Source organism: Sipha flava, unplaced genomic scaffold (genome assembly GCF_003268045.1).
Source record: "Sipha flava isolate LNK unplaced genomic scaffold, YSA_version1 530_pilon_pilon, whole genome shotgun sequence".
In the NCBI taxonomy this organism is placed as follows: domain Eukaryota; kingdom Metazoa; phylum Arthropoda; class Insecta; order Hemiptera; family Aphididae; genus Sipha; species Sipha flava.
In genome coordinates, this window is record NW_020273512.1 from 93,083 (window position 1) to 165,171 (window position 72,089).

General features: G+C 29.3%; 2 protein-coding genes and 2 pseudogenes across 2 annotated transcripts; 3 read left to right on the top strand and 1 right to left on the bottom strand.

Annotated features, from left to right (window-relative positions):
- The first annotated feature begins 8,738 nt into the window (after nucleotides 1-8,738).
- LOC112690958 lies at nucleotides 8,739-9,445 on the top strand. The gene is made up of 2 exons (XM_025565068.1): nucleotides 8,739-8,808; nucleotides 8,862-9,445. Exons 1-2 carry the CDS (start codon nucleotides 8,739-8,741, stop codon nucleotides 9,443-9,445), a joined length of 654 nt encoding a protein of 217 aa, XP_025420853.1.
- A 19,555-nt stretch (nucleotides 9,446-29,000) lies between these two features.
- Nucleotides 29,001-29,852, top strand: LOC112690948 (annotated as a pseudogene).
- Nucleotides 29,853-31,153: 1,301 nt separating this feature from the next.
- LOC112690959 lies at nucleotides 31,154-45,339 on the bottom strand (annotated as a pseudogene).
- Nucleotides 45,340-52,112: 6,773 nt separating this feature from the next.
- LOC112690960 (uncharacterized protein K02A2.6-like) lies at nucleotides 52,113-53,111 on the top strand. Its single transcript, XM_025565069.1, has 3 exons — nucleotides 52,113-52,334; nucleotides 52,473-52,920; nucleotides 53,029-53,111. Coding segments are annotated over exons 1-3 (672 nt in total). The 3' UTR covers nucleotides 53,031-53,111.
- The last annotated feature ends 18,978 nt before the right edge of the window (nucleotides 53,112-72,089 follow it).

Below are 72,089 nucleotides of genomic sequence, written 5' to 3' on the forward strand. Positions count from 1 at the left end.
TATTTTTTTATATTACGCCTGTAAATAAGTAAACTTTTTGAAACATTATTTAGAATATTTGCCATTATTTTTTTTCATTTTCAATCCATAAATTTATTATAAAAATTAATAAAAATATAATAATGATAATACAATTATTTTTAACGACGAACGCACCATTATGTTAATAAAGAACATTTGTAACCAAATGCTTTGTTATAAATTTATTATGACATTTTTTATTGTTATAGGTATAAAGAAAACAATTGTATTCGATGAGGTAATACAAATAGCAGTATACTACTGCTCCCGTTATGTTTTTATATGTATATTTTTGTTTTTAAAAAGTTAAAAACACCAATTATATTTTCCATTTAATTTCGTAATTTTTTAAAATATTTTAATAATAATATAATAAAATATATATTTTTAAATTTTTATTTAATTTTTTTTAATGAACTTCGTTTATTTACTATTTTATTGTTTTATAATCCTATAGAAATAATAATTACTAATTGACCCCGAGTCTAAGGTGTACTATAGCAATCGCAATACAAATCCTTATCCTAAAGAGTTGAGACGAATATATAAAATACGTGCACTATATTTATTAATACGTAGACGAAACTAAATCGATTATATCTTTTTTGTTATTATGCCTCGACACTGACGGATTTATGAACCCAGGTTGTATACACGCAGTACAGCAAAGTGCACGGGATTGACCCTCTTAATCCAACCGTAGTTAACCCAATTCTACCTAACCATCGAATTAATGTGTTTGATATTTCAGTCATGAAACGGTCGTAGGCGATAGTCGTTGATCCACCGGTGTACTTATACATAGGCGTACATCACAACGGCAATTTGTAAAATATGTAAATATAGTAAAATTAAATTAAAATATATTTCCGTCGCTTTTCGTGTATTTATAACACTAGTGAAGTCAATGGACTAGATTTAAGTAATTAGTAACAAATATCTCATGGAAAATATTACTAAATACAATAAATTTCCGAGTGTCTAAACACTCGTAATAATCGCAGGTAGGTATTGCTTATAGAAATATATATTTTTATAGTTTATTCGAAACCACCTGACTTTGAATGAAAGAGTTAAATGTTAAGCATTATAATTTAATTATATATATTACTGTTTATCTTTTTATAGCTTATAGAATACAAATTCTTGTGTTAAACTATAACTAATATTAATTATACAGAACAATTTGTTAAGATTTATTAAAAAAATTTAATCGGTGAATGGGAAAACAATACTAGTCCAAAATTTGATATTTAATTTTTTTTTACGAATAAACTCATCTAATATAGATCAAAGTACTGAATGTAAGAACAATGCTAATCTAACCTTCTTTCACTTGCCACGGGCATATTTATAATTTTTATGAGCGGAAAAACAGTACTTGTCCTGTAATAATACTGTTTTCCTTACCAGCTGTTTTATTTTTACTTGTTCATCTTTATGGTTATCGTTATTGTTGTGGTGTGACTACATTATTAATTTTTTGCAATATTAATAATATTACTTATGAGTAGTTTTAAAAACGTTTTAAAAATATCTATTATTATTTTTCTTTGAGGGGACATTCGTTCCTTCCTTATAATACAAATTTCAGTACCTTCAAAGAGAACATTAGAAAGCAAGATCGAATCTATCGTTTCGAAGAATTATTTAGTTGATTTTTAGTAGCAGAAAAAACTCCAGACCTATTATAAATCAGCAGGTTGTTCATGAAGACATAATTAACTTTAATGATTAATGGCCCATCATTTATAAAAAAAAAAAAAAAAACCAAAACCTATCAAAGCCAAGTAACAAGACCGTGCATTTTCTGTTTCAGAATATAAAATGTTTGTTGGTGACCATAAAATTCCTGGGTACGTGACGACGTTTGACCACATCGATGGATTACATTCTAGGTCTTTCAAACTTATGAAGTATTGAATTGAACAACGATTACCAAGCGAAAAAGGCTTACGTTGAAATAAAAATTTAAGATATAAAAAAGTTTGAGAGATACATACCCTCAGAAGCAACTGATTTTTATCAAAGTATATATTTGTAGAAGACCACCACCAGATTTTAAAAAGATAAATATTAATGAATAATTGTTATTCATCATGAACTTGAATTTAACATGAATTTAATTTTTTATTTCCAAAATAAAAATAAAGATTGAATAATAATAAATTAAACTTTAAAACAAACAATTTAGTGTGTTTTGATAATAATGAATAAGTATTAAATATTGTATACTATTCATATACTGTTTATTGTTAATAAGAGCATAATAAATATTTATTCAAAATTTGTATTTTGGATAAGAGAAATATTTATAAAAACTAATGTTATCATCAAAAAGTGTGTTTATTAATATAATTAATGTAAAAGTAACGAGAAAACACTGAACACAAGGAAAATATTTTTATATTTTCCTATAATGTTATTGTGTAATTTGTTTGATATAAAATTATTAAAACCATTAATTGTTTTAATCTCCACTTTATATAAAAATTCAATATCAAATTTTTTAATAGATAATCAACCGGAGTTTTAACTCTACCCTCCCAAAAGGTTTCATGAAATAGTAGTTCAGGTGGATTTATTTCGGATATATATTTATATTATCATATTATATATATTTTATTATTATATTAACCCTATGTATTTCAATACTACAATACCGATTCGGTTGGTCGTGCTTTGCATTTTAAGTATCTGTATTTTCCCGTGTAAATCAAATATGGCTATAAGAGCGAGACTTCATAGAACGCACCAAAATTATTTAATACTTATTGTATTATACATTTATCAATTATAATACTATTTTTGTTCAAATCGTAGAATACATTTATAAAATATGTATAATTTTGAGTAAAATAATACACCTATAATTTCAATACATTCGTAATTATAATCTATAAAGTATGCAAATTACATAATATGTAACATATTAAGGTCGAATTATTTTTTAATAATCCGCTTTAGTAATAATAATCAATTAAAACTTGAAGTTTCGTGTGTTTGAACAGTTAACAAATTAAATGTTTTATTACCGTTTTTAAGGAATACTTATTTTACGTTGCATTAGATTATATTATCTACTCACGCTAATAGCGTATTATAAATAAAATAAATGTGCTTGTAAAACTAGTTCATGGTGAATAAATATATCTACTATCTAGTCGAGCATATATATTGATAACGAAATAAACTATCTTCCCCACGCTGCATATTAAACATTTTAATTGAAAACCCATAATAACTCAACGGTCCTGTAACAATCCTAACTCACAGGATAGAGGTTTATTTTGTACATGGGATAGGATAATTTAAAAGTCACTCGCAAACATGTCACTTATATTTACGTAGCTTTGGAACGTTTAATACTCGTATTATTTTGTTTTGTATAATCAACCGTGTATAGTTATTTTGAACAAAGAGCTTTTCAATTTTGTTCCTAACTAAAACAATAACTACAAATTAGCGATTAGACCGTAAAACGAACGTCAGAGGTTTCTTTTTTAGTTAGTTTCTTATATGCCCGTTAGTGTATTTAAATGAAGTAGATATTTTATTTTGATTACCATTCATGTAAAAAAAATCTTTACTGTAAACGACCGTATGTTGAACTATTTACTTGACATTAAATTTATGAATATCTACTATTCTTTACTATAAGGTTTCGTTATCGGTAGCTTATACATTTATATTTCGGTTATTTTTCCAATATGAAATCGAATTGTTTTTTACCAGAAGTTAAATATAATTAAGACCTGTTTTATGATTCATTCTTTTCCATACAAACACTTTATAAAATGTGCATTACATTTTATTCAAATACTTGAAAAAATTCAGCGTGCTGGTATTTAAATAACTGATATATTTGAGGACATCTGGTTCTTCAAAATTGTCAGTGTTCTGATACGAAATTAGTTCTTTGATAGTCTACTATTTCTATTTTCCTTTAACCCACACCACACATTTCAATTATTGTGTTCCTAAATTCCAATCAAGGTCTTCGTGTTCTATATCTCCAAGTACAATCTAATGTGAATTGAGCTGAAACAATTCATTAATTATATGACTTTTTACGTCTTGTGTAATATGTGAATGTTTTAGTATCTGTTGTTGAGTCACCCATTTTTTTTTTTGCGTTATCTACTAACATTTATTTTAGAAAAAAATCTAATATTTACTTCTAGAAACATAGAATTTCTTAAATATAACTGACGACATGATAGACGACACGTATATTGCAAATAATATCACTGATTTTATTGATTAATTACTATCCACGAATCTCGTTTAGTATTGTTATAAATAGTAAAAATAATTAAACTAATTTTAAAACAGTACAACCTATATAACTTTTTGATGTTAACTTTCATGTTTGATGGGCTTACACTAATAAGGGTGCAGGTCATATTAACTCTATCATCAATTATTTGTGATCGAACTTCATTTTACGATATATTTAATAAATGTATTTGAGTTATTCATTAGCATTTACTATTTTTCTGGTACTAAATCGAAAGAAAGTTTGACATACGATGAACATAGTGCGGTTAAAATAACACAATAGTTTCAATGACCTCAGGATATTAAGTATGAAAAAATATTAACTTGTTAAGTGATAGACATAAAGCCGACGAGATTTCAGAGGATCAAACTTGGGAATTTCTAAAATCGAAAAACAGTGGTCTTGTAAAAAAAAGACACTTTTGGTTTACTATAGCGATAAAAACAAAACGTAAGATGGGTACCAGATGTATGTTCAAGTCTACTGTTATAGCGGATAGAAAAACAATAAAAGGAAAACCATAGGTATAATCAAGTTGACAAAAACATATATTGCGGCGGATAAAAGGCTATTTCACGGCAAAAATAACAAAACGCCTTCGGAAAAATACACCTATATCAGAATCGGATTAAATACACTATATGCTACCACTAATACTTATACTTCTCTTGAATTTTCCGCATTTTGCTCGCTGACGGATTGTATTACTAGTATGTTCGAACCCGTTCACCAAGTGAAATTTAAAATCGAAAAAAAGAGAAAGAATTCAATTTATTGATCTGCATTAAATATATCAATAAAATCATAAAAATAGTGAAAGAACTATTACCTATGTTTTCCAATAAAAGGTAATATGATTACAAGAGAATGAAAAGAGCACGCATGTTAAAAATAAACATCTCAGTTCGTTAGAGTATTTTTGAGGGGTTACCTCGACAACAAGACTTACAATTATGTGTAGTAATTCTTCGCGCACTTTGCATATAATATTAAAAAAAAAAAAAAATGTGTTCTACGAAATTGTAAAGTATGTCATAAAATTATGTTCGTTATAGCAGTTACACAATAATAATTACGTATTAATTATTCTAAGTATAAAAAATAATATGGATTCTACGATAAATTTAAATCAGTTTTCAAAAACGTATAGGGTCATTTTTATTCGCAGAGTACTTATTATTACCTATACATAGTGGACTATAATGAATTAGGTTAGAATGCAGATTTTAGACTCTACTTGCCAAGGATGCATAAAGAATCGATCCAGTAGTCGATTCACAGATATCGTAATATTAACCCACTAAGCTGCGTACAGAAAAAAATCGGACATTTGATTAATTATTATGATTGCATTGCTTCGGCAATAATTAACCGCCATCTCTAGAAATTCAAAAGTGTATAAATTCATATTCGTATGAATAATATAAAATGAAGAATGAAAGCTATAGAGGAGACTCGTTCTACTCGTTAAGTTGGAGTGGAAAAATGTATATGAAAATAGTCAGACTTATCCGTCTCAATTCTAACTCAGATCGTAAAGTAACCTCTGTGATATACCTACGTGATCGCAGAACGCGAAGAAAATATGCAGCCCTAGTTCCAGGTATCCCTTTTTCTACCAGTTCACGTTTATACGAGTACAATATACAAGTCTAAATATTTATTTAAGAAATATAATTCATCGGATTGATATCATTTTGTATCGCCTATTGAATTCATTTTACGTATAGAATGCATTGTAATTTACACACACTCGAGACTATTTACAATACATTCATATTTTATAACTAAAACGTACACGAGTTATGTATAGAACATGATAAAAGAATTCTAATAAAATATTTTTTACTAATCATTAGTTTATTATTTGATTTTAGACGTCGACGTTATTTGTCATAATAAGCAAATAGTGTATATACGTTATCATAGTATATCATTCTAAATTATCAATTTAGAAAATTTGATTTAACACTTTTTAGAATTTGATTGAAGTGAGTCAGTACCCTGTTCGCCGAGTGAACTCAAATCGTTCACACATTCCCACCACGTTTCAGCGCATTCACTCTGCCGTCTCGAACTCTAATTCCCCCCTCCCACGCGGCTACTGATTTGTGAATTCGTATAAGCAATCGCACTGAAAAATGGACGTACGTGAAGTTGGCCCACCCTTTTTCACGGTTTAACTTGAAATCTATACCAATATTTTGCGAGTTATTTGCGAGAATTCGCGAGTTCATTTTAAAAATTTGCGAGTAAGCCGTTTGCGAATTATAATTAAAAAACAGAAGGGTGAGCCAATTTCACGTAGCCCCTCTAAGTCGCCCTAGAACTTCAAAACCGATACCAAACGATGTGTCTTTATTTGCGAGAATTTGCGAGTCCATTTTCAAAATTTGCGAGTTCACCTCTTACCCGCAAATTCCATTTTCCTACCGTGAAGTTAGCCCACCCAAGTCACCCTAGAATTTCAAAATTGATACCAAACGATGCGTCTTTACTTGAGAGAATTTGCGAGTTCATTTTCAAAATTTGCGAATTAGCCGTTTGCGAATTATATTTAAAAAACAAACAGAAGGTTGTGCTAACTTCATATAGCCTTTCCAAGTTGCCTTGGAATTTCAAAATTAATACCAAACGATGCGTCTTTATTTGCGAGAATTTGTGAGTAAGCCGTTTGCGAATTAATAATTAATAAACAAAAGGATGGGCCAACTTCACGTACGTGAAAAAATGGTGGAAATTCGTAAGAATAGACAAGTTTTGAACTAGTTGTCGCCCAGTTGCGTTCTCTCGACGAACAAAGTATAGGTAGTTACTTTATGACGATAAGTATTTTTATTAAAATTTTAAACTGTAGTTAATGTGCAACAAAAGTTTCAGAAATGATATTATCATTAATACATAAATAAATAGTTTTTTATATGAAAATAAAAAAAATAAATGCTTAGCCTGGATTATTATTGTATTTACAATGTACGATCCGTTTCTAATTAAAAATGCATCATCAGGTTTATACAAAGTCAATAAAATCAAGACTCATGAACTTATTGCTTATTGACTTTGTATATACCCGATGATGAATTTTTAATTTTTTAACTTTCATTTTTTTTTTTTTTTTTTATTGGATATAATTATGGATTAAGTAAAATATTTAAGGAGACAAAACAGGAAAACTACTGAAAAAAAATTTGAAAACAATATTAAATGTTGGGTAGTGAACATGTTTCTTTTGATAAGCCATGCAGTTGATTTAAGTTTAAGGATTTTATATTTTACACCTGATTTAATTATTTTATCCAGGATTAAAGTTAGAAGGTTCGATATGGTCAATTTTTTCTTGAAAAAGTTCTTAAGTTTGTATTTTGTTAAGTCAGTATTTTTGATTCATTTATTTCTCATGAATATTGATGATTATTTTACATATTTGTATTCCAATGATTAAAACTTTCGGGTAGTTATCTAGCTGAATTAATAGTTTCCTATAATATTTTAATAATTTCATCAAACAAAAAATGTAACTCAGAAGACATTTGAGATTTTCTCAGCAAATTTTTTGATATAAAATAAAACTTCAACTATAACTGTAACGAAATAGTAATACATTCTATGTTGCATTTTTTTTCAACAAAATTTTATAAATTCCCTACGATTAAAAATGTAGGTTGGTATTATTTTGTTCAAACATTTTATTTTAGGTTAATATTTAAATATTTCACTTAAAATTAAAAAAATCAGATGACTTTATTAAAATATTTTTTATGAAAGATTTAATTTTTATTTACGATAAAAAAAAAAAAAATTATGAATAGACCTAATTGTAATATTTTTACAATTTGTGGTTCTAGATGTTTAAAAATACCGTGACAAATTATCAAAATAAACTTCTAACGTCTTTGACAAATTTACTACAATATAATCGGAATCACTAAATTACTTCATGTTCGCACTTTGAAATGAAAATGAATTAGGTAAGGAAGTTCTAATTTTTCGCTCATTATTATTTCTTCTTTCGAATGCAAACTAAGGATTTTGCTACTTATGTTTTATATAATCTAGAGTACATAGATAGGTACTTATAAGGTTTAGATATTTATCGTAGTTAAAGAAATTTTACTTATTTGGTCTTGATGTTGTATTTTAATAAATTTTAATATTACACATATAAGATATTATAATATAGTTATCCTTTTCCATATATGTTAGTTAATATTCGTTATTGTTGTTACGATAGAGGTAATAATTTATGTAAGCAAAAAAATTATTAGTGAATATTTATAAAAGTAATAAAAAAAAAAAAAAAAAAAAATCACTAACAAATAAATAATATAACATTTAATAATATTATTATTGTTACAATGTAATTGGTCATAAAATTCTACTTACATAAAGATCTACTTTATGGCCTCAGATTAATATACTCAAACTGTCAAAAAATATGAGGGTACACTTGGGAGAGGAAAAGTTTGCTGGTGGATTTTCAGATCTTTTACTTGAAATTGGCAATGGTGATTATCCATCGTTTATGAAATGATAACTATCCTAGAAAATTTGTGTACAGTTGTAACTACGGTTCAGGATTTAATATCAAAAATTTATCCAGATATTGCTCATATTAATGATAAGCCTATGGAATGGTTGTGTGAACGTGCTATACTCACTCCAAAAAATGACCAAGCGGCGGCTATCAATGAAACACTGCTGATGTCTTTTGGAGGGGAAGAAAAAGTATATACTTCTATAGATACGGTGGTCAACATGGATGATGCAATTAATTATCCGGTTGAATTTTTAAATTCATTGAAACCACCGGGCATGCCATATCATAGGCTTATTCTGCGTGTGGGCACACCTATTATGTTGTTGCGAAATTTGAAACCACCTAAACTGTGCAATGGGACCAAGCTTAAAGTCAAAGCTTTACATCGCAATATAGTAGAAGCCACAATTTTAACAGGATGTGCAAAAGGGGAAACTGTGTTTGTACCACGAATCCCTTTAATTCCGAATGATCATCCGTTCGAATTTAAACGATTACAGTTTCCCCTGCAAGTCTATTTTGCAATGACTATAAACAAGTCTCAAGGCCAAACTCTTAAATTTGCAGGAATAGATTTGCGAGAAAACTGTTTTTCACATGGGTAGTTCTACGTAGCTTGCTCACGCGTAAGCTCACCCAGTAGCTTGGTGATTTTGTCGCCTACTAATAGATCAATGAAGAACATTGTCTACAAAGAAGTTTTGTAGATAACATATTGAAAAACTATTAGTAAAACATTTATTTTGAACCTTTAGTGCTAAAATTTATCGTGAACAAAGCTTCTGCCGCCAAAAGCTATAACTTATCGAATAGGTTATGATAATAATCATTATCTTAAAAACTAAATTAATATGTATAAAATATTATTTAAAAAAATCTTAATTAATTTAAATTTCAATAGATTTAACAAAATTTAATCTTGGCAGGTTACATACATTTATATACTTAAACCCGGCAACGACGGGTAATTCAGCTAGTAAAATATAATTTTAAATTATTTATTTATTATGATCACATCTTATACATACTCGTAGATATAAAATCCTTTTAAGATACATTAGACATTTTAAGATTAACGCCATTAAATTTATTTATTTCCATAAAATGTTATTTTATTTAGATATAATATTATATAGACTCCAGATAAACGCATATATATATATATATATATATACCATATAAATATTTATAGATGTCTATTTAGCATTAAAACTTGTATATTGTGAAAGCAAGTTATTTATTATCATATAAAAATGTATTGAAGCCAAAATCCAACGATAGATAATGACCAAGGATTATAATAACTTAAAATTATACGAGATCAGTATATTTTATAACATATTATTAATATATTTAGTTAATAATATTGTAGAAACAATACATAATGTTATATTTTTAATTAAAAAAAAAAACAACATTTGCTTGTATTCAATGAACAACTCTGTTCATACATAGTATCCGTATAGTGTAAACAAATCTATGTTATCAGTGTAGGAGGGAAATATGACTTACGGCTGAACTTAAAAATGATTCAACCTTTTTATTATCAACACCGATAGTGTGTACCAACATCGTAAAAACATGATATTTCAATTTGTACATATAACCCGTAATATACGCTTGACGTGATATCGTGATTGTATCAATATCATACGATTCGTATTCAATATTATACGATGTATTGTCGGTATGTTACGGAAATTAGTCAAAAATCAATAAAAACTTAAATAATCCCGGAAAGCGTAATTATTTGTTTTTTTTTATTTTAACTTACCCGGACTTGGCAGGTGGGATCCGGGAGTTTCCCGGTGGGCCGCTTGTTTGAATTAGGCCGAATTTTTTTTTCCTTTTAGGTCTATCGGTTTAGGCTCATTGTGTCGACAGATATAGACGCATTTTTTAATGCGTTTTCGTTAGAAACTGTTTAAAATGAAGTAAACAGTATTTTAATTTTTAATAATAATATTAAGTGTTCAAATTCTCAAAATAATATACAATAATTTTATATGAAAATATACGTTTTTTTTTAAAGTTGTTTTTATATCTTTGGTATATCTAAATGGATCGTTTTTTTTTATTTTCCCAGCAGAAACGTCTGATCCAGTTGGCCCTGTTTAAAACGGGCTAGGGATTTTCCTTAATACTGTTGGTCGTAATACTGTAGTCATTTCCGGGAAAAATCGAAGAATGACACGTATTGCTTAAGTGCTTTGGGCGCAGTGTGTTTCTACCGAAAATATCCATCTTTATTTCATTAAGGCCTCTAAAATACGTCATATAACATGTATAAGTTTGATTGTAATTAAGGTTAGTCGTAGATCATCTCAGTTCATTGAATTAATTTAGATTAACTAGTTATAACTAGTGATATTTAATTAATGTATATAAACGATGCTAATAATATTATTTCCTAAATGGTATTTTTTATACAATAGGTATATGGTTTATATTAATTGGTTTATACATTATTTAGAAATAAAAATACGAAGCATTTATGGTTTTTTTTCTTAAATAGTTTTTATACACTTCTATTGCGATTTATAATAATATGCATAATAACAGAATGATACATAAAATAGTTATTATATAATCTAATATATTTTGTATAGCAAGTAGAAAATATGAATTATGATTTATTAATATATGTTTTGTAATAGCGACTAATACAACCATAATTATGCCTTTAACCATAATTTCAATATTTTATCAATTTATTAGAAATTCTATAGTACAAAATTTTTTATAACCCACCATCATAACTATAGACTGAAACGAGATCGGAGTGGGGGCCGGGGACAACTTTTATTATTTACAAGGCAACATGTAAAGGAGATTATCCTTTCGTACATGAAAGAGGAAAAAAAAGCTAGAATAAGATACATAAAAGAGCTTGTTCGAGTATGAATAAAAACGAACTTATATCAGTTTTACGGCCTTATAGCTGCATTATATACAACGAGTTTTATCAAATGATTAAAATCAGGCACGCAAGGGGCATTTGTCGGAATCGTTATGTATATATATATATAATATAACGTATACATATAGTTATAATTTTTTAATTAAATATTCACCATGAGTTATATAAATTTAAATGTATTAAAATAATAATATTTTGACTTTTAAAACTGTAAAGAATATTGTTCTTATAATGGAGTTTTAACAGTATTTGAATTTTTGAAATAAACTTGAGTAACTCAGTGGCGTATTTTTTAAGAAATTCAATTTTTTATGATGTCTCTTGGTCAAAATACCAAAAATAATTTTTTTTTCGTTCTTATAAATTTCCTACGATTATTTACGATTTCATACGGCTAGAATAACATATAAGGCTTTTGTTCTGTTTATCTATTTTGCCAAAATTCAAACGTTAATGAAAAACATTTTCTCATTAATTTATTCGATTGTTGTATTATATAGCAAGAATAAAATATTTTTTTTTTTTTATATTTTTATATTTTAAAGCGTACAATCTGTAAAAATTATTACAATAAGTACACATGCGGTAATATGTATTATAGCTTGAATAACATGATAAAAGCAGCCACCCAATGGCGGCACTTTATGACATGATTAGGTTGGATTTAAGTTTACCTTTATATATTTAGCTAATTGATATTTAAGTCTCTACACCATTTTCTCTTCAGTCGACGAAGAGGGTTACCAGGAATGGTGTCGGAATCTAGAGCAGAGATCAGTGGATTGGAGTGGTTTGACAGTCGGGAGCGGAAACGTTTCTAAAAGATTTTGGCAGTTTCTTCTATCGTATTCATTTTTAAATCTGTATGGAGGGTGTGATTAGAAACGTAAAATGGGGCATTTGTGATTAAACGGAGTGTTGTGGATTGGAAAATTTGAATTTTGTTTGTGTTTGATTTTTTGGCTGCGCCCCATAATTGGATCCCGTATGTCCAAATGGGCATTAATAAAGTTTTATATAGGAGTAATTTTGTTTTTATATTAAGTTTAGAATGTTTACCGAATAAGAATTGTAGATCGTCTAGAGTCTAAGAGGATTTTTTTCTTTTTTATGTGGTCTGCCCAAGTTAATCGTTGATCTAGAAATAAGCCCAAATAACGAGAGCTCGAGGATTTTGGAATATTTTGGTTGTTTAAATGTATAGGTGGTACAGTACCATATTTTAATGTAAAAGTTCGATTTGTAGATTTTTCGTGATTTATTTTTATTTTCCACTTGTCGTACCGAGAAGACATGAAGTGTAGGTGGTTTTGTAGATTCATACCAGCAATTATTCGATCTTTGTGTGTGGAATAAATAATTTTGTCCTCGGCAAAATCTGCAACTCAGGTGTAAGGGGTTGTCAGTTGATCAGCTGAGTACAGGTTGTAAAGGGTAGAAGATGAAACGGCTCCTTGTGGGACCCCTGCAGATATTCGGGCTAAGGACGACATTTCTGATCCAATTTTGGTCACAAAATAACGGTCTTCAAGATAAGATTTGTAAAATAGATAGTAAGGTAGAGGTAAATTTTTTTTTAATTTATACAACAGACCAGGATGCCACACTTTGTCGAATGCCTGGGCTATATCAAGGAGGACTGCTGTGCAACATTCTTTTTTTTCTAAGGAACTAGATATGCAGTCAGTCAGTCTGTGTATTTGTTGAATGGTTGAGTGTCGTTCACGAAAACCAAATTGAGTTTGTGGTATAACTGATACGTTATTTATAAAAGGAGAAATCCGTTTTAATACTAACTTTTCACAAAGTTTACCGAAAAGAGATAGGAGACTTATCGGTCGATATGAACACGGAGTATCAGGAGGTTTATCTGGTTTTAGAATTAGGATGATAACAGTGGTCTTCCATTGAAGAGGAAAATGGGATAGTCTTATGATTGCGTTTAATATATGCGTGAGGTGTATAATTGCTTTTTTGGGTAGCTGCAGAGCTACTTCTGACGTAATTAAGTCCAAACCGGGAGATTTTTTGGGGTGGAATAGTTTTAAGTAGTAATGAATTTCACCCGGCGAAATAAGTTTTGGTGCTAGATATAGTGGGAATGGGGTAGTAAGAGAGTTTACAATATGATCTTCAAATACATTATTGACAATGTGATGGGGTTGGAAGACTTGAAGCAAATGAGATCGAAAATGTTCACACTTTTCTGCATCAGTTTTGCACCAAGTATTACCTAATCTTTTTATGGGGGAATTTGTGGTTTTTTGTTTCAAACAACTACGAGTTGCTCTCCATAGAGAACAATTTTGCGATGTAAGCGAAGAGACCCAAGAACTGAAATTATCATTTCTTAGTTGTTTTAAAATACGTTTGAGCGAAGAAGCAAGGTTGTTGAATGATTGTTTATCAGACGGGAGGCGGGTGCGTTGCCAAAGGGATCTGGCTCGTCGTTTTTTTGCTATGAGTTCACGGACATAAGTAGGAATTGGGAAAGAGTTTTGGGCTTTCCACGGTTTTTTAACAGTGGAACTCCAATATAAGTATTAATATAAGTTCATTTCTACAATTTGTTAATCCATTGGCATTCCACATAAGGATGGCTAAAGAGTGAGAAGTAAATAAGTTATTTGACATTTTGACTTAATAGACTGTTAAGAACTGTGGTGAGTAAAGATAGTAGTGGGTTTATGAGCGATTTAAACTCATTGAGAAAATTAAAGAGTACATTTTCATTTATAGAATTATTTGGTATTTGGGATGAGTTATTAGGGGAGGTAGCCGGTGCGTTGGTAGTGGGCTGTTGGGTGGCTTCACAATCGGTATTTTTAACATTATCATTATTAACATTTTTTACAGTATTTTTTATTTGTATAATTACTATTTTTATTTGAAGTAGGCTTACGAAGTTGTTGGAGATTTTTGTTTACTTGACAGCCCTTGTAATTTGCTGGATGATTACCCATACAGAGAGCACATTTGGCCGGCAAGTCCTTGGTTTTGACACAGTGGGTAGATGGATGTTCTTCGCCGCAACGGACACACCTTGGTATGTAGGAGCAATATTTTCTTGAGTGGCCATAGTCTTGGCAATTCATGCATTGGATTATGTCTGTTCGTTTGTATGGTTCTTCTATTTTTACTTTAATATGGAGAAGTGAAGTTATACTAAATATATCAGTATTAATTTTCGCTGGTTCAAGGTCGACAAAAAATATAGGAAGATTGATTTTCGTTGTTTTATGAAGAACATTTGTTACTTGGCGTACCGAAAATCCAATTTCTTCAATAGCGATTCCGATCTCCACTGTTGGTGTAGTTGGGTGAAGGTTTCGAATAACTATTCGATATGCTTTGTCATCCTGTGATTGGTAAGTATGGTATTGTGCATTATTTTCTTTTAAGTAACGAATTGTTTCGCGATAAAATTCAGGTTTGGTAGTTTGGATTTTTAAATTGTTGGTAGATGATTTAAATGTGAAATTTTCCGGGCCGATTAAATTGATTAACTTGTTTCGAAAACCAGCAAAATCTAGTATAACATTGACAATAATTGGAGGGGGAGGTTTTTGTTTGATATTTTATGTTTCATCGGAGGCTTCAATGTTTATGTCATTTATATGTGCGTCATTTTCGTTTTCTGTAAAATTGTGTTCATTTTGACTAATACGTGTTGTAAGTGGGGCAAATCTGTTGACTGTAATGAACATTTTCTTCGTGTCCGGAGAATCGGAAGACGAATGATTACGTTTAGAGGTGTTTTTTGATTTTGGAGTTACAAATCCGTCTGCATTAATATCTTCGAAAGAATTGAAAATGTCATTTTACACGCTCTGTATGCGATTCACGTGCGAGTTGCTTGGAAGATTATTTAAATCGGAATAAGTTGTTTAATTGCTTTTATTTTTTTTGGGAGTGGATGGACTTTTGTAATTCATTATAATATTACGGTTAATGTTATCTGAAGAAGATAAGGCTTGTTGACTGGTCGTCGATACTTGGCCGCCGGCTGATAGCCGGGGCGTCCCGTTGGTCTTGGACACTTTTACGTTATTTTTAATTAACTGGTTAATTATAATTATTAGTTATTTTTTTATTTACACTAGTAATTTAAGAAGAATATTCTTTAGAATATTAGTAACTTTTAGAGTTATTTTTTTCCGTTTTAACCATGTAAAAATGAAAAATAAATATTTATATTTGACGTGTTAGGTGAATAAAGCATAGGAAGAGATTATACGCGTGTGTATCGAATGACGTTCGGAACGCGAATAGAATAAAATATGAATATTAAATATGTATATTATGTTTTGAAGTTGTAGAAGTACTAAATTTTAATGTATTGAACATTTATCGGAAAATATTAACATACACATTCATCTATGCTGAAAATTTAAAAATATTAATCATTTCAAAATCGAAAGGAAATTACTAAAACTTTTTATTTATTTTTACTGTTGTAAAAATTAGGCTTTTCCTTTATATATATATTTGTAATATTTTCTGTATTTTTTTTTATGATGTTTTGTGAAATTGGAAATATACCTTCAGAAGAACCTATTCTAGATCAACATTTTGGTAAAAAAAAATGTTGCTACTGGCTATTTGTTAACTTAAGAGAATAAATGGAATGATTTTTTCAAAATAAATATTTATTTCTTTATATTATTACTTTATAGTTTTATAAGAAACATTTTCCTCGCTCTTTTCAGAGTTTAAACATTATACACATAAAGCGCGATGCATAAAAAATAAAAAACGTCTATTATGTATTAAATTTTGAAATAAAAACTTCTGCAATAACTATTTAAAAGAAGTTGACTTCATTACATTTTTTTTATCAACCATCGATCTTTTAATTCTATATTGTTTGATTACCAATGACAATTATGAATAATTGAACTTAATTAATTACCAACAAAAAAGAGAGCATGTACATAAAATGTTGAAAAAACTTAGAGCATTTCAAGTTAAAATAAACAACACAATTTCAGACATTTTATCTCCACAAAATGGTATTTCCTAAGGATCAAGTATTTAAGTCACACTATTCCTTATTGCAATTAACAAAATTTGTAAATGTGTAAACCAACCCTATAAAATACACTTTATTTACTGATGACCTAAAAATATTCCTAAGAAGCAAATCATGAAAAACAATATAAGATTTTTTGACAGTTAATAATAAACAATATTTCAAATTGGGCAAATCAAATAGGTCTCACCAAATAAATTGCAAAGTATTTGTCTTACAAGAAAAATAAATATACAATCAGAATTGTATTTAGAGGGGCGATGGGGATTTTTTCCCTGGCCGGTTAAATATTGATCTATTTAGGGGGGAGGGGCAAGCACCGTTGTAACCCGGTGTAATATTGTACCAATTAATATTTTTTTTTTGGAAAGAATTTGTACTATGATACGGCCATAATTTGATGGCATCATTTGTCAAACAGCGATAACTGATAAGTTGTAGCACAGAAAATAATTTTTATTATTTTAACATAACCAGTATTCTTTAACTAGCCTTAGCTTCACATGAAGAGCGTTAAACGGGCGTTTATCCAACGCGCGTTTTTAGTCAGTGCTCAAATGAATTACAGATTTTACGCGTTAAACGCACGTATAAACTATAGTAATAACTAGGCTTAGGGACTTCAAGCATTTGCATATTTATTTTAATTATTGTTAAATATAGCAGAGTGCGAAATAAATTCGTTTTTCTGTGCCATGATAACAGATCTCAGTTATTTGTTGAACATTGGCTTGTACGGTCATCTTACGTTTTTTCGTCGGCCTCTTATCGCAGTTTGTGTTTAATTACCAATTATCCCGTGTATATTTATTATACTTATCGACACAACACTCCCCGATCTCCCCGGCCCAGCCGGCGGTGGTTGATCATTTTTCACTATCTGCATTGGCACTAAGTCGAACTCGTTATCAAATGATCCCCAAATATGAGCCGTATACAGAGCGTGTCAAGTGATGCATTCGAAAACGACTCCATTATGGATTTAGAACAAAATGACGATTCCGAATTTCAATTTAAAACTTCTAAAAAAAAACGATGAATCATCCAATCTAAAGCGTGCGTTACTTCTTTCGTCAAGTTCCACCTCACCAAAAACGTCAAAAAAAAAAAACAACAGGTTCAGTTGGTTACTAAAAATAGGTTTGCTCCTATCTTACCTGCTACTACAGCTTCTGAACTCACTTCAAATTAATCAGCTTCAACTTAATCAACATCGTACAATACTGGAACTGATGAAGTCCAATCAATTCCAGCAACTCCACCTATTTTTGCCAGCAGTATTGACAACTTTATCAAGCTACGTACGAACCTTATTAATCTGATTGGAACTAAAAAATTTTCATTCAAATCAATTTCGAAAAATATGAAAATTGAAACTAACGATTCCGATGCATACCAAAAGATCATCAGACATCTCAAAGAAAAACAAATCGAACATCACACGTATCAGGCTCGTGAAGATAGAGCTTTCCGAATCGTAGTACGTAACCTCCACCCATTTACACCAACTTCTGAGATCGGAATAGCCATTAACGATATTGGCTATACAGTTCGCAACGTTAGTAATGTTTTACATAAGACTACTAGACAACCACTACCATTATTTTTCGTTGATCTCAAACCTGCGGAAATTAACAATGATATTTTTCACCTAAGACAACCTAAATCATACCAAAATAACAGTTGAAGAACCTCATAAAGGTCGTGAACTTATTCAATGTAAAAACTGCCAAGAATACAGCCATTCAAAAAGCTACTTGGTCCACCCACCTTGACGTGTTCATTGCGTAGGACATCACCTAACCTCAGATTGCACTCAACCCAAGGATCAGCCACCAACCTGCACCTTATGTGGAAGCAACTACACCTACACCGCCAGTTACCGTGGATGCACTACACACAAACATCTCCAACGTTTACACCGGAACTCAAGTTTGTTTTTTAAAAATTCTAAAACCAAATTAATCAATGTAATTAATTCTAATATTGTAAGCGTGAGTTCGGATCCCAGTGTGAATACCGTCCAGGTTACACCAATTACACAAGACTTAAATGCATTTCCTTCTCTCCCCACTAAACCCCTTTCCGAAACACATTAAAAAAAAAAAGTACACACACACAAGATAACAACATAGAAAAACTTATGTCATCATTTTTAATCGAAATGAAGTTACTAATTAACCCTTTAATCCAATTACTCACCACAGTAATCAATAAATTAATATCAAAAAAGAAGTTATAATCTTCGCAACACTAAGTCCCTAAAAATTATACTATGGAATGCAAACGCATTAAACGAACTAACCTGAATTACTGCACCTCAAAAACACACAACACTTCTAGTACTAATCATTTTTTCCCTGGGTTCCAAGTATACAGAGCAGACCACCCTGATGGAACCGCCCACGCGGGATCCGCCATTTTGATTTCAATCCAAATCCAACACTACCCACATCAAAGCATTCAACAGCCGTCAATACAAGCAACAAATATCCAATTCGTACTGAACCATATCCCAACCACACTATCCTCAGTTTACTGTTCTACTCTACTGGCAATTACCCCCCCCCCCCCAAATCGAAAACTTTTTAAAGTCACTTGGGCGTTCGTTTATCGCCGGTGGTGATTACAATGCAAAAAAACACACAATGGGGTAGTAGATTGACAATCTCTAGAGGGAGATTATTTCTTAACAATATTCAAAAAACTTGGCTGCTCTTTTATATCTCCAAACGGTCCAACCTATTGGCCTACTCGCTCAAATCGTCTGCTTGACATACTTGACTTCTTTCTCACCTCAATTCCAAAACATATAAGATATCAAATCCAAAATAGTAGTGAAATTTCATCAGACTATACTCCGATCATTCTTGAAATAAACGGCTTAATAACCTGCAAACCTCCTCGACCTTCCCTCACAAAGGGTCCTGTTAATTGAGAAAAATTCTCCACCATCTAAGAAAACAACACAAACTTAAAAATCTCCTTAAAAACACCAACGCAATTGAAACAGCGTCCCAAGACTTTATCAACTCAATAAAAGCAGCAATTTCTAATTCATCTTATACTCCTAATCCAAATAGACCACCAAATTCCAACTCATACGATTTACTTCTTAACATAAAAACCTTAATTATGGAAAAGCGTCGTGCACGCTCACGTTGGAAACACACCAGACTCCCATTCGACAAAAAAAGATACAATCACCTGTCCAACACCATAAAAACAAAAATTCGGATCTATAAATCTGAGTTATGATATTTAAAAACAAATACCACTTCTTATGTTCTAAAGATGGATCCTTATGGAAAACCACCAAAAATATTCTAGCAATAAAAGACCAACCTTTCCATTTAAAAAAAAGCAGCCTTTTCTGACGTTGATAAAGCCAACACTTTTGGGAAACACCTATCCGAAATATTTACTCCTCATCACGATATAATTCCTGAACCTTGTCACTTAAACCAAATTACAAACTTCCTAAGTAGCACACTACCAATGTCACTCCCTACCAAACATACATTTCCCAATGAAATAAAAAATTTAATACAAAAGTTAAAAATCAAAAAATCACCTGGACACGACCAAATAACAAACAAAATACTTCAACATCTTCCTAAAAAAAATCAATAATTCTTCTTACATAATAATACAATTCTATGTTCAGGTTGTCCTACTTCCCGTTAATTTGAAAACTATCTGTAATCATACTTATCCACAAATCCAACAAACCAAAATACGAACCCTTCTTATACAGACCAATTAGTCTCTTACCAGTTTTAGGGAAATTATTCGAAAAAGTAATGCTCAAACGAATTAGACCCGTTCTCAAGTCTCACAAAATTATACCTAACATCCAATTTGATTTCAGAAAAAACCACTCCACAACTCACCAGATCCATCGAATATTCGACAAAATAGCCTCGTCGTTTGAGATCAAAAACTTCTGTCTAGGAGTTTTCCTAGACGTGTCACAAGCGTTCGACCGTGTTTGGCACCCCGGACTACTCTTTAAGCTAAAAATGTTCCTCCCTACTCCAATCTATTTATTTTCTAAATCATATCTTCAAAACTGCTCATTTCTTGTCCGTCAAGGAGGCTCCCTCACATCACAATTTCGAATCGAAGCAGAAGTTCCTCAAGGAAGCGATTTGTCACCAGACCTCTACAACATTTACACAGCTGATATCCCCAACTCCGAAAATACACTAATAGCTACTTACGCCGATCCTTTCATCACATTCCGATTCCAAAACAGCATACCAAAACCTCCAAATTAATCTTGGCAAAATTTCAAAATGGTCCACCAAATGGAAAATAAAAATGAATACAGATAAATCCTTTCACATTCCCAAAATTGTATTTAATGGCATATGATTGGTTCACCTTGTGTGATTATTGGTTAACATACCGTACTTAACCAAACTTCTACAAAATATACTAAAAGTAGAAGCCGCGAAATGAATAATACATATATTTAACATTTGCTATCGATGCTAACTGTGAAACGTTCTAGAATCGACCATTGTTAGATGTGGTCATATAGGCAAGGTTGGCGCCAGCTATTGCAAAGCCCTGGGTGAAATATATTGTGAGGCCCTTATATAAAAGGGGCCACTAGGGTATTTCCCGAAAACATTGATCCCAGAATAATATGTCATTCGAGAAACGTACTTGATCTATTATAAATTCCTATTATATACATATCTTTATCATATCAACAATAAATGAAAAAAACCTATAATAATAATATCGTGATTTCTACGTTATCTTAGTTCGTTGTTTTAATCGACAGCCGTGACAGTTTCTTTGAATCAGTGACCGTAATCTTTAAAATCCCCGTAAAAATAATTACATAAATAATATGTACTCTCTACAATAATAATAAAGAATATGAATTTTTATTTTTCATACATCATTATTTAAAGTTTGTACCTATCATTATATTAAAAAAAAAAAAAAAGTTTCAAGCCACGAGGCCCTTACGTGAGACAAGGGCCCTGCTTGCCCCCCCCCTTGTACAAGCACTGCATATAGATAATATTATGAGTATATTGAAAATTATATATATTTAAATTATATATTATTTGTTTTTAGCAGTGTTCGATTTGGCAAAATTAAAGAAGGGGGACTCTGTTTACTTTTAAAAAAAATCATCCCCAAAACTTGTTAAGCGTTTTATTTATAATATAATAATAGTAAGGGGACGCTAAAATTTCTGAAAATTAGTTGGGGTATTCCGTCACCCTGCGTCCCTCCACAAATCGAGCAGTGGTTTTTAGTAACACATTATTTATAAAAAAAAAAAATAAAAATATTTTATAATCAACGAAATAAAAAGTCCCAGATTTACATTTATATACTGTACATTAATTTTACATTTATAAAAATAATTAATCTATAATTCACCTGTTCCTGTATCTCATCCAACTATTGTACATCAACTTTTTTCTCAAGTTTATTCTATATTTTCTAATACTTTAACATAATATAATTTTTCAATAAAAGTAACATATATGTATATTTTAATGATTATAAAATAATAACTTACTTGAAAATATTAATACAATAGTAATTATAGTTTCGGTAACATAAATATTTTATATAATTATAATTAACAACGGTTAACTATTACTATACATTTTGTACAGCCCTCTCATGTAATAAAACCTATTAAAAATAATTGTTGATTCTCTACCCTCTAAGAACTTCACTTTAAATAAATGCATTAATGCATTATATGTATTAAATATCAAATGCATAATACATTTCATTCTTCATTCAGCTTCAAAATATGAGGAATATGGGTTTCATAGTTCTAACGTAGAATACACATGAGGATTTTGTACTTAATAATAATTGTAGTAGATATAAGAAAAATTGTTAAAATATAATAATTTAATATAAAAATTTAAAAAAAACATTAATGATAATACAGTAAAATCTTCAAATAATGAACATTTACGGAATCATCAAAATTATCCACTATATGAAAAAGTTAATAAAAATAAAAATGTAATTATTATTGACTTTTTAAAAAATATTTAAGATGTTTTATTAAATATTATTATTGCATATTAGAACTATTAATTATCAAGGCGTGTATATAATACATATATGTATATTACAAAAATGTAAAAAAAAAATTGAAATTTTAGTTAGTGTTATTTTTTATATAACATTTTACTCAATATTAGACTGGAGTTGACTAGTCAATGACAGTGAAACTGCATCATCTATGTTGAGATAAAATGTCTTAAGTCAATTTGTTAACTGAAATGCTTCTTTGGGTGTTACATATTATATATATATATATATATATATATATATATATATATATATACGATTTTATCATAAATTTAAAAAATCATTACATATATGTATACAATACCAGTATGTTTTTGTTCCTCCGTATATTTGTCTGTTATTTAGAGGTGTTTAAACATATCTAACCATCTGAATCGATTCACGTCCATTATTAAGAGGTTTCCTCTTTTTAAAGTAGCGTTATCCAATAAATTCAGAGGGACTGTGTCGGGATTAGAGATATCCGTAAAAAGAGATTTCATTGTAATTATTCTTATATATAATATTAGAGATATCCGTAAAAAGAGATTTCATTGTAATTATTCTTAATAACTACGATAATTATTAGTTATATTAATTATATACTTTAGTTGTTTTTGCTATTTCATGTTATCAATTAACCTACCTTAGTCAGGGAAATCTTGACTTGAGGCTCATTATTTTTTTGGTCATTATTATGAAATGTTTGTAAACTTCGGGATTTTTTAAATTTAACTGGACATTTCTTAACTATACATATACTATACTATACTATACTATCAATTGATATGTATGTTACTATCTATCATTATAATATAAATGTAGTATAATTCAGTCATTAAGTCAAGTTTTATTTTAGTAAGTTTAAATTGATAAAATAATGAAAAACTCAAATACTTCAAAACTTTAATTTTTTTTATTAATACCAGAAAAATATTTTCGGACAACTGATGACATATATATATATATGTTTACAGTAGACTTTTATTTCGAATGTCTTACTACATCGGACGCTTTAATGATTGGTGAAATTATACCACTCACTTTTTCATCAATTATATTTAATGAGAATTTCGATTGGTTTTCGATCACGTACTTGATATTGACACTTAAATTTTATATCAGGAAAATATTGGTTGTAGTGACATACATGAATGGACATTGAAAACTACTTATTTTTACAGGGTGTAAATATATTATAATAGTAAAAAAATAATTCCGTTTTCTAATTTATAATATATAACTTGTTTAAAAATTTGAAAAAATTATTACAATGTATAAAATGTGTATGATGTGTTACAATAATTTTATCTATATATATCAGAAAATGACCGTTGCACTGTTCATGTTATTTACTTGAATGGAAATTTTTCTTTTTGCAAAAAAAACAGATAGGTATGATATTATTATTTCCAAGCCCCTTTCACGTTTTCAAAAAGTAAAGTAAACATTAAACAAATAACTACACATTTCAAAAATAAAATCTTTAACTTTGTAGTTTTATAGTTAAAAAATATTTTACATTTAGACAACATTTAACCAAAATCAAACAGTTTTTCTATTAATGAACCGCAAAACAATGTTTATAAAACAAGTATGTCATGTTTTTCAAAATGATTTATTTTTATTATTTTTTTTTTTCATTAAAAATGAAATAGATTTATATCTATTCACATCACATCTGTTTAGAACTCATTTTTTTTGTTGTGAAAGTTTTCATTCAAATCTAAATTTGAACGTTAAAATAATCGTTCTGCGAAATTCTGGTAGATTTAATTTAGTTCTTTAAACAGTAATATTAATATACTCACTTAAAATAAAAGTTAAATATCATTAAAAATGCGATACTCTAATACTAAACACTAATACTATTTTTTTCTTGAAGTTTGATAGTTGGTCTATTAATTTTAATACTAATTCTTATCACACAAAATTAATTCTACTGAACGTGGATTTGTTACATTGTACATTTGTAAGACAAACTATAAGGGTATGGCCAGTGCCGTCGTAATCTTTTGTGAGGCCCTAGGCAAAGTCCCTCCTTATTCTTAGATTTGTCTAATTTAACAATTTTTCCCGCAAATTTTTTTAATTTTCATAATCATAATAATTTTCTTAATTTTAAAAAAATCTTTTTAACTCTAAAAGTGGACTTACATAATAGTAAAACTTATATAAATATATCAAATAAGATAGTTTTTATAACAATATATATATATAAATATTTCATACATTAAATATTTAAATACAAAATAATAAGTATATTTCCTAATATATTAAATAATTTATTAATTACCAACAATATAATGTTTAACATACATTAATATAAATATTCTTAATTCTTATATTTTTATCAAATGTGTATTCATCTACCATGCATTCAATAACACTAGCATTTAATAATTTAAAATATAATATATAGAGATATAGAGTAGATAGGTACATAATAGATATTATACAATTTTAAATGATTGATAGAACATTATATTATAAAATTCACAATCAATTTACCCAAGGTATATTTAATATTCATTATGAAATTAAGTTATAGTTTAATGATGTTTACATTATTTTTAAAACGAAAAACAAAACATTTTTTAACTACAAAATAAATTTATAATCAATTTGTATTGGAATATTTTATTTAAGTGCTTTTTTCTATTCTTTTTGTTAGTAAATTCACCAATAAGTGAAATATAGTCTTCAATTGTAGCCAGCTTGATTTCTATTGAAATAATTGCAAGTAAAGTCAGTGTGTTTTGAGACATAGAACTTCTCAAATAAGTTTTTATTAGTTTAAGTTTCGAAAATGATCTTTCTACTTCTGCGGAAGTTACCGGAATAGTTAGAAGAATTAGTAAGGTAATAAAAATATTTTGAAAGCTACCGGAAATTTTATTAATTATGATAATGATTGAATAACTGATGTATTGTCATCAATAATAATAACATGAAATAATAGCATGAAATAAGAGGAACTCAGTTAAATGTTAACTGCATCAATATCCTTTGAACAACCATCGGTTAAGACAATTTGTAGGTCTTTACAATGTAACATTACAATACATTTGTATTGTAGTTTAACCACATTACTTTGATGGTTTATATGAAAATAAAACAAAATAAAAACACAGACTATTATATGTGCTAATAATTTATTAAACTATTTTTAGAAATAAAGTATCTTATTCATCTGTTGCTCAGAATCGTTATTCAAATCTAATAATCGATTTATTTAAAATTTGTAAGAAAAAATATATCAATATCACTGACCCATTCTTATATCTTACGCAATTCTTGTACCATACCTGATTCCTATATTTAAACTTTTTCTTGTGCTATGGTTCATAACAATTTTTAAAAACCGGATTTTAATAACTATTGCACATTAATATTTTATTATAGTTATTATAGTTTATTGGAAATAACAAATAATTTTTAATGCCAGTTAAAAAATATATAAATTTATTTTATAAAACATGATTTTTATCATATAATGAAGAATCTATAAATTATTTACAATATGTCAGTATGGTCGTTTATTTATAGGTAGTAACCGACTTTTAAAACATGTAATTTTTATAATACTTGTCCCATGACAACTGACATTATGAGACTTCAATTTCGTATATTTGACACATAACCCACTGGACGTTTGTACACCTTTTTTTTATTTACTCACATTTTTTCATTCAAAAATAAATACGATTATGTGAGAACATTATAATTCAAACTATTTATTTTTTCGATTTGCCTACGTTCGTTGAATTTAGTATATAAAATAATACTTAATTAATCAAACTTTGATAGTGTTCACATTTAATAGATGAATACTTTATAATTATTTTATTAGTTGTGTCCATCGTGTTATATTTTCAAACCACGGGTTATTATTAGAAATTGTTAGAGATTATGTTGAAAAAAAATGTGCTTTTTTGCTGGAGAACAAAATATAAAACTTAATACAAATAACTTAAAATTATTCGTACATAATATTTTAAGATTAACAGTTCTTCATATTTAAATCGTATTTTTTTTAATTTATGTAGTAACTTCAAATATTAGGTTATCTGCTACGTTCATTCTAAAGTAATCCAGTATAATATCAACTTGTTTTTATTTTAACTAAAAATAAATAACCGCATTCAAAAAACTATAAAATGTTCGTCTGAAATATAGTTTTTTAATTTTGAAATGATTCTTTTTGACAAATTCCTTAGAGAATAATGTATTTTAATAGAAAAATCAACATTTTTTATAATCTTTTTTTACACATAAAGTACTATACTATACTTTTAACTTATACTATTTACTATTTTTCAACATAATGATTCTTAAGCTTCTTTTTGTATTTTTTAAAATGGAAACATATAGTAATACATATTTACTTAGACATTTCTCAAAATAAAATTTAAATAAATAATTAATTATGAGTTTTTATGAATATTTAAAGTTTGTGTTATTAAAATGGAATGAATATGTATAAGAGTATTTATTAAATTATGTAAGTCTTAAATAATAATAAAAATAAAATAAATACATGAAGTTGTTATATTAATTTTTAAAGTCTTTGAAAAAAATTATACCAATTTATTTTTATTTTAGTATTTTAAATTATTATTATAATTGAAGACTATTATAGTCTTCAAAATGTATAATAATTTAAAATTAAAATAATTCCTATCTAAATTTTCAAAGTGTAATTCGTTATTTATTTAAAAAATAACACCTAAAATCTATTTATTTAAATTTATTTATATGTTAAAATCCATACTAATTTTTAATATTTCAAGCTAATAAAAAGCAATCGAGTAGGTATATTGGTTTTTGAATTTTGTTTTTTGTTATTTATACATTTTTTAGTGATAAGACTAGTTGGAATAATAAAAGTCTATTCTTATCGATCTATTAATTGATTGGCAAATTAAGTTATCATTTAAAAAAAGTATTTTTTGGAATTTTTAAGTAGCTATCACTATACCCACTATCAAAATACTCCCAAAAAAAAAAAAAAAAAAATGAAAATAAAGGCAGCACTTAAGCATTTGAACAGTGCTTCTTAAATATCAAATGACAACATATTAAAATTAATTATGTATAAATAAATCGTATTGTATGATATTCTAAATGATATGAAATTGCGTTTTTTTTTTAGAAATTATTTAATCAAATGATTTATCGGTTTTATATAAGACTATAAATTATAATCTGTATATATAAAATGACTAGTCCTGAGTGTTTCATCATCGCCTAGCCGGAACCGCTGAATGTATGAGTATAAAATTTGAGCAGTAATTTTGTTTTCTGATGTAGACACTCCTTAAGAAAGAATATTTCAAAATTCAACTCCTAAAGAGATTGAAAGAGATAAAAATGGAAAAAATTTATAGAAAATTATATTTTTATATGCACCTTGTCAATGCATTTGCTATAAATATTTTGGTGTATACTAGTTGCGGTCAAAATCAAAAATTACGTATTAGTTGCGGTCACCCAACAAAAAGGTTACATACTAGTTGCGGTCACTCAAAATATACATCTAGTATATATGGTATATACCATGCTATTTTATTCACAAAAAAGTTTCAACATTTTCCTTTCCATTTTATAAACTGACTTAGGACTGTCTACACTATTTTTTATTGTGTAGGTTTGAAATCACAGTAGTAATTGTGAAAAGTCACACGGCAACTTTGGGTGAACATTTATTCTTGCAGTGTGTATATTTTTTCTAATCAATGTAACACCATTTAACTCCAGTACACTGAGTACTGTACTTGAAATTTCAGAATAAAAAATTTTGGAGGGACGCTCGTTTAACTGCTCCACTGCTTTACGTTTAACACTGTAACTAACCTTTTGTCGTACCATTGATTGGTGATCATCTAGTTCGTGATTATACTACTTTTGCTGGGGCGTATACAAGAGGCGATGTAGGGGTTAGATCCCCCCATAGGTCTTTTAAAAATTGTATAAAATAGTATTCTTAATGTAAGGAAATTATAAGGAAACAAAAAAAATATTTCAAGAATTTATTATAAATTATTATTTTGACACATTCAATATATGTTGTAATCTTACATTCGTTCGAACTGGTCGTTTACAGTTTTACTTTCCGCTCCGTTATCTTATAATTTATTATATGAATTGTTCAAAGTGTAACTCTGTGTTGAGTGATACCGACTGTGTTAAATGTTCAATTTGCTCTAAACCTTTCCATATCGCTTGCTCGTCTATCTCTAGTTTAACCGGCAATAATCTTAAAACTCGTTGTGCTTCATGGCTGTACACTATTTGTGAGTGTGCAAGATTTGGAGCCAGAAAATCTCCGACTACTCAACCAGTTTTAGACACTGATTATATATCTAAATTAATGACATACTTTTGGCAGTAAAAGATATTAAAAAATCAGTTTCTAAACATGAATCCTCGTTTTCATCACTGAATAAGAAGCTAGACGATGTTTCTGGTCAACGCGGGACTTAGGTGCTCGTACTTCAGTGCTCGCAAATAGAGTCACCCTACTAGAAAATCAATTATCTAGTACTAACGCTTCTAACTTTCCCGCAGACGAAACTGTAATATCTGGAGTTATAGATCGACAGGCAAGATCACGTAATTTAATTATTTTAATGCTGTTGAGACTGACGGAAATAATGAAGATGACTTATCGCTAATTAAATTTGTCTTACATTCTATTACTCCAAATATTGCTCCAGCATTAGTCTCTAGACTAGGCCAAAAATCAAATAAACCTCGGCCACTTAAAGTTACTTTACATGAGCCATCCGATGTCTTTATCGTTCTAAAAAATAAACACAAACTACGCACGTCTACTATCTATAGTTCCATCCGTATATCTCCAGATCGTACTATTATGCAACGTAATCAACTTCGTAATATCTTAGTGAAGCTTGAGGAACGCAAAGCAGCCGGGGAATCCAACTTAGTGATGAAATTTGTCAAAGGTGTTCCAACCATTTCAAAAAACTAACAAACGGGCCAATTCACAATAACTTATTTCTCTACTATCAAAATGTTCGTGGACTCAATACCAAATTAAACGTTTTAATGCGTAATGTATATTTATCTGACTATGATTTTATCGGCTTATCTGAAACTTGGTTATCTCCAAATATCAATACGTCTGAACTAGGTTTATCTGGTTATAGTACATATCGTTGCGACCGTAATCAGATTACTACCAATCGTTCTAGAGGTGGGGGTGTTCTCCTCTCAATTAATAATAGATTTCATTCTCGTTTGTTACCTGTACCTACCAGCCCAGTTGAACACGTATTTGTCATTATTAAAATAAACAATAATTATATTATAATAGGTAATTTTTATTTTCCACCTCACACTGATATCGTAATTTACAATGCACACTTTGATATCATTAATAATTTACTTTTAAGTTTTTCATATGTAAAAAACGTATTATTGGTTGGTGACTACAATTTACCTAAACTTTAATGCACGCTACTATTGCTCTATTGGATTTTTTCCAAATATGCTGAACTTAAATAATTTAGAATCAGAATTCTTATCAAAATTATCTTTCCTAAATCTTTCTCAATTTAATAATTTTCATAACAGCACTGGTTCATTATTAGACTTAGTTCTCTCTGATTTAAATAATTTATCTGTAAATAAATCAGTAAATCCTCTTATCCCTTGTGATATTTATCATCCGTGCTTATTCATTTATATCCCCATAGTTATAAGTGAACCAATCGAATATAATTTATGTATGTATAATTTTTCTAAGTGTAATTACGCTGATATAACTTAGCGTCGATAGACTGGAACAAACTATTTAAAGATCTTAGTATTAATGAAGCTGTCGACTTGTTTTATTCTATTATTTATGATATCATTGATATATTTGTACCTAAAATAATTAAACGGCAGTGTCACTACCCTCAATGGTATAGTAAAAAATTAAAAGAAACAATTTTTAAAAAAAAAAATTGCCCATAAAATGTTTAAGAGTTCTGGTTTGGTGAGTGATTACAATTCTTTTTCTAATCTTCGTGGGAGATGTAAGTTTCTCTCGAAAAAATATTATAAAAATTATATAATTCAAATTCAAACTAATTTAAAAATCTGTCCTAATAAATTTTGAAAATTCATAAACAGTAAACGTAAAAATAACTTTTTACCAAATTGTATGCATATATATTCAGATGAATTTAATACTAGTAATGACATTATTAATGCTTTTGCTAATTACTTCTTTAGTGTTTATGACAACTATGATTATGTTAATGATGTTAATATTAATTTAAAGCATCAAATTCCATCCCCAGTTCTTTCTTCTTCGCTCCACTCATGTTCAATTGATTTAATTGAGGTATTTGATTCATTAGGCTCCTTAAGTTCTACCTCTAGTCCTGGTCCCGATTTTATTCCTAACATTTTCCTAAGGAACTGTAAATTTGTGATTTCCTTTCCGTTACATTACTTATTCAATTTATCACTCTCTCTTGGCATTTTTCCTGATTATTGGAAAACTAGTTTTATTCGACCAATTCCTAAGTCTTCTTCTGATTTATCAAATATTGCAAACTACCGTCCAATATCCCTGCTTTTTCTTATACCTAAATTATTTAAATCGATAGTAGCAAATAAGATTTTGCCTGTTTTGAATCATGTAATAATTGATGATCAACATGGTTTTCGACGAAATAAAAGTACAATTACTAACTTACTTAACTTTAGAAATTTTGTATCTGACGCCCTTTCTCGTGGATCAAATGTTGACGTCATATACACCGACTTTGCTAAGGCATTCGATAAAATTAACCATCAAATCCTGCTTTCAAAATTGAAACGAATTGGTATTTGCGGCTCTTTTTTATTCTGGATTATCTCTTTTATTGAAAATCGTCAGCAAATCGTAGTTTACAAAGAATTCTTGTCTATTCCAATACATGTTACATCGGGAGTTCCTCAAGGGTCCCATTTAGTGCCAATACTATTCTTTATTTTTATTAATGACATTCTATTTCAAAATTGCTCTAAAATTATGTTTGCCGATGATATAAAGATTTTCCGTACAGTTAATAATCAAAGTGAAGCTGATTTACTTCAGCTTGATTTAAATTATCTCTATGAGTGGTGTACTTAAAATAATTTTACTCTTAATATTAATAAATGCCAATTAATGACATTTTCCAGAGCTCGAGTAGTTTCTTTTTTTGATTATAATCTCAATGGTGAACCATTAATTCGGATTTTTGGGCCAATTAAAGACCTTGGTATTTATTTTAATCCCAAACTCAAATTTGACTGTCATATTACGAACATAGTTAACAGGTCAAATAAAATCCTTGGTCTTATCTATCGTAATTGTGCTGATTTCGATGATTCAATAGCTTTGAAGTCAGTATATTGCAGCTTGGTTCGTTCTATTTGTGAGTATGGCTCATTAATATGGTCTCCATACCAATCGGGTCATAAACATAAAATTGAAGAAATTCAACACAAGTTCTTACGTTTCCTCTCGCATAAATGTTCCATAATTAGAAAACCCCATTCTTCTTACACTCCACTATTAACGTTTCTTAACATCGAAACAATTGAACAACTTCGTTTGCGATTAGAATTGTATTTTGCCTATAAACTCCTTACAGGACTTATTGACTGTCCTGAGTTTCTATGTCGTTTCTCCTTCCACACCCCATCTCGCAACTCCCGAACTAAAAACACTTTTTTATCTCAACACCAAAGTAACTAATTACGCAAGCAATAATCCTCACAATAGAATTATAAAAACTATAAATAAATTAAATATCGATATGTTTATTTCACCAAACTTTAACTCATTTAAATTGTATTGTAATTTATTTCTTATTAATTCATAGCTTTAAGTATATATATTAATTTATATTGTACATTCATTGTATATTTTTTTTTTCTCTCTTTATCTCTCTCCTTATTGCTTTTTGTTTATAATTATTAACCAGTAATGAACGATTGTTATTATTATTATGTATGTAATTGGGCTTGGTCCGTTTAAAACTTTAATAAAGAAATAAATAAATATGTATATTTTATAATTTATTATTTTGAATGTGCTAGTCCTTTGGTTTAGGAATTTTTCTTCCATAATAATTTGTTTGCAATTGATCCCCGTCATACAAAAGTTATATATACGCCACAATTTTATTTATTTTACTTACAAACTTTACAGATAAGTAAAAGGTATATGACCGCAACTAGAATATTACCTACAATTCGCGTGACCGCAACTGTCATATGTCCTTATCTCAAAAATCGTCTCTGACCGCAACTCGGATGCAGCCAAATATTTAAGTAGTTATTGTTAAATATGTATCATAAAGATATTAGAGATATATATTTTATTATACCTGTTTGTTAATGTTAATATAACAATATATTTAATGAGACCATCGATAATTGATATATCTGGGATATATATTAATGCCAATATTCAACACTTTATCGATGATATATTATATAATACTTCGATTTTAAAATAATCATTGCGGCACGTGTCATTAGTAATTCTGTTTTTTAGTGTTTTTGGATATTTTTAATAAAACAAGGTGATCTAATAAATAATAATAAAAATGTTTGTAATAATAAGAATAATAATAATAATAATAATAGGTAAAACATTTTTTCAACTAAATCTATACACTAAGTTATAATTTTGTAGTCATATTTTATTTCAACATTTTTCCGATAAAAATTGCATTTTACAATTTTTCTTCGAAATATTAAAATATACTAATTTCTGTCAATTCTGGTTGTTTCTATACACAGGCAATCTAAGGTCAAAAAATTTAAAAGCAACCTGTAATATAAAACTGATAAAATAAAAAGTTATACGTAGGTAACACAAAAAACTGTACACGGGTGAAGCCGGGTTATTCAGCTAGTATAATACAAATCTAACCATATGTACTTCAGTTACATGTAAAATATGTAAAAAGTTTTGACTAACAATTTTTTTTTCTTTTTGAAAATCTAAAAATATTTTTAAATAAAATCCACGGTTACTATTCTTTTATTCTGAAATGTATTTCTATAATTTTGATTTAACATTGTTTTCAAATTTACATATATTCACTCGAGTGCAACTACCCAATTTAACCTAACTTCTACATCTTATTCAGAATCTAGATTTATCTAGATTTTTTAATTATATTAATGTTTGAATAATTAAAACGTATTTAAGTACTTTAACAAAAAAACTGTTGTGCCTTTAATGTTACTATTTATTATTAACGTTCAGTATTTTTTTCTAATTTCAAGGCAAAGATTATATTATAGCTATTTAAAAATTATATTAACATAACTTTTCTCTTGACAGTTTTCGTAAAAATGTTGACTTCAACATATAGTTCTTTTAATTCGCTTGAGCGTTGACTGTTGACAGTTAAACAAATACTTATCTACAACTTTGTACATATAACGTTTACACATTCTGAGACAATTATAGATACATACATTTCTTTAATTATGTAATGTTTTACTTACATTGTAAAAATGTCTATAATATTACGAACCGTACTTTTATCATAATTATAAACTATAATTTCTTCGATTTATTTATAATGGAATAACCTCTATATTAAGCTGACAATATTTGAATTTCATCACCGGTTTATATTTTAAGAACTTTTAACATTTCTTTATATCCAGATATTTTCGCTTCGCATATTTCGAAAAAAATAAGTATCTATGTTCCTAAAATAACTATAATATAATTTATTTTTGCCACCTTTAAATGTTGCTGCCGGGAGCCACTGCTGTTTCTGTCTCTCAACTCCCCCCCTCCACTTTTACATGGTACTACACATGCCCATGGGCTGTAGTATAATAATTTTGTAAAATTCGTCAGCTACTCTCCGAAGAAGTGTTTACGCAGACATATGAATTATTATATATTGACATATTGAATACCTATTCAAATATTAAAATAACATACCCTTGTAAAATTCAATATTTTCCTCGTTCTCTTAGAATCTATAATAACTTGACGAGTATGAGATAGTATACAATAACATTGAGATGTCTAAAATAATATTCGAATGTCGAACGTTTTATAACAAAGAGAGGAACGTCCTATGAAATTTCAGCACAAACTGTCATTTCCAATGATTTTGATAGGTATTCCATTTGATTCCTATAGAAAATATTTTTAGGTCATGAGTTAATTATGTTATTGAATATGGGTTATAAGTAAATTAACACGTCATTAATTCGCTTTGATATTTCAGTTAAGTTTGGTACCTATCAAATGCGATTATAAAAACATTTCCTTCCACGCAACGAATATTTGTTTATGGATGTGTAATATAGCTAACACGATCAATTGGATTTCGTCAAAACAAAATTTAAAAAGATTTTATGTGTTTTCGGAATCAATGCGTACATATACATATACTTGTAATATGTTCGCAAAAAAAAAAAAACTTTTTTTCCAACGACACTAAATACTTAACACAAAAATTAAAATTTAGCAAATTCGGTGAATGCATTAGCTTGCAAAAACATCCTATTCGATTATCTTATATGAATAGGAGAGAAGAATTTCGCAAATTTTTAAATTTTAAAGTGCCTGTATTAAACTGTAAATAAAAATTAAACTTTTGGTAAAACTATTATGAGTTATTTATCTTATGTCGTGGCTTATTTTTATAAAAAAGAGAAAAATCATATACATATATATTAATAGTACACTTAATTTATAACATATTTCTTTCATCATTAAACGACTTATAAACCGTGTTCAAGCTATTTGTATTTAAATATTTCAATATATATAGTCACTTGAATCATAATACTTTGTATACTTTGTAATAATCCAGCTTAATAGTTTTTACTGAAAGCATTTATTATAATGATAATAGTAATAAAAATAATAATAATGATAATAAAGAAATTAATCATAATACCATTCAATAAAAAGTAATTTAATGACAAACAAAAGCTAAAACATATTTATAAAATATTCTCAGACCGATTTGTCATTAATATTAAATCTGCTTTCGATTTTATACATTTTTACTGATATTGGTAGAAATACTTTACGTTCAAGATATAATACTAAATGTACACATAAAGGAATATTTGAATAAATGTCTAATGCAGGGGTCGGCAACCTGTAGCCCAAGAAGCAATTTTTTATGGCCCGTACAAAGGTGGTTAATATTTGTGTTTCATTTTTGTTCAATAAAATTTTTCATACAATTTTCAATACTATTCAATTCTTTTTTCTTTATAAATAAAATTTGATCTAATCGTTAATATTTGATGTTTATTCTATATAGTTGTATAGTCAGTTTAATCTATAAAATTGTTATTATTATCTGACCGGAGTCGAAGATAATGATAACTGCACTACTCAGTCATATGATAAATTAAATATACTTCTATATTTTAAAAATTAAAATTTTAAATATATTTAATCTATGGTCATAGTTACTTTGTGTTTGTAGCAATTAGTATTACACCGTGATTACATTCGTACATGTGACTATTTGCGTTTGTAACATTCACCTTGGTTTGTAATAGTTTCATTTTACAAGTAAATCCAAACATTATGGCGACTAAATAAAGAAAAATTTGTGATGGACATCGTTTTTTTAATAACTCTTGGATTGATTTATACTTTATCGTCGAAAACAAAGGTAAGTTTTTATGTTTAATTTGTCAAAAGATTAAATTTTTTCTTAAAAGCAGTTTTTTCCAGTAACATTTCTATTTTTACACTCATATTTCTATGTAAAATAATCAAATATAATAGCAATACAATTATTATTAGTATATATCATATGTAAAACTTTTTTTTTTAATGTAACCCTTGATAAACATTTGAAAAAAATGTGGCCCGCGTGGTTCAAAATGTTGACGACCCCTGGTCTAATGAATAAAACTTAAGTGATTTGTAAACATAAACACTGTTGACTAATTTGAAGTATTTGCACTAAGAGCTAAATATTATAATTTTATTTTTTATTTTTTAATAATTAAATATTTTTTTCAACATAATGATAAATAATATTTATTTATTGCAGTTATGAATATTAAATTGAATATGTACATTTGTACATCTAAAATTATAACGATCGAATTGCGTCAAACGAGGCCTGGATGAACTAACATAGGCGCAACAACAACGCTTAATTAAAAGGAAGTCAGTATACCGTGGATGTTGTTGCTCTTGACCGAATATTTAGGTACATAACTAATTTTCACAGCATTTATTTTATAATATATACATAGAGTCATTTATAATTATCCCTTTAAATTTAGCATGTTAAAATTAGATTTGTTAAACATATATTATCTACAAATTCCAAACGCATTACCGTATTAGAACAAAACATTTTAGTAAATTATTTCGAAATCATTGTTTTATTTGCATATTTTTGAGTTATTTTAGTACCTCATTAATATCCTTAAGAAAAAGAATAAAAAATGCAATGATTTCTTTTGTTTTTAAATATATAGTATACGAACATATCTGTAACCGTTATTTTATTATTTTTATACATAACACTGGTTCAAATAATTACTTCTGGTTTATTGATTATACTCTAAATTACATACAGCATTTGTATGCAGAGTTTATGATTTATAGTTTAAAAATAAATTCTATGCTTTGTTAAATAATTTTATTTTAACTTTTCTTTCTGTACACTAAATTATCTATACCAGTAGTTCCCAACTGATGTTTCGCAAGCGCCCTTTAAATGTGTCGCGATAAATCTATAAATTGTTTTATAAGTATTTATAAGTATGTATTTACCAGCTTATTATTGATATTCGAGATGAAAACTGATCGAACTATTCGTAGATATATATATAATATTATTTATTATAAGTATGCCCGTCGCAGCCGTCTCGATCGATCGATTGTATTAATATAATTCACAATAAATAACCCTCTAATAGAGTAGACTTTAAATAGTATACATACATATAAAATATGGTTCACATGATATATGGAATGGTATGCCACATTGTTAAAAAGGTTGAAAACCACTGGTCTATACATTAAACTATTATCACCTATTAAAACGGTGCGAAACCTTTTTTTTGACTCACGATCCTCAAATTAATTTATTTTGCTGTGATGATCCCGCTTCCTACCAACATTTTGTAATTTTATAATATATACGAGTACTTATTTAATGTACCTATACAAAAAATTGTATTCATATAAATTAAATCGTTAATTTTAGGCAATTTTAATTAAATTAATGAATCCAAAACATAAAAAGAAATAAAAAATTAGAATTTTATAAAATATAAATATAAAATTATATAAAATAATATATATATATATAACATACAACTTTTTCATTTAGTGTTAAATTATTGGTGACCACCAGGTTTATGTCCTACAGTTCTATTGAATCCTTCAAGATTTTTTCTGTTCAATTAGCGGCTAATTAATAGTCTTTATAGCTAGATGTGATAGGGTGTTGTTGTGCTCTTAGCATTGTGCACTTTTTAATTATCACTTTTACATCATTATAATTGTTTTTTATTTGAAAATGTCATTTATCCTTGATAATGTAACCTTGTGGTTAGTAACTATAATTACTGATAACAATACTAAATGGTGCGTTTACAAATTTTTTGGATCTATAATATTAGATATTATAATTTTTTAAATATATAATTTATATGCATTTTTATGCATTCTTTCTGCAATAAATAGTCTTATGATGGATTGAAATAAATAAAAACAGGCCTCTAATCTGTGATATCAGTTCAATAAGTAATCATATCAATATTTTTGTTGAACCTATAAAATTATGTTCGGTTGCACAAACAATTTTATTAAAATGTAATGGTTTGGGAATTAATCTAGGTTATGTGTTAATGAATTACAAAAAAGTGATAAGTTAATCAGTGTTGTCTACTTATAACTGATTTCTAATATACATTGTCTATTTAAATCTTTAATTTTGTAAAAATATAACTAGTTAGTTATTGAATATGGCCAATATAAAAAGAAGTATGAGTATAAATCGTAATCATCATACTATTAGAGTGGATTGAAACGATCACGATACGTCTTAGCCTCAATAGAATTATAACATTTTCGGTGACATATTCTTCGTCAAAATTGTCAAATGTTGTTAATACAATGACATTTTGGTTATATTTAATTATATTTTAATTTGTGGTATAGACAAAATCAATATAAAAAATAATAATAGTATAAAGTAAAACAATAAAAAGATTACCATAAAAAGTAATTAAATATTATTAATATTATTGTTAGTGGTTGTATAAGATAAAATATTATTAGCAGATAAATCATACTAATAAAGTTGTAGAACTCATTTTATTATTTATCGAACCAAAGACCGGTCCACGATTTGTCGGTTCGATAACACCATATTTATTAGATCGATAAAACAAAGGTTTTTTTGAGCAACTGATAAAAATATTATCGATTCCTTACTTTATCCTTTATCCTTTTCTTTTTTCTTGATCCTTTATGCAAACCGGCATGAGTTTTTTCTATAATTTATTGTCTAGTGATACATTAGTGTTGAATATTGATTTGTGACCAATTCGATTTTTTTTTCATGGATTTTTATTGGATCTATTTATTGAAGTGGCTTAATCATATACGAATATAGGATGATTTTTTTTATCGTGAACCAGTTAATATCTCGAGAAGTATTAGGAATTTTAAAATAATTTTTTTTTTTAAACTTTCTAGATTTTACTATTTTACACTGTGTTATAATATTAATAATTTTATTTGATAAAACACTATCAACTTTCAAATTTCAAATGGCAATACCTATTTTCGATAGCGAAAATTTATAAACATACTGAAAAAAATAATTTTAACGTTTACAGAATTTAATTTCAATTATCCGTTTGCGACTTATTACCGTTTAAATATTCGTTCAATTTACTGCTACTGTGCAATTTATCAAACCCAACGGTAAAAACCAGAAGTCAAAACAAAATGATACCTCAATTTAACAATACCTAGAACGGTCATAATCGATAATAACGTAACAAAATAGATAAACAATACTATTGGAAAAAAAAAATGTCCTACCAACACTCCCACCAGAACACCGTGTGTCAGTGAGCGACTAGCTTACAGCAGCGCGGCTGAATCAGGTATAAAGTATAAAAATAACATATTACAATTTACCATCATGGTTATATAATATATCACTGGTTACTGATTCCTGATATACGGACTTATCCCTTATAATTCAACTGAGAACCAAGGTTGCCAGGTCTGGAGAAATTTCCTCTTTTTGGGGATTTTTGGTGTATACTTTAATTTTTGGAGAATATTCTGGGGAATTGAAAGATTCTGAGAAAATTAGTGTTAAAACTGGGGATTTCTAGAATTTTGACCTCCATGTTCAAATTACTAACTTACTGGTGATAGGTAATACAAACTTAAAAATAATTTACAGTTCATTACAGGGGCGTACCCAAGGGGAGGGGGGTTCAGGTCCGAACCCTCCATTGAAATTTTTACATACTCAATGGTTCAATAGTAAATAATATATTGTGTATTTTAATTTCTCATTATCTTCAAAGTTTATAGATTATATAATACACCTATAATGTATAAACCATGTTTAATTTATACTGCTTTTTTTAATATTGTTTATTATTGTTAATTAAATAATGTATTTTTTTATAACATTTAACTACCAAATAAAAATTGATTTCAAATTATAGTACCTACCTATTATAGTAACCTTTGTTTAGAATATGTGTGATGTGTATGTAACAATTATGATTATTACTATAGTTATTTACAGTAATTTGTTGATATTAAATTAAACTATAATTATCATTAGAAAAACAGATAAAATAAAAATGTTGGACCTCCTCCCTAAAAAATCCCTTGGTAGGCCTCTGGTTCATTACCTACAGCTTATGTTCATGTTGTTCATTCGAATGAATAAATAAAAATACAAGTACTAAATTGAATTAAATATTTATTTACTTACTGCATATAAATTAAGTATTAATAATAAAAACACAAATAGTTCTTATAAGAAAATTGTACCTTCAGTCTGAATCCTGTTTAAAAAAAAAAAAACAAAAAATTAACATAGTAGTAATAGTACTTATTAATTATTTTTTAAAAAACTTTAAAAAATAATTAAGATATGTAACTTAATTTAACAAATATCTAAGTAGAAAACATAAGGTTGGTAAGTAGTCAAATAACAAATTCCAAGTTTCTTTTTTTTATTTTGGCAAATTTGTTGATTGTTTCATCAATGGATACAATAATATTTTTAAGCACATGCAACAAAGCCAACCCTGCTAGTCTATGCTGACCTATTCTTGATCTTAACCATGTTTTCAATTTACAAAAATATATTTTTGGCCAATATTTGCAAGTTAAAGATTACGGAAACAAATATTGTCAGTTATTATAATTATTATTTAGGTTAGGGGCTTCTAGCTCTATAAATTACACAAATATACATGCATTTGTGCACAAAAAAAAAGTACCAGATATTATGTTGTAAAAAAAATTGGACGAGTAAAATTATTAAGGACTTATATAGCTCTAATAAATACAAAAATATACAATATGCATAAATGCACCAAAAAATGACTAACTGGAAAACATGTGGTAAAAAAAAGTGTTACTTTAAATTACTTTACATTATCTGATAAATACCTCGGTCATGGTTGTAAATATCTACAACTGTAGCAATCCGTGGAAGATAATACCACTATTCGTTCCATAACCAAAAATGTTATGATATAAGATAAACAAAAATTGATACCCGTGACCTAATTGACATAATATATTATTGAATGTATTATCATACTATAATGATAGACTAGTAATTTATATTCTTAATTATTTATACATTACATTTTTTAAAAAAATCAATGCATTATATTCAAAAAGAATACGATATATGGGGGAGGGGTGGATGCCCCCTTCGCCCACCCCCCTCAAAAACGCCCTTGTGCAATATTACTTATAAAAAACTAAAATTTAATTAATGTGTATGCAGATATATTCTTAACTGTAGTTATTCAATTTTCTTAAACACATTATTCACATTAGGGTGTGCCAAGGTACACCCCGTAGAGCTACCTATGAATACATGTGTATTTATTTAATATAATTTATATTTCTATATTAGATTGATGAGTTATAACTAGTAAATTACAAAATAAATATTTTTTTTAAAACAATATGATGTATCTTAATTACTATAGTAAATGATTATATTAAACAGATAATATTTTTTCATTTTAAAACAAAATAAACTAACAATTCCTATATATTTAGAAAAATAATTCATAAATATGCAGATATAAATCTATATGATATAGTATATACTTGGATTCGGGATATAGAGCTAAGACTAAAGAAGTTAAGGTCTATTCACTCATTTCTTTTTTTATTTTTAACTATACATTTTTACAATTCCCCTCTCATTTAAGGTTTTCTTTTCATTAAAAATAAATAATTACAAATCAATCTATGTATACTAAAAAAAATAATAGAATAGGTAAGTTATTTTGATTACACAAATTAAATGAAATGACAAATAACTTACATCAGACTTGTTCATGCAAGACCCAACTACGTGCCGGACACCGTTTGCAACCGGTCTCCGAGAGGGCACCCCAGAAGTCGAACTTGCGGAACACCACCGTCCTGGACCCCGCCACCGTAACCGGACGCAAGTCTTCGCGACGCCGCGGTAGTTTCGTGGTCGGGCCAACTTGTGATCCGGTCTTATGTGTGTTGTGGTTGCCGGATTCGACACAATTGATTTTGTTGTGCGCCGATCCCTCTGGGAACATAGTCCGCGGCGTTCCTGTGACGTAAACCGACGTCGGGTTGTTCAATTTTGGTATATTATGATGGAGACACCAATTGTGTTGCATTGCTCCCGTCGATTATTTCGAATTTTGGCCGTGTTGGATCGGGAATTGCACTCGGCGTCCAAAAATTAGGAGAGATCAACCAGACTGTCAACATTCAAGCTTGTGAGTTGGGTGGGGTCTGATTTTCGACAAAATCTTCTGATGGTCATTTCTCCGTCGCACGCATTTGTCGCGGTCGCGTGGGTAGAACCACACGGAGTAGGGCTACGGCAGGTATCAACTCTTGCTCATTGTCAGGCAGTGCATTTTATTTTTATATACGTATATACATTGTTTCTTCCACTTGTGTTATATATATATATATATATTTCTTTATCATTGTTTTCGCGAAATCGTTAACAATATTATTGGTAATTATAAAACAGCGCGTCTGCGGCGCATTTTAATAGGTACATATTTTTAATTTGTAAGGGCCCCCTTTTTTTTCTGTGTTTATTATTCTAATGTAATCGGTTATTATAATTATCATAATACATGCGTACTTGTTATAATTGTTGCAGTAATATTTGCATTTACTCTTTCGAAATAATAACAACCCTATTTTTATACGATAAATTGGTGAAGTCTTATGTTGACACTTGCGTCGCATCGACTTAAGCCAGAACAAGACTGGTTTACAATGTTTTGTGCATCGAGGAAGTGAGTATTTTTAATCTGATGCAGGGTTATAGCCAGTGTTGGGAAAGATAACCAATATTTTTATCTAAATTAAAGATAAAGATAATGACTAAAATTTTATCTAAGATAAAGATAAAAGATAATCTACGAACGGTTATACGCAGAAAAATGTTGTTGTACGTTCCATTTCATTATTATCATGGAATAAACGCATTAATCGGGGAAGAATTCAAATGCAAATGTACCAACATTGAAATACAAAAACTCCCATGCATTTCCCTCAAATTAGAACATTATTGTATAATTTAAATTTATGTATTTTTAAATTCAAATAAATAAAAATAAATATAATATAATATAAAATATTTCGCTTACTAGCTGTTTTCAGATTAAATATGTATTATTGACTAAGATTTTTAATTAATATATTAAGTGAATTATAGGTATCTACATATATTATATTATTAATATAACTCCTATATTTTAATTAATTATTATATAATAATTATTGACCGTCACGCTTCATGTTTTGAATTAGAGCGATGATTGTATTGAGTTTACAATGATGTGTGTTTTTTCATGTCAATTTAATGATGTTAATTAAATTTTTTACATACCTGTTTATAGACTGTACCTACTCTTGATAGTATGTATATAAGTATATCGTATGAAAATTAAAAATACTAATATTCCAAAATTATTAGTATCTGTGGTCTTCTTTAATTATTAATTCAAATTGATATCCGTGTAATCTTTCCGTGATAAGACTTAATCATAACTGATAACATGGTTATTACCAAGGTCGTTTATTATATTGATAATGAAATGGATCGTACAAAAAAATTTTTCATGCGAATAACCCACAGACTTCTATACTACACTAGATAAGTAACTACTATATAATTTACATGGCTATGAGTAAATCTGATAAGGTGAACAGACGCTATTTTGTCGGTTGCCAAGAAAATCTATTATTCTATATGCATCAAATACTTATTTCCTTGATATTTCTTTATTAATCAGATTTAAATAATGTGAACATTTAAGGATTAAACCAAATATAATTAAGAAAAAAAGAAAACAATGTTTATCACAAATGTATACATATTAGTTTATTATTAAAACATACACAGTATACAATCACATATTACTAAATAATACTAATTTGGTCAATTGTCACCGTTTACTAACAATAGAAGACGTTTTTGATTTGGCAACATGATGTAGACGTATTTTTAAATATTCCTTACAGATAAGTGTTACTAAATCTAATCTATGATTTTCTAAAAATGAATGATCGGAACATGTCATATTTTGTAAGATATTGAAATTACGAGTATAATCATAATTTATGGTTGAAATTATTATTTTTGCAGATAAACCAGATATATGAGAAATAAAATTGTTAGTTAATTTGATTAAAGAATTTCCAATATATTTAATTAATTTCATAACATTTTTTTGAACTCTTTAATAATCCACCTCCATTTTTTACATCAGTCAATACAGAATAGACATGTTTATGACTATAGTTATGTTCACTTGATTGTTCTATAAGATTGTCTACACATGTTGAACAATCAATTATTTTAAGTAACTTTCTAACAATAAAACCAGTAATATAATAAAGAATATTATCCTTAATAATTCTGGATTGGTCAGTCTCACCTATCAAAAAATCTAAATGATTTGATTCTTCTTCATATTCAATGTTTAATAAATCATCAGAATTTCTTTTTGACCAGCGTACTTTCAACACTACTATTGTGCATTTCAATACAGTTAGCAGCGTAAGATGAAGAGATGGAATTTTTAAAAAACAACTGTTTCATAGATGATTTAAATTCTATTACATTAGGGTTATTATTATTACCAAAACGCTGACGAATTTTAGAGAAAAATATCTCTAAATGGTCCTGAGAAAATTTATAGCTTGAAAAATATTTGTACGAGTGAAAAAACAATTTTCTATTAAATAATAAATAATTAATTGTAAAAGAATATTCAATTTAATGCTGCACAAGACTAAATGTAACGTTCAATGTTTTGCCAACCGACAAAATGGCGGAAACTGATAAGCCAAGCTTCAGTAAATATAGACAGTACCTTATCTAGTTAGTATAGAAGTCTGTGGAATAACCGTTCATGATAATCTTTCAGTTATCTAGAATGAAATAAAAAGATAAAAGATAATTATTTAAAATAACATTCAAGGTTTGACTCTTGGCTATACTTATAAAATAACTATTATTTAATGCCTTAAAATATGACGGAATCAGTGGCGAATTAGGGGGTAGGCTAAAAGGCTTATAGCCTAGGACGGCTTTTTTTTATAGAATTAAGTGTTATTATTGACTTATTAGGTATATTTATTTTAATATATATTTTTTTATATTTTTCATATAAACACGAATAAAAATAATTTTAAAAAGTTATAATAATATATTTATATGTACATTGTATGCTTCGTACATATAGGTTATAGTAAGAATATTACAGTTATTATTACAATTTTAAAATATTTCATTTGTAATAAAATAATTACAGTAAGTTACAAGGTATTATTAATAACTTATTAGTACCTATATAAAAGGCCGTAACTGGAAAAAAATTAAAAAAAATATTATTTTTAGAAGTTTTTCTATTTTAGGGATTTAATATTTTATTTTTTTTGATAAAAAAAATTAAATAAAATTTGAAGAGAAGGGTTTAGACCAAATATTGTTGGTTCCTTAGAAGAGTGATAGGGGGCGGGGGCAAAATGATTAAACCTAGGGGCACCAAAACGCTAAATCCTCCACTGGATGAAATATTCTTATTAATTTAAAAGTAAATAGATTAGTAAATGATTAACAGATGTAGATTATTTTAAATTATACCTACCTATATTTTAATATCTGTACAAGTAGTGATTACTAAGTGGACTTACATTATTCATAATTTTTTAACTAAATTCAATTTGGTTATATAAGTTAACATTAAGTTGTATGAAGATAATATACTAGTATATAAGTATAAAACATTTGGTTGTACTAGAATTTGTATTAAAATGTTTTTTAATGTAATAATTTAAATTTTAAAATACATATAAATGTCACAGTTCACATATTTCAATTATTATTGTAAGACAAATTATGAAAAATGGCTAAATAAAATAATAAAATCTTATTTTAATAAAAAAAAAGAACCACTATGCTTGATTTAACATCTATTATCTATCGACAGAAAAAATGCAAAAAGATAAGTATAAGATAAAGATACTCTGGATTTATCTAAATAAAAGATGAAAGATAATTTGGACGTTATTTAAATTATCTTTTGGATAATTTTATCTAGGTTGTCCCAACACTGATTACAGACTTAGAGTCCGCTGTGCATCGTGCCTACCCGACTTTCCATTTATAATTATAAGGTATTCTGGGATATATTTTTTGTATAGTGTATGATTTGCATTTTAAATTAAAATTATCTTGTGGGTGAATAGACCAAATAATGAATATTAATTTAATACTAAATTATCAAAGTCAATAAACACATTAGTTATCAATAATTTTACTAGAACATGAACAAATTTCCGTAGTGCAAATTTTTGCAGGATTTGGGTAGGTCATACCTAATAAAAAAATATTAACACTTAACATGTCCACTAACCTAGATAAATTAATAAAAATTAAATGAATATTGAACATACTTTACATTATCTATTCTAGGGTACAACATATTTTTAGGGCTATGGATGTTTTAAAAAATTATTAATTTTTACACTTATTTTTAAAATTATGTTAATTTTTAATTAATATTTTATGATATAAAAATCTTTTAATACTGCATAAAAATGACACTTATATTAAAAAAAAAAATTAAATTTGCCAATTTAGGTTAATAAAAACTCCATAGCCCTACTTATGGTATGTACCAATTTATCTTCTTCTATGAGTTCCTATCCGTTCCGGATGTTGGATATCATATTGGCTATGCTATTCCTTATGTACCAACAACTTAATCTAATTATTTAAACATACAATTAAAATTAACTATTAATGTGATCATCAATAATTTTTTACAAATGTAGAGGTATTGTTGAAAGATTAAAATATAATATAATATAGATATACATATGTAATATGTATATTGTATTCCTTTATTCCAATTTTATTTTATTTATTAATATATAGTCATCAGATAGGTACCAGTAGAAAGCAATATGAATTTGCATTAATTGCTGGTCAATTTGGGCCGTCTAGTCATATAGTTCACAGTTATTTTTGATTAATTACACCAATAATACGAATATCCAATGAAATAGAATTAAAATATTTGAAACATGGTAATTATTTGTCAATTATACTATACATAAATCATTTAATAAAAAAAAAAAATTCAAATTTATTAATTTTAGATTGAACTTACCAATAAATTATATAAAAAGTTGTCGGCAAAATATGAAATCTAATTGCCATACATATAATAATACATATTGCTGATTGGATAAAAGTATATTTTTAATTAAATTCAAATATTTTAACCAAAATACAACATTAAAACACTATTAAAAATATAATATGCATTGAAATAATTGGTTTAAACCTTAAATTTATATTTTAAATAATATTTATAATTTAGTATTTACTTAAAACAAATTCTGTGGTTAAACTTTTAAAAAATAATAATTAATTAATAATTTGTATTAGATGTTGGATAATGGAAAACTAACATTAACGATTAACCAATAACCACATGTTTTCAGAAACAGTTAATCGGCATTTATTATCGTTTATCTACTAAATAATACGTAATAAAACCGTATTCTAAGAATCAGTAACCAATGATATATTATGTAATCATGGTGGTAAATTGTAAAGGAGGGTCTGTCTATATCATAGAGTATGATAGAAAATAATAACGACGGTATTGATCGATTTCGTATAGACAGATCCTGTAAAGGAGCGTCTAAAGTTTGGACTCTAAACACAGGAATGCATCTTAAGCATTCTGCGCATGCGCGTAATTTATTCACCACTATCATAATGTTAGACTGTTATCAATGTATTATATCAAATCACTATAATACGATAATAATATTATTATAATCATATGAGTTTTAAATCAAACTATTGAAAATTTGAACATATTACATATGTTATATAAAAAAAAGGGGAAAAGGGAGGAAGAGGAAAATATTGTAAACGTGCTGGCACTGTTGCCTTTGCGATGGGAGTACAATCGGGAGTGACGGAAAGAGAGAGAGTGTAGTTCGCGGACGACCGTTGAGCGAAGAGTGCGTTGTCGTTATATGTATGTCGTTTTGGTGATCTAAGTTTATATGTATATTCTAATGAATAAATGTTTATTAATTTTTATATTACACTAAGAGTTAATTCTTGTGCGTTTTCTTTGTGTAAAGATAGAATTTTCATAATATATATAACATTTCAGAAGTGGGATGCGAAATTACGTTCGTTTTCGCATGGTTTGATATTTGTCGTGTTTGCGTGTGCGACGTGCGTAGTGTTTAGGTTAGAATTGTGTAACCATAAATAAGTTACCACACCTTGGGGTAGAAGTGATAATCGGTGCGTATCGTTATCATCAAAAAAAAAAAAAACGTTGTTTACTGTGTGCTATCAGAGATATATTTTTTTTTCTCGTCGAAAATTACGGAAACGAATGCGAAGAATCTAACGACCGACGAATTATCCCGGACTGATTTTCAAGAGTTCATGCGTGCGATATTAAAACAGAATCGTTTGCGCGAACAGCAAATGGACACAATCGTTACGAAACTAATAGAACAAAATATACCACGGACGGAACTGTTGGAATCGACGATGATTCCGAACTATAAACAAACAGTACCCATGTTTAACGGCGAGTCCGGCGATACTGATCTAGCTACGGAATGGATAAATGCATTAAAAACAGCAGCCGTCTTAAATCAATGGTCAATTTTAGAAGCAGCTCGTTTACACCTTGAAGGTCCGGCTAAACATTGGTATTTGAGCCACATGGCTGAACTGAATACGTATGACAAATTTGTCTCGTCATTCGAATCAATGTTTATGTGTGCGGAAAATAAGACAGAATCGTGGAAGAAAATGAATGAACGTATACAACAGGAAGATGAAACTCTATACACGTATTTTCACGAAAAGGTGCGGCTTTGTCGACGACTGGGACTGTGCCCGGCAGAGGTAAAGAAAATTGTGTGTATAGGGTTACGTTCGAAACAAATGTGCGCTGCATTGTTAAGTAATAGTCATATTACCGAACCTGAACTGTTGGCAGATATTCGAATGTATGCGGAAGTTGATCAAAACCGAAGTGAACTATTCCGGCCGATTACGTCACAGGGCCGACGTGTCATTAACTCTACATCGGAGAAACTCGCAAAAATGATTGCATATGAGCGGAGTCCTAGTACACGTGCGATGTAGACTCATTCGACAACTCGTTCGACAATGAAAACAAACGTAGGTCCGCGATGCTATAACTGTCACTTTACGGGACACATTTCGCATGATTGTACACGACCACGTCAACCCTTAAAGTGTACAAGGTGCAATACGGAAGATCATACTGCGAAATATTGTAAAACTGTTACCTCCGATGTCAGTTTTGTCAGCCAAAGTGCTGCGGGACAGATTATGTTTTACATGAAAGACGTAAATATCAACGGTAATGAACGACCGATAATCGGACTTATCGATACGGGGAGTGCATATACAATCATTCGTAGATCAGTAGCTGATCAGCACGGACTACTAATAGAACCAAAGGCGATCACTATGTGCGTGTATGGTAATGCTCAAACTGTTACCAGCTATAGGCAAACAAGTGCAGTTTTGAAAATCGACGAAGTAAGTGAGCGAATATCATTAATTGTCGTCGATGACTACATTCAAAAGTATGATATCATAGTTGGTAGAACTTTTACTGACTGCGAGAATGTATCTTTTGTCAAAACGAAAGACCGACTGTTATTCACTTACGGTATGCGATTTCCCTTTGAAGAAGAAGACAACATATGCGGTAACTTGGTCAAGTGTGGTGCAAAAATAGTACGTGATACCGAGATATTACCAGCGAAAAGTGCATCGATGGTTGAAGTCGAAGTTAATAACGAACAGATCGAGATCGTGCTTATCAACGACAACGAAATAGAGACAACTTTGAGTAAGGGCGATAAAGTTGGCGATTTAATATATAATACAAACGCAAATGAACCTCTGACGTCTGATCAAACACCCATTACCGTGGATATGGTGCAGCATGGACCAGATATGACCAAGGAAGGAAATTCATGAACTTACAGAGCTGTTAAATAAATATCGCTCTTGTTTCGCGTTCAGTCTGAACGAGTTGGGATGCACGAGTGAGGTGGAGATGGAGATCGTAGATGATGGAAAACCGGTTGTATGCAAACCTTATCGAGTTAGCCTTGCTGAGCGGGAAACCATAAGTCGAATAGTTAAGGAATGAAAGGATGCTGGGATTGTAACAGAAACAAAATCTCCGTATGCGTCGCCCGTATTGTTAGTTTCAAAAAAAAATAGAGAAGCTCGATTAGTAGTCGATTATCGGAAACTAAATGCGCAGACCGTACGTAAAGTATTTCCAATGCCAAATATTGATGAACACCTAGAGGCCCTATACGGTGCAAAAATGTTTAAATGGACTTAGCTTCAAGATATCTGCAAGTACCACTGTCTGAATCAGCGAAAGAAAAGACAGCATTCATAACCCCAAACGAATCCGGCCAGTTTGAAAGAATGGTTTTTGGTTTAATTAATGCACCGTACGAATTCTCACGCCTCATGCAACGAATATTACATCCACTCAAGAAGAAAGTAGCAATGTGGTATCTAGATGATATTTTGGTCCCTTCTACGTCGTTTGATGACATGATAAAGCGTCTGAGACAAGTATTAGATGCGCTGAAGTCAGCTAATTTGACCCTAAAATTGAGTAAGTGTTATTTTGAGTTTCCTGAGGTGGCATAACTTGGATTTATGCTATAGGTCGACGGAGTACGTTCGGGTGAACAGAAGATGGTAGCTGTACAGCATTTTCCAAGGTCACAAAACAAACAGGAAGTACGAAGATTTTTGGGTTTATGCGGATTCTTCAGAAGATTTATCACACATTATGCGCAACTGGTACGACCAATCAGTGAATTACTGAAAGAGAAGGTAGCGTTTACTTGGACAACATCACAAGAGACTTCATTTCAAACTCTAAAGAAGAAACTGGTTAGTAAACCTATATTGCAACTATACAATCCGACAGCTCACACCGAATTACATTGCGATGCCAGTAGTGTCGGGATAAGTGGTATGTTACTTCAACGTGGTGACGACGGACACTTACATCTAGTACACGCTGTATCGAAAAAAACCACCTCGGCGGAGGAAAACTACCACTCTAGCAGACTGGAACTAATGGCAATAGTTTGGAGAATGACTAGGTTACGTCAATATCTTATAGGTATAAAGTTTATAGTTATGACCGACTGTCAAGCGATAGTGCATCTAAATACCCAAAAGACCGTTCAACCCCAAATCGCAAGATGGGCAACCCTTTTGAGTGAATTTGATTTTGAAATTAAACACCGTCCAGGGACCAAGATGGAACACATTGATGCGTTAAGTCGAGCGCCGATCAACCCTTCCCTTCAGAGGACACCGAAGTGGAGGTGCTGGATAAACGGTTAGAGGTGCTTATTACTATGAGTGAAGAAGAACAGGTTCTGGCGATGCAACGGACTGATGCTGCCCTGAAACACATCGTGGAGATCTTAAGTCGAGAGGATTTAAGTCGTACACAATCGGAAGCTGAATTAGTCAAGGACTATTGTCTAGAGAAAGGATTGCTGTATAGAAGGGTCACTGTTGATGGGAACATCAGAAAGTTATGGGCAGTACCAAACTCCATGCGAAAGAGTATCGTGGTGCGGTTCCACGACCTAGCTGGACATTTCTCTGTGGAACATACTGTCCTCAAGATACGAGAAAAATACTACTTTCCACGGATGCGGCGTTATGTACGTATACACATAAAGTGCTGCCCCTAATGTATTTTAACGAAGGTGCCACGGGAAAGACAACCGGGAGAACTGAATCCGATCGAGCCTGGAAAGCGCCCCTTTGAAACGGTTAATTTGGACCATGTAGGCCCTTTTGTCAAGTCAACGAAAGGAAACAGGTATATCCTAGTGTTAATTGATAATCTTACTAAATTTGTGAAATTGTACCCAGTTAGAAGTTGCGGCACCGAAGGAATGACTAACAGTTTGCGGCAGTTCATTCTGACATATGGTTCGCCTAAACGGGTTATCAGCGACCGAGGGACGGCGTTCACATCCAGGGCGTTTGGGAACTTCTGCTCTCAACATGGGATCAAACCCATCCTAAACTCAGTGCGACACCCGCAATCTAACGGACAGGTGGAGAGGGTCAATAGTACCCTGATACCAGTCTTGCAGGCTAACATGGAATGTGACAATAAATGGGATAAACTTTTATTGGAGGCTGAATGTCAGTTAAATAGCGCATATAATAAAACACTTGGGGATACACCCTTTCATGTATTATTTGGTTATCGACCAAGTTTTAAGTATAGCATACTACATTATTTGATTGCAGAGGATACATGGGATGACACTGAAGGACCCCAAAACAACATTCGTGAGAAGATTACTGTAGAACAACAGCGATGGAAGGAGAGATATGACAGCAGACATGCTAAATCAGCTATATACAATGTAGGTGACTTGGTTTTTATAAGAAGATCACCAGATGTAACCGGAGATTCCACCAAGTTACAGTCAAAATACCGTGGACCATTGGTAGTCATAGAGGTGGCATTCAAAGATGTTTACCGAGTTGCAGGACTGAAGGCTGAAAATGGCAGACGGTATTCCACCACAGTACATGTATCACACATAAAGGGTTATCATCTACCCGAAACCGATGTCGAAGCGGAAGAGACAACAACAGAAGACTAGGAAGAAGAACGATCACCGATGGAAGAACTTGAGAGAAAAGAAACTATCACGGGAATGGACCATGATCCTGGAGAACCGAGACGACCAGAAAGGAACCGTAAACCACCAGTGTGGCATGGTAGCTACAATATGAAGCGATAAGATAGTTGATATTATTATTATTATTATTTACTATTTTTATTATTTTTTTACTTATTATTAAATTACTTATTTTAATTTGTTATTTATGTATAAAAAAAAAAAAAGAGAAATGTTTATATAATTATTAAAATTTGGAGAGATTTAAATGGTAAGCATGAATGTGAGTGAGGACACTCATGGGTCAGGAAGACCGAATGTTATAAAAAAAGGGGAAAAGGGAGAAAGAGGAAAATATTGTAAATGTGCTGGCACTGTTGCCTTTGCGATGAGAGTACGGTCGGGAGTGACGGAAAGAGAGAGAGTGTAGTTCGCGGACGACCGATGAGCGAAGAGTGCGTTGTCGTTATATGTATATCGTTTTGGTGATCTAAGTTTATATGTATATTCTAATGAATAAATGTTTATTAATTTTTTATATTATACTAAGAGTTAATTCTTGTGCGTTTTCTTTGTGTAAAGATAGAATTTTCATAATATATATAACACATACGTAGATATTTTGCATTTTTTTTTTGTGCTTCGATCATTTCAGTAAATAACTCGTTATACATACCAGATACATTTGAAAAAAAAAAACATCAAATCAGCAATAACTATCTAATGTGTCGAGATAGCTTTTAATAATGTTTATTTATATTTACATTTACCCAATTACCTATTTGAACATTTCATAAACCAGACTTCATCAAAATTTATTACACAGATGCTATTTACTAAATGTTTTATTGAGTATTAACAATACAATTCACAAACATCTTAAACATAAAAATTTAATATTATCTAATATCTATATAAATTACATTATCGTAATAGTAAGTACAAGTATAAATTATCAAAACCAACTAGTGTTACTGTATGGCTGGATTCATTTGGTTGCTAATGCTGTTTCGCAACTTTTTTAAAAAATATAAGTATATTTCAGTAGAGTTGAAACTGAACATCTCAATAATATACTACTACAAATAAAAAAGAATTGTAACGAAACTGAACATTATTCCTTAACAACTAAAATAAAATGACAATATATTATTTACATAAGACGTAATTAAATTTTGAATAGTTTGATTCATAACTCATATTATTATAATTAGGAATGGGCAAAAAACATCGATATTTTTAAAATATCGATGTTTATATTCGATACATCGATGTTGCTTCGATGTTTTTTTATTGACGATACATCGAAGAAAACATCTTTCCGGGCTTTAGAATTGGGAAAACAAAGGCATGTTTCCAATGCTTGGGGATTTATCCGCTATCCCAAATTTTGTTGAATAAGCGGATTATGAAGTGGAATGCTGACAGGGATAAATTGTGTATGAAGCTATATAGGATTTCGTCCGGACCGGGGGAGAGACTGAAGCAGTTGTTTATGACCTAGTTAAGCTCCTTTAAACTGATTGTAGAGTTTAAATATTTTTGTTTCTGGTCTGTTGGATTAATGTTTGATTGAAATTCGCGGTAGTCACTTGTGTTGGTCATATTTATAAATGTCTCATCATAATTGATGTCGGAGCTGTTTGCGTAGAAAATATTTCCTATGAGGTTAGCGACCTCGGTCGGGTTGATATGTATGGTGTTGTCTTTTATAATGTGGAGTTCTTTTTCCTTGTTGTGACCACGCAAGGATCTGACTTTGGTCCAAACTAGGCTTGGGTCGCTATTAAGTCCTATGGTTGATGTAAACAACTTCCATGAATTTTCTTTGCTTCTTTTAACTAAATAACGCGTTTTTGCACGAAGTTGTTTCAATAGGATATGGTCATCGATATTGCCTGTTTTTATGAATACTTTTAATGCTTTGTTCTTGTTTTTAATAGAAAGTTTTATTTCCGGATTCCACCAGGGAACTTTGGAGTTTTTTGTTTTGCCTATTAATAAGTTAGCTGCAGTTATAATTGAGTTGGTTATGTGAGAGACATCATTGCTGATAGGATCGTCTGGTGGTGGGGGATTGGAATTTAGGTATATTTCAACCATCTGTGAGAAAAGATTCCAATCGGTGTTTTTAAGTTTCCATCTAGAAGGCAATTTATTTAACGAAGCTTTACTTGACAATAAATCAATTTTTATTGGAATATGGTCACTACCATAAATTTCAGGTAAAGTCGACCAATTTATACGTTGGGCCAAAGAGGCGCTACACAGAGATAAGTCAATCGTAGAAAATTTACCATGGGTTGGATTTATACGGGTGGGTTCACCATTGTGGAGCAGGGTAATGTTGTCTACTTCAGTGATTTTTTCAATTTGTTTTCCTCTGTCGTCGGTTTTATCAGATCCCTAGTATGTACTGTGACTGTTGAAATCCCCGGTTAGAAGTAAAGGAGTTGGAAGTTGTTGAATTATGTTTTCAATATCAGATGCATCAAATTGGTTTTGGTTTGGTATGTAAATACTGCAGAGGGTAATTTTAGTCTCTAGTTGAAAATAAATAGTGACCATTTCCAGCGTAGATTGGACTGAGACCCGTGAGCTTGGATATTCTGAATGAGCCAGAATAGCAACCCCTCCGCTGTGTCGGACGTAGTCTGTTCTGTTAGTGGTATAGGTATTAAAGTTATTAATGTGGGGATTGAAGTTACCATTAAGGTTAGTTTCTTGTAGGCATATAATAGTTGGATTGTGGTTTTGGATAATTATTTTAATATCGTTTAGCTTTTTTATATAGCCGTTTATGTTCCATTGAATTATGTTTATACTCATTTTGGATTTCAATTTTGGGAGGGTGTGGGTGAGGGTGCTGCTTGAAATAGAAGGTTAGATAATTTTGTAAGTCTGGCTTTAGTGGTCCGATCCTTTATTTCTTTTTTAACTTCTTCAATTAAGTCCATAAGTACGATATTATCTATATTGGCTTCTTCACATAGTGAGTTTATATTGATCGATTTGTTTGTAGAATTTTCAAATATATATTTGAACTGGATAAAAGTTATCGATGTTTCTACTTTGGAAATGAAAACTCCTCTGCTGGTTGCACTACTATATCTATTTTACTAGCCTCAGTATGAGTTATTACTACCGAGTTAGATCTAGAGATAACTTTTGGTTTTTTTTTTTATCAGGCTGTGCGATAGGGAAATTACCACTTGAAGCGTTGGGGAGGTGGGGGAAATTGGTGAGTTTGTGTCTGATAAAGGTTTCTTGATATGGTTATTGGTTGAGTTTTCGATTGGTGTTTGAGTTGTTATATTATAATCAAAAATATTTTCGCAGTCGGGAGTTTTGGTTTCGTCTTGTTTTCTTCATGCTGGTCAGAATAATTTTGGAGGTTGGTTTCATCAATTAGTAGAATATCTGGAGATTGTACGTCTTTCAGAAGAGTGGCAGAATGTTCATCAATTGTATTATCTTGATTTAGCATCGTTTGGGGTGGTTTATGTGGTTGTATATTTTGAGGATTATCTGGAGATGTATGTTTTTTGCATGATGTAGTAGTGTGTCCCACTCCTTAACATAGAAAATAAATGATTTTGTCATCAGTAAAAAATATTCGAAACGATGTTTGGTTGTTATTGATGACTAAAGAGCCGGGAAGTTTATTTATATCTTCTTGTTTGATAAACATTTGTCAACAAAAGCTCCGTATGTGTTCGCAGCCTTCAATATTTATTCCGGCTTTTATATGATTAATTTGAAATACTGGGATTATGTCGATTTTTTGTAATTCGTTAAAAATTGTCTGGTTTGGAATAGAGGGGCAAACATATAACAATAGAGTGATTTTTTTTCCTTCGCATAGGTATAATGTGCTCATTTATTGAAATAGTTTCGGATTTTCCGAGGAGTGTTTTAAGGATATCCTTGCTTGAAAGAAAAACGCAAAGCGGTTCTTTGAGATTCTTGATACATATATTATATCTTTAGGAGATATCAGTTTTGCGATTTCTAGAATGTATTCAACTTGGCGTATGCCATCGATAGAGTTAAATACTAGTGCTTGTTCTCTAGACGGCGTTTTTTCGTTCGAAGTTATGATGGCGAAACTTGGAGGTTGATTATGATTGTGTAGTGTGTTGCACTGGGCATTATCGGTATCAATGCCGATTTCATTTGGTTTATTATTGGCGGCGGAGGTGTCATTATTGATAACAGCGGTGATAATCGAGGAAGCCATAGAAGAGGTAGACGTTGAGTTGATATGATGGGAGGTAGCGGAAGAGAGTGATGTTATACTGTCGTTGTTTTTAAGTACGACATTTGGGCTTGACTTTATGCTTTGTTTAGAATTTGATGAAGAATACTCAGGGGTAGGTTTATTTGTATTTTTGATCGTGCTTTTAAGCCTAAACACACACGGGCCACTTTAAAACCACACCACAACCACAAAACGGTGGTCGTTCGTGGGTGATATATTAATTACATGTATGGTAATATGAAAAACGCAGTCGAACACAGATGGACCACTTTCGGACCACTTTCCGACGGCAGTCTCATCGTGTCGCATGTATCACCCACAAAATAGTGGTCCGTCGGTGGTTGAGCGTAACACACTTGTTGCGGCACATCAACCACTTTCCGACCACTTGCCGCCAGCACTAATAATTATTAATCATTATTATTTTCTATTTATAGAACTATCATTGATAGGTATCTGTATAATCTATACATATATTATTATCAATATTATTTTATGACTAGTGTTATGAAATTTGTCGAGTAGTTGAGTTGGTTCAATTGTTGTTCAGTAGTACATGCTCACGTGTTTTGTGTTCAATACGTACGCTACATTTGTGGTTGTGGTGTGGTTATATTAACGTCGGTTCGGACTTCTAACGACCACAAAAAAGTGGTTCAAAAGTGGTCCGTGTGTGTTAGGCCTAAGTGTTGTCCCTATAGGTGTTGGGATATTATTTCTTTGTTAAAGGCCTGTTTTATCTTTATTATTCATTGCGAGATTTGATCGATATTAAATAATTGTCAAAAACATATTACCTATTTATCGGCTGTCGTTGTAAATAACGAAGCACTATACTGCTACCGGAAGCTATATAAATGCGCACAATCACGGGAGCTATACACGTGCTTAACTGTCGGTGGTCAAACACGTACTGGTGAATTGTATTGTTAATACTTAATAAAACATTTAGTAAATATCCATTGTGTAATAAATTTTGATGAAGTCTGGTTTATGAAATGTTCAAATAGGTAATTGGGTAAATGTAGATATAAATAATATTATTAAAAGCCATCTCAACATATTAGATAGATATTGCTGTTTTGATTTTTTTTATAATGTAACTGCTATGTATAATGATTTATTTACTGAAATGATTGAACCACAAAAAAAAAATGTAAAATACGTATATAGTATGTTCAAATTTTGAATAGTTTGATTCAAAACTCATATGATTATAATATTATTATCGTATTATAGTGATTTGATATAATATAATGATAATAGCCTAACATTATGATAGTAGTGAATAAACTACGCGCATGCACAGAATGCATAAGGTGCATTCCTGTGCTTAGACGCTCCTAAATTGTAATATGTTATTTTTATACTTTATAGCTGATTCAGCCGCGCTGCTGCTGGCTAGTCGCTCACTGACACACGGTGTTCTGGTGGGAGTGTTGATAGGACATTTTTTTTTCCAACAGTGTTGTTTATCTATTTTGTTACATTATTATCGATTATGACCGTTCTAGGTATTGTTAAATTGAGGTATCATTTTGTTTTGACTTCTGGTTTTTACCGTTGGGTTTGATAAATTGCACAGTAGCAGTAAATTGAACGAATATTTAAACAGTAATAAGTCGCAAACGAATAACTGAAATTAAATTCTGTAAACGTTAAAATTATTTTTTTCAGTATGTTTATAAATTTTTGCTATCGAAAATAGGTATTGCCATTTGAAATTTGAAAGCTGATAGTGTTTTATCAAATAAAATTATTAACATTATAACACAGTGTAAAATAGTAAAATCTAGAAAGTTTAAAAAAAAATTATTTTAAAATTCCTAATACTTCCCGAGACATTAACTGGTTCACGATAAAAAAAATCACCTTGTATATATATGTATACAGTTTTTTTAAATTTATTTATTTGTTATTGTTTATGCAGCCCTTAAATATGTGCTCGTTATGTTAATTAAACTATACATTCTTTCACATGCTGGCATACTACCATTGCATAAAAACTATTATTTATCATATTATTAAATTTTTAAATTTTCATCATCGCTGTTAAATTATGTTACACTTCTGTTTATAAATAAATATATTTAACTGCTTGATTTTCATCAAGCTAAAAACGGTAACATATGATATTTACATATCTGTTTCTATATATGTCACCTATTACTTTTTTATTTTAGGATATTTTCTAATACGAATTGTATGATTTTACATAATTTATACAGTAATGTTGATATTATTAAAAATCTGTTGGGCAAAATAAAATTTCTATTTCGAACATCTACTTATTTGCAAAAATCATAAGTGAAAATATTAAGAACGTGGTTAATAATGAGAAACTCCACATAAATATATAGGCTGCCACCAACATAAAAATCGAATTCGGCACCTTCCTTTATAATTTTATAATAATTTAATGACCATTGATAATTTTAAATCCAAATTCAATGTTGGATCTAATTATTTGATTTATGAAATTGTTTTATGATTACTAGATTTTACTATGATTATTGACAACTATGATTCATACTAGAAGAATAAACAATTAAGTTATTAGCTTATTATTTAAGTTTTCACTTTTAACCATTGAACTGACTACTTTATACGATTAAAAGAACATTTTATATACAAGCAGTATATCGGCCACGTAGCTGTGTGTAGTAATGATTATCATCTATATATATATATATATATATAAAGTAGTGACATAATTTATACTAGATGTTCGTTAAAGTACCGATGTACCTACTCATAGTTATATGTTAAACTGTGAAAGTTCAATCATAATTTTTATATTTAATGTTGACTAATTTTTTTAATACATTTTTTTATTAACCAGTCTTAAATCTATAGAAATATTTTTAATCTGTGTTTTGTATTTTATTATTGTCAATCAGATGGTTAATTATTTTCAAATATGTACTGAATGAATTAAAAATATTTTTAAATTATTGTGGTCATCAGTGAAGATTTATAGTTTAAATTTATATGATTACGATCTTAGTACAAAGTGAATTTAAAACGAAACAACAAGTCATGATACATTTGTATAAATCGAAAAGCTAGTTGAGTATTTCATATACATAATAGTATAATATTATGCACCTCAAAAGAATCACGTACGTGTCACTTAAATATATGGCTACGGGGCTTAGGCGAATTCATGTCAACACATAATAGGATAAAAAATTATTTTTATGTCGATGAATAAATTTATTTTTATTCTCAAAAAATGCAATGCATATTTAATATTGCTATTTTTATACGTATTGTAAATTTATTATTTGTGAGTTATGAATTGTTTATTTTCGTTTATACTAATATTATACTCATACCCAGTGTCGACTAGATACACCAAAGGCCCCTGGAGCATTTTTTATGGGTTCTCTTAAATAAATACATACAACCCACTTTCGTATTAGGTTGCAGAATAATTTTAGATCTATTTATTAGATATTACCTTTACAGTGATAATAGTATGTTAGATAAACACATACTGTATGTATGTATTTATTGTATATGTTATTTATCGTTATGTACTTTAATATGTACACATATTATTTTTGTAAATATTTAAAACGCATAAGAGTAACAACCCGGGATCCGTCTATAAAAAAATTGTATCTTCAAAATATATCAATCGAAGTTGAATTTAAATTCTTTTTATTTTTTAATTGTGATTATGCTGATTATAGTGACGTGCCCAGAGGGTAGGCCTGGTAGTCCTGAGCCTATCTAGTTTTCAAGTAGTTGTTATTATTTACTTATAACATCTTTAAGTATTATTAATAAGTCAAACAAGAGGAATTGTGTTATTATGTTATTATATTATATGATCATTTTTTTCTAATTAAATTTAAGAATGGTATGAAGTTTACGAAAAAAATAAAAATATGTGTACCTATATAAATTAAAATAATTATAGCTGGGTCTGTACTACATTTTGATCCTGGGCACGATTCTGCCTGATTTACTGTTAATATAATTAAAATGGAATAATAATTTGGCGTTAATTATTTAACAACCTACGTTTTAGGTATTGAACATCGCAAGGAATGTATTGGACAAAAATGTAAATGAGAAATAGAGGATTTCCTATTATCTTTTCAAACAATTAGGTACAGGGTTCTTTTTTTAAATCTTCATATGGAGCTTTTACTTTAGATATACTCATAATAATTGATAATACTCGTGATTTCAGTTTAAGAATATTTCTTTCGCTGCATAGTCAATTTACAATACATTTATTATTATATTGTAAAATATTGAATACAAATTAATACGTTTTATAATACAGATTATTAGTATATTACATTGACTTGGCCATTTTAATTAATCAATATTTAAGAAATTGGCCTAGAAGTTGCCTTGAAATCAAAACACAAGTGATACAACGAAATTCGTAATATGTAGGCAACTTTTTTGCCTAAATTCAATATATTTGCGATCAATTAAAATTAGTGAATATTTTGGAAAATATAGACAAATAAGCGTACATAATCTTTAATTATTTATTAAATTATTATTTCTACATATCTATTTATGTTTCTAGTGATATTATAATGTGAACGTACACCGTTTGAACGAATCGACCCAAAATATATTCTGTTTAGGCGAATAAATATATACCGTTTGGACGAGGATTATTTAACTAAAAATACCGTTTGGATGGTATAAAAATGCTTATAATATACACTCAACAATTAATTAAACAAAATTATATAAAATATAAATAATTAATAATAAGTTCTGTTTAAAAAATATTGATGTGCATATTAATAATATTATTATTTATAAGTAGGGAATAATCTACAGTCAAAAAATTAAATTAATAAAATAAAATTACTGATAATATAATTATTAGTAGTTTTTAAAGCAATCTATTGGACTGATATTTTAAACCTAAATATTTTATGTATTCTAATTAGTTAATATCCCTTCTTTTATATTTATTCCATGTTTCTTGTATAAACTCAATTTATTTTTTATTAGCAATATTATCATCAGTATCTGTCATCAGATTTTTACCTCGCACAGGTAAAAATAATTTTACTCGCCCAAATGGGCAATTATTTTTTTGATCAAAATTATTACCTTCACCCAAACGACCACCGCCTTATGATGTTAACATATTTACAATCTTTTATTAAATTATTTCCTTTACCTATACCACTATCATCACAGTGCATGGTAACATGATGTAGCACTGCAGTATTTCATGTCAACTGGGCACTAGAGTTCAGCATCATCCGTCAAAGCCGATGAAAGAGTAGAGTTGTAAGGGTCACAGTCCTGAATTATGGACCTTTAGGAAACCCCGTCATCCTGGTCCATTATGCAAAAAATATTTATAATTATTTGTTATACTAAAATGAAATAATACTAATTAATTTTATGTGTGTACAATAATTTAATTATTAATATGTAATAATAATAAAAGTTATACGAGCGATGAGACCTAATATTTTAATATTAGGATTTCTGTTGTATACTATATCAATATAAAATTATCATTAATCTAGGTATGAGCAAATTATACGTGATGGGAATTGTCCACAGCGTATGAAATTGTAAATAATTTAGTTCTCACTCACACCTATTGTCTTATAAAAAACGCACCTATTGAATTGTGCACAGTAATTTTAAGTTATATTATTTAACATTAAGTATTCAACAAATTGGTGCCGAAGATTTATTAATTTTTATTTTTTTTTTCTTGTATATATGGCATATTTTATATATAAATTGTTAAATAAATCAATTAAAAAAAAAAAAAAAAAAAACAAAAGAACTCTGACCTCATTAAATATGATGGCGCTAGTACGCAATAACGAAACATCAACGACGCCGGTAGTAAGGACCATATACTCGTAATTCATCTACACTATGGGAATTTTCGATCATGAAACAAATTTCAAAATATATTTCGCTCGGCTAAAAAATATTTTTGCCGCCAATGATATCTCGGAGTAAAGTAAAAAAAGGGTAATTTTACTATTCCCGATTTCAGAGGAAGTACACAAAATTCTATTCAGTGTTTGTTTGCCCGAGTACCCTGATGAGGCTTTTGATTCTTAATCGGTCATATTGCAAAGACACTATGATCTGAAGGAATCGTATTTTGCCACCCATCACCAGTTTTATCTAACTTGTAAGAATTACGATGAAAGTTTGGCTCAGTGAGGTACTTGCGTACGTGAAGTCGCTTCTAAATGCGGTTTCGGGCCAGATCTGGAGGTAGTTTTGCGGGACGTATTCGTCGTTGGTATGTGTTTCTACAAGATCCAGAACCAATTACTGGAAGAGGACAGGTCAGAAACATCAACCACGCTAGCCAAATTGGTGGAGGTGGCAACCACCATGGAGGCCTACATCAACGCGAGCAAAGAGTAGTCGAAGGAAACGAATAGTGCACTCCATTCCACCAAACAAAAAGGATTTCTCGGACAGGTACCATCAAAAGCAGATACGGGTAACCAAGTCAACGGAAAAAGGAAATGTCAAGTATGCGGTCGATCCAATCACAACAACGGGTCAATGTAAGCTTAAAAATTTTTTTTTTTTTTTTGATTTGTACATAATAGTGGACAATTTGGCACCGATGAGCAAAGCTAAGGGTAGATAAAATAAAAGTACTTAATGACTTAATTCATAAATCACAAAACAAGTTTTTAATGGGAAAGGAGCGGTCAGGCGGCCACCCGGGAATTGAGCCACAATTAACCTTTTTTTAAAAAGATTTATGGTAGTTGGGCCACTACAGTTTTACATTTATAACAGGTAGACCCGGTGATTGGGCCACTATTGTCACCGAGTCCTTTAATTCACATTTTAAAAACAATTTTTATATGACACATTCCAATATTCAAAATTTTTTAAATGTTTTATTGGGGATTTAATCCGAAATATATATTAAATGAGAAGCATAGGAACGATAAAAGCAAGAAAACGAATTTTGATTCGTAAAAAAATATACTTTTAATGAAATTCAAAATTATGAAGAAGGGAAAAAGAATAGATTTGAATTTGTAAAATTGGTACATATTATTTAAAAAAATAATTGTATTTTTATGTACTTCTCAGAAAAAAATATTTATGATAATTATTATTATTTGACTAATTTTATTGACTTTTTATATTATATTAAATTTGTGAATCCTGTATATGGTATTATTAAAAAAAAATGATTGTATATTATGCTTCATAAAAATAATTATTAGTTAAAAAACATTGTATATTCGATATTCGTATATTTTGTGCTGTAAATTTATGACCCGATCTCCGAGTACACTTTAAAAATATAGATTTAATTTGTGGCCTAATCTCCGGGTAGTAAAATGTAAAAAAATATTTTATACGAAGCAGGTAGATAAAATGTGGCCCAGTTACCGACCGTCCGATCAGGCAACCAAGATTTATGCATAGATTTAGTTGATTCTTGTTTCGTACTTAGGGATATTTCCTGAGATAATTTTAAGCTCCGTACAGAGTTAATTTAGTAGTCGAAAGTAAACCTATAACTTTTAAAATCGATACCAGTTAGATGCTCAGTATTATTTCCGAGTCGACGTTTAAATCGCTAATAGGTCTAAAGGTTAGTAACTAATGACGGTAAGCTATTGGATTACATTGGTAATATAATTACATTGAAAGCTACTATCAGCTACTATCACTATCAGTCATGGATAATAATAAAACAGCCAACTTATGGGTGTATATTATAAAAACGGGGGACCAACATTACTCGGTTGGAAGGGTTTTTCAACGCTCGGGAATAAGGGCATCGTTCATAACCGCACACTTTTATAAATATATATATATATATATATCAATTACGTATACATTTATCTAAAATAACATGAGTGCCTCTCGAGACCGACCGGGATCACTGGCTCGCTCAGACAGTTAAAAACGAAAATATCCCCCGATTTACTAGGTAACTCACCCCAAGTAAATCCCAGGATAAAAAAAAGATTTTGTGTGGGACTCAGGTGAAACCGTCAACGTGAACTGTACATGAAAAGAAGTATGCGGTTATGAACGGTAAGTGTGTGGTTTTGATGACCACTGGGTATTAAAACGTATTAGAATGTCACTTTACGAGTTCAGATGATAATTTTAATACGGCTCTAAAAAAGTATCTCACCGCATTCAGTGAAGGAATGAGGACATTTACGGGTACAAAATGTCTCCAAAAATAAAACCAAGAACGAGGCCGAAGTTTTTTAAACATCGACCCATTTCTCTAGCGTTAATGGAAAAAGTTGAAACTGAGATAGATCGGTTGTTGATTATCAACGCTTCGATACCCGTCGAACACGATGAATAGTCTACCCCTTTAGTTCCGATATTGAAAGGAGATGATAGTGTCAGGCTATGCGGAGAATTTAAAATTACTGTAAATCCCGTGTTGGTCAATATCCTCTACCCAAAATCAAGCACTTTTAGGCCAGAATAGAGGGAGCCAAATATTTTTCAAAAATAGACTTAAAAGATGCTTATCAATAGTTGGTACTCGACAATAGTTCGCGCACGTTAACGACCATAAGTACGACAAAAGGCATATTCAGGTATATCGCGATCCATTTGGTTTGAAATCATTGGCGGCTGAATTTCAGAAAGCAATCGAAGTATAACAAAATAAAAAGGGGTCAAAGTTTTCATTGATTATATCATAATATTGGGTAAAACGGTTTCTGAACACAATTTACGTTTGGAGCAACTTCTGAAAGTACTTGGTTTAGCAGGTTATTTTTACAACGAATGTAATTTAATGGACATTTTTATTTGTGCTCAAAATCAATAACTTAATATACGACTTTTAATATTTGCTCCGTAGAACGGTCATATTTTATGGCCACTTAATTCATGCAATCCATAAAATAAGTCATGAGTACATTTTTTAATTCAAGTCGTATGCATTTATATTTCTTATTCAAATGAAATTCTTTCTAAAAATAATCTATTAGAGAATGCTTTCGAAATGTCAATATTCTAATATTAATTTAGTTTATGTTTTAATAAAAATATTTCTAAATGTCATTCCATGTTTTTAATTTTCATTACTCTTATTATATTCACTATTTCATGTATCGTACTTATCCATATACTACTCTATGACTTCATAGCTTATCAAGTTTTAATTGTTTCCTTTTTCCTATTATACTAGGTTTTCAAAGTGAGGTTCATAAAATGGATTTTCAGAACTCTTCTTTCTTCTTGGTTTACTGTATTCGAGCACTCGGCTATTGTAATTTACGCTCTAAAATATGATCCTATGACTTGGGATCCTTCTATGGCCAACGGCTGTCACCGACTAGGTAGGGTCGAATACAAATTCGAAAGCAGTATCACATTTGTGATTAAAATAGATTGCTCTCATTATGATAATATCCTTGCTTTCCAACATTTCGATGTTAAATAGTAATTCCATATACTCAGTCATTCATCATCAGTTATAGTGACTGGGAATATAAGTGTCTTCTAGTTATTCTATTGTCTTTTATCCACGCCTTTAGTAGTGTTTGAAAACTTCATAAAATATTTCAAATGCGTGAAATATTTCAGTATTATAATACATTTTTTTTTTTTTAAATGAGTTTTATTTTTACGTATAATTGTTATTACTTATTTTCACAATCATATAACACAACAATCATAAACTACTCATTAGTTATGGTTTTCTTTGATATTGTTCATTTAAAATTGTATTCAACATTATTTTTATTGACAAAAAATCATACAAAAAACATAATGATTCAATATTATATATTTATATTGAATTCTTACATTAGTGAACTGTAGAACTGTATATTAATATAGCATAATATACTTATCAATTTATCATTTATTTATTTAAATATATAAATATAAATATAAATGTGATATGCCATGTAGCCAAGTTTTTAATAGGAATATAGTTTATTCAGCTTAGTGTAATACATTTGCTTATAGGTTATAGCCTATAAGGAATTGATAAATTATGTACAAAAAATAAATAATAATTATAATAATATAATCTATTATATTTTACATATTTAAAATAAATAAAGTATAAATATCGTACTTATATTTAGTCATAATAATAGTACCATCATATATAATGCATTGTTAGTCGATGTCGTCGACGTTAAGCCATTTCCTGGGGAAAAAAAATCAAATTTCACTATAATACTGTAAATAGTAAAAAACAAGATCCAATATAGTAATAATATATTAACCACGGTACTCATTCCATTAATATCAATGATTATACCTAGAACTAGAACTTTTAGATTATATAATAAATAGTAATGCACAACAATATGTTTTCCATTATCGATATTATCGAGTCTTTTATATCGATATACGATATAAAGATAGAAATATAATTTATAAAACTAAAAACATTAAATAATAACAATAATACTATTACCATACTGGTACTACTTACATAATTTATTGGCAAATATTGGAATTTGAAAAAATGTTGAAATTGTAAATAGTATGAAGAAGTTTTAAAAATTAGTATGTTATTAATAATATTTATTATAAACAAAATGATATAATACTAATTGGTTTTAAATCTTTGATAACAAATGTCATCAAACCTTTAGTAAGCTCTTTATTACGATCACTCTTTACAGATAATTTTGACGTACATACTTGAAAATAAGTTTGATTACCACTCGATAAACTAGATTTTGTTGATGTAAACTGTTGCAAGTATTATTTTAAATTAGTAATATTGCCACTATACGCAATAACAGAATTACACACGTGACAATGAACTTGTTTTTTTATTTAATATTATACCATTATCATCTATTTTAAAGCCAAACCGTTTCCATATATGACTACGACCTCCAGGCAATGTTACTAATTTTATATTACTCATAATAATAATTTAAATTAAATAGTAAATAAAATACACTAAATAAATTCGAAAACCGACTACGACGACCGACGGAAATAACGAGACTAATATATTGTACAAATTCTTTCATGTTCATGTTTATGATGGGGGGCCTTATCGTTATAGTATTGCTTATTATTTATTAGTGTTTATCGTTCTTTGACATTCATTATTTGTCAAAACTGAAATAAACAGAAAATATAATCTTTAATTAAATTATATCGAATCGATGTACTTTCGATAAATTAGTCTAATCGATATCATAAAATTGGTTCGACATCGATATCAAAATAAAATATCGTTGTGCATCACTAATAATTAATAATTGATAAATAATCATCATTAATATTTGTATTAGAAAAAATTTCGATGTTTCTCGGTTTTGTGAAATATTTCAAATGAGATTTTTCACAAGCAATAATTCATCATAATTTACAAAATTATTTATTATACTCTAGTTTTTAAATAATAGTCGATTTTCATTTAATACTGTAAATTATAAGAAATTAATATAAATTACCTAGTCTCCGAAATATTTAACTTGTATCAAATTAAATAATTTATACTTAAAAACTGTAGTAACTTAAAATATTTATACTTAATCGGTACGAAACTTTGAAAGTCTTAAGTAATCAAGTTTCACGTTAAAAAATCCAATAGTTATAAAAAAAAAAATTAGTAAATCATTTAGCAATATCAAATAATATGTAATACAATTTTTTTTTTATTAACTACATTATTTCTTCTAAAAAAACATAATTAAATATGGTTATTCAATATATTATAATCTTAGTATTACGTATATTCACTAGTTTTTTTTAAATATTTTAATAACTATAAAATCACGATTTCTATATCTAAGAATTTTTTCTTTGTCTTAAGTTTAGATTCTTAACTATAACAGGAATATTTTTTCATTAAATTTTACCAGTTCTCTATTATGCATGCAATCAACTATCCAGTTGCGTGACAAGGGGTGTGTGATGAGGGATATATCCCCCCCATAGGCTTTTTTTTTTTAATCCTAAATGTTTAAAAACTTATTTAAGAAATACGACGGGGCAGTCACGGTTAAATGGATTGCGTTCATTTACATACACCGAGACATTCCATTATCTACAGAACAAATTATTGATGAATTTAGTGTAAAATCCAGAAGAATGAATTTCCGCCATGATTTTTTTTTTTGTATAATAATAAAGATTGAAAGTAATACATTTTTATGTATGACATCTCCCCCTCCCATACCAAATTCCTGCGCACGCCACTGCAGCTATCACTTAAAACATCTCATATCATATATTTTTTCTTGAAACATTGATTCATCGATTTAAACTTTACAATCAGGTCCAACAATTTTCTGACATTCAGTTTGAACAATACATCCGTTTTGACATTATGAATAGTAACAATATAGTACTGTCGCTGTGTCACGTTTATTCAACCAACGGTTTCCTCGAGAAACACTATCATATACACTCTGAACCATACTTGTACTAAGGTGTGATATTATATTATATCATTAGTGATGAGATCTAATATTAATAAGTGTGTAATGTTTCTATAAATTGCAAAGTATACATAATCAGTTATCGTGATTACAACGATAAGACTGAATATGTATGTGTAGAAAAAAAAAATATAGTATTGAAAAATTAAATAAAATTATAAATAGGGAACGTGATCACCTGGGTGAATAATTCTGTATAATCTATAACTTGCGTGTATTTGATATATTAACAATGATAAAATTATATTTAATTACTAATATTATCTGTATTTTGATGTATTTTTAATTATTTACTGTAGGTTTACAAATAATGATTAGGTAAACAAAACTGGAACGGGCAATAATATATATTTTTTTTTATGATAAAATACCTTCAAAATAATTAAGAGCAATATTGGATGATAAGAGTAGAACACTTTTTCCATATGGCTTGGAAAAAAATATTTTTGCTTTTAAATTGATATTCAAGTGTGCATTCAGGTTTTTAACCTAAGCAAATTGTGTTCAACTGCGAACTCTTGGAGACATGTTTAAATTGTAAAACCCGAATGAGAAAATTGATTTAATGACGTACGTAATTGTAAAGTTTTGACGCATAACATGCATGGGTTATGTACATACCTAAAAACAATATTTATCTTATGAACAATCGACTAAAGAAAAAAGCACAAAAGTGAAAAGGAAACATAAGACGGAATAAAAATGTTACATGTTCATGCCGTTGCTACACAGTATCATCTTCATAGCGTTTCGTAAGGGAAATTGTAAACTCTCCTAAAATGTGCAATAGTAAATTCCCCTAAAGACATTTTGCAACTGAATTATACGTACGTAAATTCCCCTGAAACATATTGCTACTGAATTTATGTTAATTATATTGTATTAGGTATTAATATTTTTATATTAGAATCATTTGGCATTATCCAGAAAATACCACTTGGGGGTGGTTACATTGTTCTCTACAAATTGTTTTTATGGTATGAACATTTTTATTTATATATTTGTAACTATATCATCATATAATTTTTTATTATAATCGTCAATAGTTCTTGTTAATTTTGTAATATTAATGTTTGAATAGATTACCCATTCAAGCATTAATATCACAGGGCAGTTTCAATTATAAATTTAGGGGAGTTTGCATTCGTGAAATTGAGTAGCAATACGTTTTCAGGGTAGTTTACATACGTATAATTCAGTAGCAAAATATTTTTAGAAGAATTTACAATACTTTAGGGGAGTTTACATGCACCCTTTTGTAGTTGCGTCACGATCTAATCCAACGTTCAAATTTTGCACCGCATTAACGCAACAGTACAAGCATATAATAGTGTGCAAATACATCATAATACACTAGGAAACAATTGATAGGCACGTCGTGATCGCGTACTAGTACACTCATATGCTCGTGATATTCATTTTCTGCGCGTTAAACACAATAATACTTGTTACGCGCGTACCGTTGTCGGTCGGCAATGCAACACAACAATGCGGACGGCGAATCTATCGTTCGTTTGCTAATTGCGCGCGTGTATTTCCGTTGCGAAATCGTCTTGTTCGGTGGCAAAACACGGGCGGAACGATTCAATAACCGCTGGTTACCCAATCTGCGCGTTCAACACTGAATTGAGGTTGAAAAGGTCGAAGGAGGTAAACGCGTCATACGTGAATGATATTTTATACCGTGGTGCAGTGGCGTATCCATGGGGTGGTTTGGGGGTCAGAACCCCCCCCCCCCCATGAACCTGAGATGATAAATTAACTTTTATATGAAACACGGTTTTTTCTTTAACATTTTTATATTTTAGAATTTTGACTTGGAAATCATAGTTTGTATAAACACTATAAACGTATTATACACACACTACACACACATACACACACGCGCGCACACACACACACACACACACACACATCATAATATTATGATCATATTTAGATACTTTACTACTACTTTGATAATTTTTGCTTGGGAACATATTATTTAGGTTTTCTACAACGGTTGATTCTAAA

Bases quoted from the DNA above. Each gene is read 5' to 3' on its own strand.
- LOC112690958 (XM_025565068.1), top strand. From the start codon at position 8,739: ATGAGGGTACACTTGGGAGAGGAAAAGTTTGCTGGTGGATTTTCAGAT. The intron at 8,809-8,861 runs GTGATTATCCAT...ATTTGTGTACAG, and splicing joins TTTACTTGAAATTGGCAATG to TTGTAACTACGGTTCAGGAT.
- LOC112690960 (XM_025565069.1), top strand. From the start codon at position 52,113: ATGAGTGAAGAAGAACAGGTTCTGGCGATGCAACGGACTGATGCTGCC. The intron at 52,335-52,472 runs GTGCGGTTCCAC...ATTTTAACGAAG, and splicing joins CCATGCGAAAGAGTATCGTG to GTGCCACGGGAAAGACAACC.